Source organism: Malania oleifera, chromosome 1 (assembly GCF_029873635.1).
Source record: "Malania oleifera isolate guangnan ecotype guangnan chromosome 1, ASM2987363v1, whole genome shotgun sequence".
Classification (NCBI taxonomy): Eukaryota; Viridiplantae; Streptophyta; class Magnoliopsida; order Santalales; family Ximeniaceae; genus Malania; species Malania oleifera.
The window spans coordinates 133,109,428-133,181,516 of record NC_080417.1 but is presented as its reverse complement, the minus strand read 5'-3'; the positions used below and the strand labels follow the sequence as shown (position 1 = coordinate 133,181,516).

At 36.2% G+C, this 72,089-nt stretch overlaps 3 protein-coding genes and 1 pseudogene across 8 annotated transcripts in view; 3 read left to right on the top strand and 1 right to left on the bottom strand.

Moving 5' to 3' along the window:
• Nucleotides 1-11,231, top strand: part of LOC131155951 (uncharacterized) — a 33,695-nt gene extending 22,464 nt beyond the window's left edge. For 2 of the 5 annotated variants that reach the window (XM_058109407.1, XM_058109416.1), the window contains 4 exons: nt 8,031-8,096; nt 8,565-8,732; nt 9,963-10,292; nt 10,813-11,231. In XM_058109407.1, the coding sequence (XP_057965390.1) occupies nt 8,031-8,096; nt 8,565-8,732; nt 9,963-10,292; nt 10,813-10,929 (681 nt within the window). In that variant the 3' untranslated portion in view covers nt 10,930-11,231. The remainder of the gene's footprint in view (nt 1-8,030; nt 8,097-8,564; nt 8,733-9,962; nt 10,293-10,812) is intronic. The other 3 variants (XM_058109421.1, XM_058109411.1, XM_058109427.1) reach the window with 2 other exon arrangements.
• A 23,077-nt stretch (nt 11,232-34,308) lies between these two features.
• Nucleotides 34,309-37,075, top strand: LOC131150499 (uncharacterized). 2 transcript variants are annotated; one of them, XM_058101252.1, is made up of 4 exons: nt 34,309-34,655; nt 34,906-36,600; nt 36,715-36,757; nt 36,853-37,075. In XM_058101252.1, the coding sequence occupies exons 1-4, from the start codon at nt 34,578-34,580 to the stop codon at nt 36,858-36,860; spliced, it is 1,824 nt and encodes a 607-aa protein (XP_057957235.1). In that variant the 5' UTR covers nt 34,309-34,577; the 3' UTR covers nt 36,861-37,075. The 2 variants fall into 2 exon arrangements, with proteins under 2 accessions (XP_057957235.1, XP_057957226.1); XM_058101243.1 differs by having other exon boundaries at nt 36,715-37,075.
• A 1,677-nt stretch (nt 37,076-38,752) lies between these two features.
• LOC131150509 (protein yippee-like At5g53940) lies at nt 38,753-62,050 on the bottom strand. The gene is made up of 5 exons (XM_058101266.1): nt 61,578-62,050; nt 61,180-61,223; nt 39,430-39,538; nt 39,222-39,277; nt 38,753-39,137 (listed from the first exon to the last, which is right to left on the bottom strand). Exons 1-5 carry the CDS (start codon nt 61,671-61,673, stop codon nt 39,059-39,061), a joined length of 384 nt encoding a protein of 127 aa, XP_057957249.1. The 5' UTR covers nt 61,674-62,050; the 3' UTR covers nt 38,753-39,058.
• On the top strand, nt 57,463-60,327 carry LOC131153398 (probable alpha,alpha-trehalose-phosphate synthase [UDP-forming] 11; annotated as a pseudogene).
• Nucleotides 62,051-72,089: the final 10,039 nt, after the last annotated feature.

Genomic DNA, 72,089 nt, shown 5'->3' with positions numbered 1-72,089 from the left:
TTTCACAAAGAATTCCATGCTTTATTACTAATTTTCGTTATTTTTTCAAATCGAAATTGACATCGAAATCGAAATTTCCGTCGAAATTTCCATACTTTTAGAGCTTCAAAATTTGAGTCAAAATCGAAATTTAAGACCTTGGACACACTTATACACCCCTATCCTACACCCTACTCATCATCACCTACACCCTGACAATCATCCAATATACCCTGCCCAAGCCTTATCCCCATCAAGCAGTCATAACCACACAACCTCCAACACCATTCCGATATGAATTGAATCTCACAATTCTTTGGAAGTATGAGGCAATGGTGTTGAGCAGTGAAAAGGATCAAAATGTGACAAATGTTGCCATAATAAGAAGAATGACCTGTAGTGATCGCTGTTACACTCCAAAAGAGTTAGAAAAGAGGACAAAAAGGAAAGAAAATACTGGAGAGAAGAATGAAAACCAGAAGAAAATCAGTGACGAAGATATGCCACAATTCCTGCAACACTTAAAGACCAACAAGTACAACATGATTGAATAGTTGCATCAGACGCCAGCCCAAATATCCCTCCTTTATTGTTGATCTCGGAGAAACAAAAGGCAGCACTTTTGAAGGTCCTTAGTGAGGCTCATGTACCCCAAGATGCGTCAGTGATTAATTTTGAGAATGTGGTTGGATCAATTCTAGAAGCAAATTTTATCTCATACACTAATGAAGAAATCCCACCAAAAGGATGTGGTCACGTGAATCCCCGCACATAGCAGTCAAGCGCAGCTCGATGATTGTCTCTAGAGTGTTTATTGATAACGGATTCGCCTTGAATGTATGTCCCAATTCCACTTTGATAAAATTGGGAATCAACAAATCTCACATGCGGAGGAATTATCTAACAGTTTTTTCCTTTGATGGTACTATGAGGGAGATCATCAGCAAAGTTGATCTAAATGTCAGCATTAGGCCCTACACCTTTGCCATCACCTTTCAAGTATTAGAAATTGTCTTGACATTTAACATGTTGCTAGGAAGACCTTGGATCCAGACCACTGGGGCAGTACCATATACCCTACATCGGAAGCTTAAGTTCATAACAGGCGACTTCCTGATTACGGTGAATGGTGAAGAGATCCAGGGAATCTATAAGCCTGGGATGATACCTAATGATGGGGCTGAACGCTCAGTAATGTGTTGTTCCTATCATGCATTTGAATTCTTGACTACATCTTGTGATAGCAAAAAAGGTGAATCATGAAAGGCTAAATTCTTCGAAGTCAGCTTTGTGACAACCAAACAGATGTTAACCCAAAACAACCAAATTGGCAGAGGATTTGGCAAGCATTTGCAAGGGGTGTAGGAGCCTTTGGTGCCTAAGTTCATAAAGAAACCTTTAGATTGGGTTTCCAACCTGGGAAAGGGGACATGGTTCATATGGCGGCAGTACGCAGAGAAAAAAGATTGGCCAAGTAGGAAGGGAGGCTTCCAAGTGAACCTGCTATCATGATCCCTCACATTTGATATACCTATCCTAAACTAGCGTATATCATGTACCTCTATAAGGAACCATTTGTTGAGGGATTGCTGTCTCTGCTCAGTAATGGCCTCTTAATCAACATCATCAGCAAGGAGAGCCCAGACTATGAGGATGCTGATTTCACCACTAGACCACTGCAAAACTAGACTGGCATTATGGTTCCACTATATGATTTTTTTTTATATTTTTTTTTATACATAAAATTTTCAATGGCTTAGCTTGAGATCATTGGAAATGCCATTTTTGTAAGCAGGCCTTTATCTTAGTAAGAATAAGTCGAAGCATTTCTTCTTCAGTGAATATCATCCTTTTTGCATATGCTATGCTATCTCTGTTCATTTGATCTCTTTTTGCATTTTTCTTTCATGTGTATACAAATACAAAAAAATCTAAGCATGTCCAACACTTGCACAGGATAGTGTTGATTGCAATGATACTCGTTTAATTTATTCCATTGGAAGGAGAAGAAGAAACAGAATTGACGGCCGAGTTGTTGAGATTGATCAAACAAGAGGACACAAAAATACAAATCCATTAAGAGACCACAGAGGTCAAAAACTTAGGCACTGAGCACACTCCACTAGAAATAAAAATTGGATCTATCAGGGATGATCAGCTAAAATAGAAGTTGATATCTTTGTTAAAGGAGTTCAAGGATATTTTTACATTGTCATATCATGATATGCGAGGTTTAGATACCAATATGGTGGTCCTTCAAATACTAGTCGGAAGTTCCGGCGGATGAAATCCAATGTCTACAATAATCAAGCTGACTGAATAACTAGCAGTTTGTTATTCTTTTGAACTGACAACTTTCAATTCAGCTTTGGTCTAAAGTTTTTGAAAATGTGTATCAAGCTTTTATAATGCCCTGCATGTGCAGCCAAATTGCACCTGGAGAGATAAACAAACAATAACACCCACATAGGGAACATGATAATTTTTAGCTAACTTACATTAAACGTGGGCTACAAGACTAGAACCCAAGACCTCCTAGTTGTTAATTTTGGTTTGAATTACATAGTTGTTGCCTGATTTTCAGCACTTAAATGCTGCCAGATTTTCAGCATTATTTACAGTCTAATTTACAGCCTAATTGCCTGAATTATCTCCGTTAACATCCCCCCTCAAATTGATGCTGGTAAATCAAGAAGCATCAATTTGTCAACCAAGAACTAATGCCGGTGCCAAGAAACAGCTTTAGTGAATATGTCTACAGTTTGACGTTCGGTGGAAATGTGAGGAAGAGTAATAGGAGTATCAGAAATAACCTGAGACTGAAAGAAATATTGATTTTTGAAGAAAATCACATTCCGGGAGATCCGGAATTTGTTTGCATGAGCATCATAACAAACAAATCCTTTATGAGTAGGACTATATCCCATAAAGGCACACGTGACACACTGGGCAGCAAGCTTGTGACGTTCAACAGGTGGTAGATGAACAAAACAAACACACCCAAAAGTATGAAAGGATTGATACTCGGGAGATATGCCAAATAATCGAAAATAGGGAGAATCATAATTTAGAGTGGCAGTAGGCAAACGATTGATCAAATAGACAGCAGTAGATAAAGCTTCTACCCAAAACTTAGAAGGTATAGAAGAATCAATCAACAAAGTACGAACGACATCTAAGAGATGACAATTCTTATGCACAGCGACTCCATTTTGTTGAGGGGTATAAGGACAAGAACGCTGGGAAATGATCCCCTTTTGCTGAAGAAAAATCTGAAAAGAATGAGACATGTACTCCCCCCCCCCCCCTCTCCCCTGAGTTGGAGCGTAAAGTTTTCATACAAATAATGAATTGTGTCTCGACAAACTCAACAAATTTTTAAAAGACAGAAAACATGTCAGCTTTAGAGTGGAGGAAATATATCCAAGTGAATCGATTATAATCATCAATAAACGTCACAAAAATAACGATACTGACCGTGAGAAATAACAGGACTCACACCCCAAAAATCAGTATGCACAATCTTAAAGCAATTAGAAGCACGACTACCATGCGTAGGAAAAAGGTAAAGTTTTACTTTTACCAAGACGAAAAGTAGCACAATCAAAAGATACAGGAGAAGAAAAAAAGGAATCTTTATTGCCCAAAAAACCATGTTTCATAAGATACAACAAAATTAGGATGACCCAATTTCTTATGCCAGACTTCATTATTATTGGCAGTAGCTGTACAAGCAAGAGAAACAACATTAGGAATAGAAAACTGTAAAGGAAATAAACGTCCCACTTTAGGCCCCTTCGCGATCACCGTCCCCGACACTTGATTCTACAGAAGACAACCACCACGAGAAAAGTGAACATCACAGTTATTATCTACCGATTGTCCAACAGAAATCAAATTGGTAGACAATCCAGGAGAGACAAAAAGATCGCGAAATGAAGAGCCCAAATTACCAACAGTAGTAATTGGAAGAGTACTGCCATCAGCAATTTGAATATTTTGCGTGCCTCTATACTTATGAACACCATGGAGACCCGTCATATGATTAGAAGTGCCCGAATCAACAATCCAAGAAGTTGAGTTCGTTAGTCGTACTTTGCAGGCCTAAGGCCATAAAAACAGACACAATCATTTGTTGGACCATTGCTAGTGTAAGAATAGATGAATCAGAGCTTACAGTGGGTGACGCAGAAAAAGAAGAAGAGGACTGAACAACAACCTGAAAAGCTTGGGATTGGCGATTTTGAGGCCGCACTTGACAGTCTTTAATGATATGGCCTTCTTTCTTGCAATAGTTACAAACTTTATTAGGGCAGTCACAAGCAATATGACCAAACTCCTTGCAACTGAAATACTGCAACTTGTTCCTCCCTCTCCCTTATGCTGCATATGCTACATTCACAGCCTCAGAAAATACCTTCTCAGAAGTGATGCATCTGAGTAGATAACCATTGTTCTTCACGCAATAAGTCTCCCAAACAAATATCCAAAGAAGGAACTGGATTACAATTCAATAAACTAGCTTGAACAAGCTCAAATTCAGGTTGAAGTTTCATAAAAAACTGATCGCGTTGACTCTTAGCATGAACTGCTTGAAGAGCCGCAAGTGCCGTAAGGGGAACCTTAGCATGAACAATAGCAGAATACTCACTCCAAAGATTAATAAAACCAGAATAAATATGTTCAATAGGTAAATTACCTTGACTGTAATTACTAATTTCTAACTCCAATTGGAACTTCCAAGCACTGTGATCTTGGTGGTAAATACAGTGGAGATAATCCATAGCCTGAGCCGTAGTAAAACAGCGAAGATTGGTCACAAGGTGAGACTCAATCGTCCCCAAAAGCCAAGAGATCACCTTAGCATCCTTGACCTCCCATTGTGCAAATTCCTTTTCATCAGTGGGAACTTGAGCAGAACTATCAATATGTTTTGATAATTCGTTCCTTTTCAAGAACATTTTAAATTGGAATTCCCATGTAGAGAAATTCTTTCTAGTAAATCAAACAATAGTCTTTTCAATAGACATGATGAAAGGCACTAAAAAAAATGAGCCCAAGCAGTCAACCAAATAAACGGCGAGCCTAACTCAAATTAGGTCCAAATCCAAATAATAAGAGGTCTACAAACACAACCAGATTACAAAAGCCCAGCAGAAATAAATAAATAAATAAACCTAGATAAAACATGAAAGCCTAACTCAAAATACCTGCCCTGTGTGAAAAACGACAAAGCAAAGGAAGAAATTCATCACCCTCGTCGATCACACCAGGAGGAGTTGAAGCTGCTGACCACCACAGAAACTGCCGAAAGTCACAAATATGGGCAGCCACCACGAGAAAAAAACTGAGATGAGTAGCCCGCAACGAAGGACAGCGTGCGCAACTAAAAAAAAAATTCCGGCAGCCCTAAACAAAACTTAAAACCACCAAAGTGGACACCACAGAGAAGGCTGACGCCCACGAAAAGCAGGAAAGAACTTGCTAAAATCGAGAAAAAAAGAAAGAAAGAAACAGCGATGAGAATCGCACCCAGTGATTAAGAACAAAACGACGGAATCAGAAGAGAGGCTCTGTTAGGTTGTGGGCCAACAATGTATATCAAGCTTTTAACACTCCCCCACACGTGCAGTCTGACAGCACGTGGAGAGATAAACAAATGATAAATAACACCATAAAATAAAGGCGGGTGACAAGACTAGAACCCAGGACCTCCTGGTGACCAGAGCTCTGATACCATGTTAATTTTGGTCTGAATTACATAGTTGTTGCCTGATTTTCACCACTTAAATGCTGCCAGATTTTCAGCATTATTTACAGCCTAATAAGCATTATTTACAGCCTAATTTACAGCCTAATTGCCTGAATTATCTCCGTTAACACTAGTAACCAGCTCTGATACCAAGTTAGATTACCACTTTACCTAAAAGCTTAAGCTGTTAGGTTGTGAGCCAATGATACATATCAAGCCTTAATAAAGAGGAAAAAGAGATACACAAGAGGGAGGCAGATATCTCACAGAGGAAGATATTTAAAAATAAATAAATAAAAGTACTACAGAATACAATGACAGAAAGGAACACATAATATAGTTTTAGGTCTAAGATGGCCTGGAATTGGTTGAGATGATAATTCATCCAAATTGCTCTTTTATTAGAAGGTTTGCCTCACCATGCCTCTGCAATTCTGCATTGGAAGCAACACTAGATAAACTAGTTTAGAAGTTAGCTCTGCAATTTCTTGTACTTAATTATAGTACTTTATGGGCCAGAAGTAGTTGCATATATCTGGAGTCCCTTTTTATGAATAACCTGTGTCAATCTCACTTTTCCTTGCTTATAGCCTTGACCTAAGTGCTCAAGCATCACATGACTAGCATTATGCGCAAGGCTAGGGAAGATGATAAACAATGGAGCTACTGCAGTTGTTCTACATACCAAGCCATGTTGGATTCCCAAGAAATTACCTGTCTTCACTAGAGTTGATTGGCTCCATTGTGTTGGAGTATTGTTGCCATGACTTGGATGTGCACTTTATCTACAAGCTGCTTGACAATTTTATGGTGACGACAAAAAAAAAAAAAAAATCCATAGCAGCAACAATCCCTGAAATCTTTTATTCTAATTTTATTAAATTTTGTTTGAGAGGAAAACATATACAAAATAGGGAGACAGATATCCCATAGAAGAAGAAATATTTTTTTTAAAAAGCGCTGTAGTAACGTAGAATACAACGATAGAAAGGGAAACATATTTTTTGTTTACTTTTAGGCCCAAGATGGCCTTGGAGGTGGACGGGATGATAATTCTGTTAGCACTGGAGGGTTCCATAGGTGTGCTTGATACACATGGGTGAGCACCATCTTGACCCAAAAGCTTAAGCTTATTGTGTCTTGGACCCAACCATGTATATAAGCACCCATCATCCACTCACTTTTTCCAATGTGGGACAAACTCACAAGTGGAATTCTCAACAATCTTCCCCTCACTTGTGAGTTCCAAGTTCCAACTACTCCTCCTTGAATGGAAGCTCTCCCACTTGTGAGTTCCAACTGCTCCCCCTTGAACGGAAGTCATCTTCTCCCTCATGGGAATAATTCTCCAACAGTTTTTCTAGTGGACCTTACCGCCGCACCTTGCGTGTCTTGGATTGTATTCCATGTGAGCCTTCAAACCAATCCTACCTCCCACGTCTTGATCCTATTCGGATCCATCTTCAGTCACACACTCCCTCACCTAGAGTTATGAACTGTAAACTCTGATACCACTTGTTAGTACCGGAGGAGTCCATAGGTGTGCTTGATACACATAGGTGAGCACCATCTTGACCCAAAAGCTTAAGCCTATTGGGTCTTGGGTCCAACCGTGTATATAAGCACCCATCATCCACTCACTTTTTCTAATGTGGGACAAACTCACAAGTGGAATTCTCAACAAATTCTGCTAAATTGCTCTTGCCGTGCTTTCCTCTTTATTAGAAGGCTGTCTTGTCATGCCCCTGCAATTCTGCGCTAGCTGATCTTCGAGGCAACAATAGATAAACTAGGTTAGAAGTTATCTCTGCAATTTCTTTTACATAATTGCCGTACTCCATGGGCCAGATGAAGCAGGATATATCTGGAATCCCTTTTGATGAATAGCCCATGTCAATCTTCACTTTGCCTTGCCTGAGGCCTTAGAAAGTGAACCAAGTGCTCAGTCTCACATGATTTATGTTACTTGCAAGTCTAGGGAACACAAAAAAATGGAGCTACTGCAGTTGCTCTACAATACTGAGCCATGTTGGGCTCCCAAGAAAGTACCTGTCTTCATTAAAGTTAGTTGGATCCATTGTCGTGGAGAATTGGCGCAATGATGTGGATGTGCACCTCCTTAAAACTTTCATGGTAGCAAAAAAAAATCCATAGCAGTGACATTCCCTTGTGTAAATAGATAAATAATCAGATTCATTGTGGGTGTCAAGCTCTATATGTTATTTTGATTAACTTATAGTCTTGAATATCTTGATTGTATCTCGTTGTTTTTTTGAATTTTTTTCTTCACTTGGTACAGGAATCATTTTATCCAGTTGAAATTAGTGAAGGACTTTGGGTTGTGCCTGAATGGAGAAGTCCCCCAGTATGTTATCTTAATCATTTCTGAAGATTTCTTGTTGCCTACTGTGCATTGGCAACTCTTTATTTTGTTGCTTCTATCAACTCTAATGAGATTATCCTTTTGGCCCTTGGATTCTAAATTAAGTAGTCATTCACTTCATTTTTTATGGGTTTAGGGTTTAGGGATCTTGAATCTTTTCGAAGTACAGAAGAGAAGAGGACATTTTGAAAATTCAAAATATTAGGACTTATTTTTTAGCAAAGTCACTTTTTCAAAAGTTTTGTTATTAAACCATCATTGGTTTCTTGTTTTAAGTAAAGAAGATGAGCAGTTATAGGGGCATTTTAGGAACTCATTTCTATTAGGTATAGACACGCACAAAACTCAAATTTTTTGCCATGATGAATATGAACTTTTCAGTTGAGTTTGGCAAGTGATGAATATAATTTTGTTGGGGTAAATGTAGTTTTGTTTGTTTGAATGCTTTAGGATGTTCAAGCAACAAATATAATTCTTAATCCTGGATTTGCATTTGGAACTGGAGACCACCCGACAACTAAGCTGTGTCTATTGCTGCTAAAGGGCTTGATAAATGGAGGAGAGCACTTCCTGGACTATGGCACAGGTTCTGGAGTTCTCGCAATTGCTGCACTTAAGGTATTTTATTGTTGAATTAAATAAAAAAATAAAAAAAAAGGTAAACATTTTAGTTTCAACTTAAATGAATTATCACCCATTGAAGATATCATAAAAAGGGTGTCCTCAGGCCATAAGGCTCCCCGCTTCACGAGGGTAAGGGGAGGGTCATCACAGTGTACAGAGCCTTACCCCTACTTTTATGTAGAGAGGCTGTTTTCTTGGACTCGAACCCATGACCAACCGGTCACAAAGGAGCAACCTTACCATTGATCCAAGGCCCGCCCTCAATCATATCATTAAATATTTAAATCTAAATCGCGAAATTTATATATACTCCCAAACAAATTTTACGAAGAATCTTTAATTCAGAAACTTTGTTTATTATCATTGTATGCTAGCCACTAAACACATTTTATGACTGATCCTCGTTATCAAGTGCATTGGTTGAAATCAAGTTAAGCCACATCTCAGGAACATGTCTTACATTAGACCTACTGAATCACCATTAAATAATTACACATACGCTAATATTTTATGTGAAAATAATTATAAAAATATAAAAAAATTTCTAAGCAGGTTGATATTGCCATATGGACCGTGGGTTTAAAACTGATACTGAGCTCCCATTCCAATCCAATTTGACTAGAACTAGTCACCAAGCCAATTCAATGATTAGCTAGAAATCAGATTTGGGTTGAACAGGTATTGACTCAGCCAACCTGATTAAAACTAGGATCACTAGTAGGTCAACCCATTGAAGTTATCATCAATAAACTAATACCACTTATTTTTATCATTTTGCTTTAGCTACATTTTTCTTAGGCTTTGAGTTGTATACAGATTGGCATCTAGCAGAATGTACGCATTATCCAAATATCTTACAGTATTGTATGATATCCAAAACCTTCAATTTATGCTGAACTTTTTGAGTATGAACGTTTAAATGCTCAATTTCAGTTCTCTTGTAAATATATTACATCTCTCATATTGATTGTTTTTTTTTTTCATGTCTTCAGCTTTTTAGTTGTGTAAGTTGAAGTGTGTTTTCTATCAGTAGAATAATGTGCATATTTGTGGAAAATACTGAAGTTTTCCTGACTAGATCAAACGTATATTTATTTAATCTCAAAGAATTCAATAAATTTCATATATTTCATTCATTGTTAGTTTTTTCAACTGATCTTTAGATTTATATTTTATTCCTGAAAAATTTTTATTCCCTAATCAGTCGCTATGACTAGGATGCAGTTTGGTGCTGCATTATCTGTTGGAGTTGACATAGATCCCCAAGCAATTACATCTGCACGTCAGAATGCTGCTCTAAACAACATAGGACCTGAGAAGATGCAGTTACACCTGCTCCCTAGTAACACTAGCTTTCCAATGATTGATGCAATGACAGATGAATATATGGAAGGACAGAGTGCACATCGCATGGGAGTCTTCTCTGAAACAGAGAAATATGATGTGGTCATTGCAAATATACTTCTCAACCCTCTGCTAGACCTAGGAGATGATATTGTTTCTTACGCTAAATCCGGAGCTGTTGTTGGTGTCTCTGGTATATTATCTGAACAGGTATCTTTCTGTTGGTGCATTTTGGTTGTTCTAACTGGTTAATTTTAGGGAAACTTAAGTAAGAAGGAAGTATTAAAAGGTAATTAAGCTCTCAACACATTTTTTGCACAGAATATAAATCTCAATAGAACATAATAATATATGTACAAAGAAAATGCAATATAGAAGCCAAATATTTTGGTTTCATACTCTCTTTTGGAGTTGTCATATTGTTACATTTGGATTTTTTCGATAGTGGTGCAATATTTGAACTGATTGAAGCAAAAAAGGAATTGATGGGTAGAAGTAAATGGTCTCTTTAAGAGTTTTATTAGTTTTACGTGGTGCTCAAAGCTTCTTCTCATTCTATGCCCTAATTTATCATTTCACCACGTAAATCAGTGGCTAGAGTTCTGGGGAATCCTTTTACCATTTCCCATATATGTGAGATCGCTCAAAGTTACGACAAACCCAGGCACTGACTTGACTGGTCAGAATCAGGTGCTTCAACCTTATACATTTTGATCATTTCTTGATGCAGCTTCCATATATTGTAGAACATTATTCGCAGTTTTTGGAAGGCATGTCAGTGTCTCAGCAAGATGGTTGGGCCTGTGTAAGTGGCATGAAGAAGAAAAGAAATCTTACCATTAGCTGAAAAGAGCATCTGTTGAGAAGCAAGAAGCTAAAGCACGCACCAACCACCCAATTACGAACTTGATATTTGATCGCTAATGCTGATTCATGGTGTTGGATTTCAAGCATACATTGCCTCTGTGGCAGATTCCTGGAGCACAGTCAGTAAATCACAGCATTGCTTTTATATTTGGAAAAAAATAAAAATAAAAAGAGGCTCTTCTCTCTTTAGGGGGAAAGCTCCCATCTGTTCATCTTCCCTTCTTCTTGTATGCCTGAATTTTTTCACTAGTTGAGATGAGGCTTTGCTGTTGGTTTTGGTTTTGGTTTTGTTAGCAGCCCTTTAAAATATGATAATGATCTTGGTAAATAATTCATGATTGCAGGTTTCATTTATGTACTGGACAACTATCAAAAAATGTTTTTTTTTTTTTTTTCAAAAAGGAAAAAAATAAGATTCGAGATTGAACTGGCTGGACGATCAGTTTTCACAGTTTTCTGTCTAACTAATCAGTTTCTTTCTTGATCCAAAACAAAAGATAAAATAAAATAAAAAGGTGAATCGGTTGTGGAGGACCGGTTCCAAATTTTTCTGGCCAGACGGTTTGGTTTGGCTTCCGCAACAATTTTATTTTTTGGGTAGAAAAAAAAGTATTGACAATGATAGGGCTTTTAAAAAAGTTGATTCAGATAGATTATGATGATTCATTTTTTCTCCAATCGAACTGCTGGGTTTGCTATATTCCCAAACCAATAGGGTTGTTCAAAGTTGATTCCGGTTGGTTTGGATGGAGCTTATTTTTTTCCCCCAACCAAACCGGTCTGGTTGGTCTGCTAATTCCTAACCAAAACCATCCCATTGAAATGTAAAAACCGACTCAAATCATGCTGTCGGCTTGGGTGGTTTGGGCAGACTTGATTGTGCCTCACAAATTTGCAAGTGAGATTTGGATTCAATTGCTTTGAAAATTCAATTTTCTTTCCTTAAAAGTATTTTCTTAGCATCCAAATAGTGGCACAAAGACAGATTAAATAATCATCCCTCCAAAAATCTATAAAATCCAAAACACATCATCACTATTTTTAAATGGACATTTTAGTTTTTCTTTTTATGCTTGGCGTTTTTAATTTTTTTCATAAATAAATAAGAAGTGCCAATTTAATTTTTGTAGAAACAAGTAATGGTATAAATAAATAAATAAATAAAAATAATAAATATAACATAAAAGTTTAGATTGAGTAGATATACCAAAAAAACTTATTACCTTTCTATTTATATATGTGTTCGTCATTGAGGCTTTTGAATGCTTAGCAAGATTTGTGTAATATAATGGTTTGCTTATGGGGGATGTGATATTTTTGTTGATGTATTTTGCACTTCTTTTTTTTTTTCGGTTTGTCCCAAATTTTTATTGAGATGTCTTGTTCTCCTTTGTGTAAATTCTTAATTTATCAATGGAATTTCTTTTTTTTGATACCAAATATATATATGTATTGAATAAATCTATCACCAATTTCTCAATTTCAATGAATGATACTTCACTCAATATTTAAATCATAAAGGTTTAATTGTTTGGAGTTGTGTTTGAAAATATGAATCTCAAACTTTATATTTGAATTTTATTAATTTAAAAGGAATTAATACAATTTTATATTATATTTTATCAAAAATTTGAATTTAAATTCAACCTTCAAATTCCAAGACATCAAAATAGCAAGATAATTCCATATTTAAATAATTTTAGTTTTTATTTATTGTTATGAGAAAAATTAAAATTAAAATTTATAGAATTTACCATTCAAAATTAAAGTTTATTATATTTTAAGGAGTTTAGTGGAATTTTGTGAAGCTTTAGGAATTTATATTATAAATTTCGTATTTTTTTATTTTTTATTTTTAGATTACATAGGAACTCTAGCCACCAACGAGCCCTTCGGACCACCTGGTGCCCCAACCTACGGATCGGCGTCCTCCACCCCTAGGTCTCGCTGATTAAGGTAAAGTCCGGAATACGGACACAACTTTTGTGCATCAATTGGATGTTCAGTCAACTCGATCCCCGGGACCCATCTCTATTAACATCTACGGTTTCCACTGGCTCACAGAGAACTCTCACCATCCACGGTCTTCATTGGCTCATAGAGCGAACTTTCACCATCTACGGTCCCCGCTGGCTCACAGAATAAACTCTTACCATTCACAAGTACCGCTGGTTCCGTGAGTGCATTTACCTGGAATTGAACCTCTGATACTCTTTCTTACGTGCTGATGTGTTTCTATCGCGCCATGCTCGTGGGAAAATTTCTTATTTTTCTAAACATTAGAACATGACCTGCCTTGTCTTTTTGTCAAATCCCAAGGAGAAACAAGACAAGAATTTTTATTTCCTTCCTTCTTTTTATATTTTTTCTTTCTTTCTGTTTTTAAAAATCTCCAAAAAAAAGAATTTGATAATTTTGATTGGCCTTGCAAAAAAAAAACTATCCGAAGAGCTTTAAAAAAATTATAGGGAAGAGGGGGCTCTTTTATCAGGAAAACCATGACAATTAAGCTTCAACTATTAAAAAAATAAAAACTAAACATTAAAATTTACCAAGCATAATTAAAATTTTATATAGAGTGAAATTTTGTAAAATTGTAGAAATTTATATTATTAACTTTTTTTTTTTATTTATCTACAACAACAATAGCAAGCCTTAAGTCCCACTACGTGGGGTTGGCTATATGAATCCTTTTTCCGCTAATTCACCCGATCAAAAATGTTTTCCTCGATTAGATTAAGAGCTATTAAATCCTTTCTCACTACCTCGTTCCAAGTTATTTTAGGTCTATTTTTATCCATTTTCATGTCAAACAAAATAACTAACTCTCTCCTCCTTATAGGTGCTCTACTACACCTACGTTTCAAATGTCCAAATCATCAAAGTCGCTCTCCTTTATTTTATTTTCAACTGATGCTATGCCAAAATTATTACGTATATGTTCATTTTTTACTTTATCTTTTAATGTTAAACCACTCATCCACCTTAACATTCACATCTCAATAACTTTTATTTTTCTACATGTGTTTTAGTTGCCTAATATTTTGAACCATAGAGTATAGTAGACCTTATAGTTGTCTTATAAAACTTTCATTTTAATCTTAAGGGTATTCTATGATCACACAATACACTTGACGCACTCCTTCATTTTACCCAGCCAGTTTAAATTCTATGTACTATATTGTTTTTAATTTCCCCTTTAGCTTGCATAATATATCCAAGATATCTAAATCTGTTAGTGCTATTAATCTCTTAATTATCAAGTTTAATCTTCTCTTTATTACTACTCCTTACATTATTGAAATTAAATTTCATATATTCTATCTTATTCCTACTTATCTTGAACCCTTTAGATTTTAATATGGTTTTCTAAAGTTCTAACTTAGATTCCACTCTACTCCTACTTAATAAAATCAAAGAGGAGCAAAAGATTGGGAAAATAAAAAGTTTTCGTTGAATCATTAGGGTTCTATAAGAGATAAAGATGGCTTATATAGCCTACAATAATAAGAGGGGAAAAAATTATTCTACCCTGATATAATGTAAAGAATTATTATCACTAACATCCCCCCTCAAACTCACGATGCGGCAACAAGAAGCATCGAGGGTTTGTCAACCAAAAAACGAAAGCATTGGATAGTGTGGGACTTCGTAAAGAAGTCAGCAACCAACATGGAGGAGGGAAAAAAAGGGTAAAGTAATAGTCCCTTGTTGAAGGTGGTGTCTGGTGACACGACAATCAATTTCAATGTGTTTGGTCCATTCATGAAATACTGAATTCCTTGCAATCTAGATAGCACTCCTATTGTCACAACACAGAGAATTAGGAGCACAAAATATAACACCCATATTAGCCAACAACCAATGTAACCACACAATCTTAGTCATGGTAGACACCATCGCACGATATTTACCCTTGGTGGAAGAGCGCGAAACAACTGCTTACTTCTTGCTTTTCCAAGAAATAAGAGAGTCACCTAAAAATATTCAAAAGCTGGTAGTGAATTTTTTATCATTATGATCAATAGCTCAATCCACATCAGAGTAGGCATAAAGCTGCAACGATGAGGTCAAAGAGAATAAAAGACTTTGATATAGAGTCCCTTGAAGATATTGCAAGATGTGCAAAATAGCTGACCAATGCACAGATGTAGGTAAAGCAATAAATTGACTCACGATGTGGACAACATAAGCAATATCTGGGTGAGTAATAGTCAGATAGACCAAACTACTAACAATAGTACAATATAAGGTAGAATCAAGTAGGGGAATACCATTAGTGGAAGTGTAGCGGGCATTAACCTCAAGAGGAGTATCAATAGTTCGACTATTAGTGAGATGAGTGCGGTCAAGAATATTTGCAACATACTTCAATTGGGAGAGCAAGTAACCTTTGGGGGAGTAGGCTACTTCAATTCCCAAGAAGTAACAGAGTGGCTCCAAATCCTTCATGCCAAACTCCCGAGCCAACATCTTTTTCAAGTCCACAATACCATCAACATCATCACCCATAATAATCATATCATCAACATACAAAGAAAGAATGATACGACCAGCATAAGTACACTTAACAAATAAAGCTGAATCATGAGCACTAGAAGAGAAGCCAAGAGAAGTGACAACCATCGAAAACTTCTCAAACCAAGCTCGAGGGGCTTGTTTGAGACTATATAAAGCCTTCTTGAGTTTGCAAACCTCACCTAGGTTATAAGCGACACTAGGCGGAGGTACCATGTAAAATTCCTCCTTCAGATCCCCATTTAAGAAGGCATTTTTAACATCCAACTAAGAAATAGCCCACCGATGAACATAACCTACAACAATAAGAGCACAAACAGTTGTCATCTTGGCAATCGAGCAAAAGTATCCTTATAATCCATACCATACTCTTGGGTAAAACCCTTAGCAACCAAACGAGCTTTGTATCGCTCAATAGAACCATCTGACTTTATTTTGATTTTGTAAACCCAACGAGAACCAATCGATTTCTTACCAGGAGGGAGTGACACCAAGTCCCAAATATGAGTTTTATGCAATGCAAAAATTTCCTCAACTATAGCTTATTACCAAAGAGGATCACAAGAAGCCTCCTTATACGAGGTACGCTCACAAAGTGGGTGAATAGCTGCTAAAAAGGAAGTAAAAGAACTAGAATAATAAGAATGAGTAAAATATAGTAACTAAGTGGACTTACGAGCATGCTTGGGATAGCGAGACTTATGTGAATCCACAACCACAGGAGATTCTTGGGGGACCGCAAGAGGGGCATCATCATCACCACCACCATCGCCACCATTTTCAACATTAGAGAAAGGATCAATATGAATAAGGCCTGGCTATGCCATTTGAGGAGAGCTAGTAGGAACAATAAAGAGAGGAATGTGTTCGAGGAAAACAATATGATGAGAGACATATACTTTCTCAGCAACAAGATCAAAACACCTATAACCCTTATGTCCCTTTCCATAACCAAGGAAGACACACATGGCAAAACGTGGCGATAATTTAGTATGCTCAACAGTGGGACGAAGGACAAAACATAGGCAACCAAAGACTTTTATAAAGGATGTTGGCCTTACAAGGCTTAATTACCTATTTTGATGCTAACAAATAAGTAGAACTTAACATGCTTTGTTTAAGTGATGTATTTTCAAGACTCAATAATGAATGCAAGGTTAAAGAATTCATGAGAGCTTGTACTTTAGATAAGGATGATTATATCAAGCTTGAAGTATGGATTTAAAGATAAAACGTGAAGATCATGAGAGCATGAGGATTAAAGAGAACCTGATGAAAGCTCAAAGAATAATGACGCTCAAAGTCTGAATTTTTTTATGAAAGACCAAGAGAGATAAATAATTAAAAGCTCACATATATTTCAGGATCATTGAAGCTCAGCAAAGAATACAAAGAGAACTCAAAGCAACAAAAAATCAAATGAGTCTTTAAGACAAGTCTTTGTAAGTACTTCAAGAATGGTTCAAATATGTTTTTCATTTTGAAGCTCATTAGGCAAAGACAGACTTAGAGACCTTAGTTTAAGTCTTAGAACATGTGTTTTCAAAGTTAAACAAGTTTATATTCTAAGATTAATTAAGAAAAAATGAGAGAGATAAACAAATTTTTAAAAGAAGGAAAAGTATGATGGACAGACAACTATCTGTCTATGGATAGACGACTGACAAGTTTAAAGGATTTATTTAAATGGACAGAAGCTGGACAGATGACTGTCAAGTTGTTGACAGACGACTGCCAATGACCAGTGAGTCATCTGTGTGCGTTCTGCCAGTCGACTGCCACCCTTCTGTGTGTTTTAAAATTGAGTTATTCTAGTGATAGACGACTGCAAACCTGAGGACAGGCGACTGTCACCTCTCTGTTTGTGGATTTTATAGTTGTAATGTTTAGACAGCCGATTGCCAGTGACTACACAGTCATCTGGCTCGCGGTAGATTTCAAAATTTGCAACAAGCATATTTTTGAAATTTAAATTATTTGAAGCCCAAACAAATTTACAAATTGAACCCTACTCCAAGTAAACTTGGGGAACAAGCTAATTCACTTTCTACATCTATAAATACCCTCAAGTTCCATTGATTTAAATACCAACACAAGAAGAGAAATCAAGAAATCAGTTCAGCATTCAAAACTCTCTCTTAAGTATTCTGAAATTTTGAAAGTGCTTTATTGCTCACATCTTGCATGAAGTTGCTAAAAGTCTTGCTGATTCTCACTGAGATTGTGCTTCAATTACTACTTCTTTCATCTATTGAAAGAATCATATGGTGATACAACTCTAGAGCTTCAAATTTGAATTTCATATTCTGAATTTTATTAAAGTATTGTATTGTGCTGTAATTGTTGTACTAATCAGCTCTTTGTGAGAGCATATCCTTTGTACACATATTTTGTTTGTGTTTCTTGTAGATTGACGATTCCAAGGATTATTTGGATTGTTGGCTAAGCAAGGGGATATTGCTTAGAGAGGCGGGCTCTAGCCTAATTAAGGAGTGACTCAACGAGGGGACATCATTTGGAGAAGGCAGGCTCTAGCCTTAACCAAGGAGTATTGTAAAGGTTTGTTCCGTTCGTTAAAGGAACATGTTTAGTGAATCCTTTCGTGGTTTGCCAATGGCGAGGACGTAGGCTGGGTATAAAGCAAACCTCATAAAAATCTTGTCGCACTCTCTCTTTCCCTTACTCTTTTTATTTCCAGTGCATATACAACTGCGTGGATGTTTTAAATATCTAAATCACACAATCTACATAATTTGGAAGTTAAATAAACTTAAGGTTTAATTTTGATTTGGGATTGCGGAAACCGAAAGGGAGTACGTTGGTTGATCACACCTTTGCCGAAACCTCAAAGGAAGTACGTTGGTTGGTTAACACCTAAAGAAAAATTAACCAAGAGGTTATTTAAATTCTGAGTTGTTTGGAATTGGAGTTGTGAATTGCATTAAAGAAACTATTTCATATATACAGGTCTTGGATTAAATTCATATCTATGGGGCTTATATAAATAAACAACCATATTAAGTTCTTATATCATCAGAGTGCTTTATATCTTGGTTTGGTTGTTTGCTATTCAAATTGTGATTGATTACTTGGATGGTTGAATGATTGTGTTGTTGTGAATTAAATTAAGAAATAAGCTTTTGTTGAAAGTTTGAAGAATCAACGATAAGTTAAGAATTCCTAAAAGATTTAAAAGAAATTTTTAAAACCCAATTCACCCCCTCCCCCCCTCTTGGGACTACACCTTACTTTTCAAAGGAGTAATCAGTGAGGGACCTATATAATTTTTACCAAGGGGAGAGACCAAAATTGTGGGATGTGGGGATTATATTAATCAAGTGTACCACTGTAAGAACTGCTCCCCCCCCCCCCCCCAACCCCAAAATTCACTAGGAACCTTAGTAAATAAGAGAAGACAATGAGTTATTTCAACAATATGACGATGTTTTCTTTCAGAAACTCCATTTTGTTGAGGAGTATCAGTACAAGAAGATTGATGAACAGTACCATCAGAGATGAGCAACTCAGAAAGTGCCTTAGAAGTATACTCCCTAGCCTAATCAAAATGAAAACATTTAACTACAACAGAGCGTTGAGTACGAACAAATGATCGGAAGACAGTATAGGTATGGATGAAATCATATCAACGTTTCATTAAATAGACTATGAATTACAGTGTTATCCCAAGAGGGGGGTGAATTGGGTATTTTCAAAAATTAATTCCTTTAAGTTCTAATTTTGAAAACTATCAATTACAAACTTGTAATCCACTTAATACCTAACTTAATGTTTCACAATTATTCAATTTAATGTGTGTCTTTATCAAGCATACAATTTTACTCAATTACACACAAACTTATTAAATGTTCAACTCATACACAATAAACATATAATTTAAATGTAAACGAAAATTAAAAGGAGTTAAGGGAAGAGAGAAGACAAACATGATTTTTACGAGGTTCGGCCTACCCTAGCCTATGTCCTCGCCTTGAACAATCCACTCAAGGATTCCGCTAAAAATTCTCTCCTTTAACTAGGACGGAGCTTTCCTTACAATCTGCTGCTTCCAAGAGGCATAGTTTCCTCCTCAACCCCGATTCACATCCTGAATCGTGAATACAAAATAAAATTACAATTTCTTCAAAAATTCAAATGCTTCTACACAAAGCTAGTGAGTACAATAGAAATTCTAGTACATACTCATATGATTAAACATGAAGCTCAACATGTATGTAATGATAAGATTGTTGCATGAGTAATGTGATGCTTCCCAAATTTATTTTTAATTAATATCTCCCAGAAATAATTTCTTAAAAATGAAAACTTTGGAGATCTTAGGGTTTGATTTCATCTCACTTTATGCAAGAGTAACAAATAAGATCTTTAGAAAAATAGTCTTGAATAATATGCAGATCTAAGTTCTTGCTATCAAATAACTTGTAAAATTAAACCTTTGAATAAAGATATGCTTTTGAATATTACAAAGATTTAAAAACAATAGTTTTTCAAGTACTTTTTGCACCAATAATGTAAAACTCTTTGTATAAAGATGTAACTTTGAATATCACAAGGATTCAATCTTTAGAATATTATTCCCAAAAGATTTTTCAAATAAATAACTATAGGAAAATAGGTTTCTTGCTCCCAATAAGATTTTTAGATAAACAACTAATGGAGAAGACTATCATTTAATAAAATATTCAATGCTCAATAAAATATTTTTCCAAACCTCAAGATCAAACCTAGATTAGCCGAAGTTGTGCGTGTATTCGCTTGGATCTTGAAGATGTGAATGCTCAGACAAATATGAATTCTTTGGAGTGCAGGCAAAAGTTCTTAGCCAAGAATCAAAGCTCTAAAAAATATGCCAAAGATTGATGCAATATGTTCAAAACTCTCAAGAGATGTTCAAAAGTTCAAGGCTCCCAATAGATGTGCAAAAAGTGGTGCTCTAGGGTTTAGAGTTTAGGTTTATAAGCAATCTCGCCATCTAAATAATTTCTGGCCGTTAGATCATTTAAAAAATCATATTTATGTCTATGTCCATGCTAGAACGTCGTTCTGCGTCGTGACCTTCGTCGACGAATGGGTACGTTCGTCGATGAGCGTACAACACTCATTCATCAACGAGGCCATGAGTTCGTCGATGAGAACAATGTCTGAACTTTTTGGACTCTCGGTATTTTTTTTGTCGACGAGACAACACTGTTCATTTCCAAGTGACCTTCATACGTTCGTCAATGAGGCCATGGGGTTTGTCGACGAGGTCTCTAAAATTTGCCTCGAAAAATTTATTTAACCTAAAACTAATGTTAATGAATCTTTCACGAAATGCATGAGTCCTAAGGTCTGTCTATGGTATATTGGTTTTTGAATTAAATCATATGAAATATGTAAATACATTTAATTCTAAATACCCATTCTCATTGAAGATCTTGAACTTGAAGCTTGCTTCTTCATCCTTTTATTCCTTTAGTTCCATGGATTAAGCCAAGTGATATGTACTTTAAGTTCTTCGTGGCTTCCATATCAAGCTTACCGTTTGTGCATTCTAAATCATAATCCTGTTCACAAACTCAATTGCAGAGGTCAAATACCAAGTGATTTGTCATTATCAAAATAGGATTGGACTCATAGAGTCAACATAGACCCAACAATACCGAGTATAATCATCAATAAAAGAAACATAGTGTAACGCCCTGAACTCGAAAACCCGGTCCGATGCGTTATACTTGAAAAAATCGTGCTTTGTGGAGCCCCGAACCCGCTTGGTGGGACCCGAGTGTCACGTAATCCATTTTCCTTTACCTGTTATTCCATTTACAATTACACAACGAAAAACATAACTACAATCCTCAACCAATATAATACCAGAGTTTTCTACGTCTATCTACATTCCAAAATAAACCATTCATTTACCTGTATCCACATATATACAAATCTCCAAAAATATAATCTACAACTTCCAGTATTCACAACTCAGAAGACTTAAAACATATAACATAAAACTTATACATCCCAAAAGTATCATCAAAGTTTATACCTTTTTCCTTTTTATATCCAAAATGCTATAACAGCCTTGAGCTCTCTAAGCTCGATCACGTGGAGGTCCTAAAAAAGATAAATTTGTATTCGGGTGAGACACATCTCAGTAATGGAAGAAACAATATATTAAATCAGCGTGTGGCCAACATGAGGTTTATAAATAACATATGTATATGTATTCAACATCTGCAAATCATTATCATAATTTCTAAAATCTTTTCTTGAGCCTGATCAAACATATGCAATGTATTTTACCCATGAGAATACCTAAGGATTGGGGTGATTACCCGCCTATACAAGTAGCACCCCTCTGCTCTGATACTTTCGGCAACCAATGGTCACAACTGAAGCATATCAGGGCACTTACCTTACTCAGTAAGCCTTTAGGTGAAAAAGAAATCTTGTACTCACACAATTCATACAATGGTTTACCAGCAAAGGCTCCCGAGAATAAATAAATTTACCCGCCCATACAAGTAATTTCTCTTTGCCCTAATATATTATGCAACCTACTGCTACATCTGATACCTACTAAGGCCCTCGCATTTCTCAGCAAGCTCTCGGGCGAAGAGTTTACCCCGCCCATAATACATACCATATTATACTAGCATAAATACTGATAATACCATAATACGTTATTATGTCTATCATTTATTCTGTATTTCCCATTTGTTCATGTTCTTAGCTTTGACATTCCGTAGCATTTCACTTTACGTGGCTCTTTCCCATTTTACATCATTCACATTTCAAATTTCATTTCGATTTCATTCACATTTCATTTCATTCTCATTTTCATTTCATTTTCCTTGCATTCGTAGTATAACTCCTTTCAGCTATACATCAGTTAGTCCACATAGATATGCGCTAACCTGCTACTATAGCTCCATTCAGCTATCATCAGTAAGTCTACAACTCCTTTTAGTTATTCATTGTTTCTATGGTTACATGAACAATCACATGCAGTATAATTCATATAATATTTTCATTCTCAGTGCATTTCCTGTATAACTTGCATCTCATACATATAACATAATTTACACAGAATTTCCATTTTACTCATGCCACACAATTTAATAGTAAAATTCATACATTTCCTATAAAATAAGTCAACCTACATTTAACATTCATATATTGAAAATATACCTTTAATTTCTTACATAATTATCCTTAAAAATCTTTCACTTTCATCAGTCCATTTTCACATATACATAACTAATAAAACAGTCTTAGACTCAGAAATCATAATTTAAACAGTTAACATTTTTAATCCATAAGAAAACATATACATATATACCTTACATAATCCATTTATCCGTTTAATTCATAAAAACTGGTTTAATATATATTCTCCCTTACCTGTGTTCTTGAACTACGCTAACAGGAACCCCGAAAAGATACCTGCGGCACTCACCCAGACCCTAAATCAAAAATCCTAGTTCAATTAAATCAACCCTAAATAAAATACTTAAACATTTCCTATGCCCAAAAATTCCAAATAAATAATTAAACTCTCAATTATAACCAATTTACTTAATTCCTTAAATCCTACTCTGCTTTGGAGTGGTGCCTAGGAAATGCAAATTGAAAATTTAATCCAACCAAAATGACGATGATCAAAACTAGGACCCCATCGTGGTGCCCGATCATTGAATTAGCTGAAGATCTAATAAGAAATTGAGTAAAAAATCAGGATTTACCTTACCCCAGGAGTGGTGCTTATGTTGTTCCCATGACAAATCCACTCCAGCAGAAATGTCGGTGACGAACATAGGAATCCAACGGTACCTTCCATTTCCCGATTAGCCGAATATTCATTGAGAAGTTTTAGAGAGAGAGAGGGCGTGAGGCTTCTGGCAAGGGTGAAGATTCAATTTTGAAATTGAAGATTGCGTGCAATAGTAATACTAACCACTAACCACTATAATAATATTATATCTACTTTAACCTATATATATATATATATATATATATATATATATATAATATCATAAACTTACACACACACACACACATACACACACACACACACACACACACACATATATATATATATATATATATATATATTATAATAACCTTAATTTCAAATGTCATGGAATGCATTCCACTTATATTATATTATATTATTACTTTATTATCTTACTTGAACCATTATAACATTATATTAATATTATACATACACATACACACACACACACACATATATATATGTTGCTAAAATTTATACAAACTTTATTAATCTTTTTGTACTAATAAAACTGTACAAGGCCATTCTTTTACATGGGAAGGAGGCAGACTACAAGGGAGATATACAAATATACAAGGGTATTTTGGGGAGATATGCTAACATCCCCCCTCAAACTCAAGGTGGTATCGAAGATGTCATCTGGAGTTTGCAGATTAAAGTACAATGACAATCAGGTGGATGAGTTTTCTTGAAGATATCAGCCAACTGATCAGCCGAAGGAACGGACAAGAGGCGAAGTGTCCCGTTCTGAAGATGATGACACACAAAATGACAGTCAATCTCGATATGTTTGGTGCGTTCATGGAAAACATCGTTGTGAGTGATCTGGACAGCACTATGATTGTCACAATAAAATGGAGTGCTCGAGGGTTGAGTGTAATGACCTGAAGAATAATGGTATTTAAATAATAAAGAGGGAGGGATTAACAGAGGAATTTAATCAAGGACTTGTCGACGAATACAGGGGATTTGTCGACGAGGATAACACAGGGTCTCATTGATGAGGGTAGGTATTGTCGACGAGAAAATACCGAGAGAATTTTTTGGGCGACTCTAAAATTCGTTGACGAAGGGGAGAGTTCGTCGACGAATTTCCTGTTGACCTCGTCGACGAGGTGACGTGGCTCGTCGACGCAGCCCAGTGTATAAAAAAGGCCAACTTTCATTTTTGGCCGAAATATTCTGCAAACATTTCTCTCTCTCTCTCTCTTTCTCTCCTCTATGCCCCTCCTACCTTCTCTCTACTATCTCGGGCCGAATTCTTGCTGGTTCAACGATCTAAAGCCACCACGATGCTTCTGGCGAAATTCTCTCCAAGTTTACCGGGGCGGATCGTCGGTGAGGCTGAGTTGGAAACCATCTCAAATCCAGGGCAATGATTTCTACTCAGTATTTGGCTATTTGACAGTTGTAGAAAGTGTAGTATGTGTAGAAATACTAAACTTTAGTTCTAAGAAATGTCATTTTCAGGGTGTTGAGCGGGGAACCCTACGGATGCAGGAGTATTTCTTTTAGGGGCTTTTCAAGAATCAGGTAAGGGGATAAACTAAACTAGTATTTTATGAAAAGTATGTATAATATTATAGCATTTGATTTCAGGGAAATAAATATATTTATATATGATTTATATTTGGAAATACAACTGAAAATGATGGTATGTTAGATATATGAAAAAAAACCTATTTCATATGGCATAAGTAGAAATTATAATGAAAAACTGGTTTTTAGGAATATGATAAAGATTTGCATTTGTATAATGGAAAATCGGCGTACGGGCCGAGATTTTTATATATTTTGCCGGCGTATGGGCCGTGCTATGTGTATGGTTTGTCAACGTACGGGCTGAGCTATGAATATGATTTGCCGGCGTACGGGCCAAGTTATGTGTATGATTTGTCGGTGTATGAGTCGAGTTATGGATATGTTTGCCGGTATACGGGTCGAGCTATGGATATGTTTGCTGGCGTACGAGCCGAGCTATGGTAAAATATGAAATATCGGCGTACGGGCCGATGATTTTCATGATATACGTATATGTGCAAAATGATATGATTGATTTGAAAATTAATGGTATGAAATATCCATGTATCACAGTTTTAGTATATGTTATATGATATCAGAACCTGGTTGGCTTGGTGTAGACTAGCACTTGCACGGTACCGATGCTATGTGTTCATGATTTATCATGATATTTGTGTTAATGCCGTTGTAAGGAGTGATGTGAGATTGGATGGTCGATGTGGTTTTTAAGAAGTGTGTGAGTGCCCCTGGTGTATGGACCAGGTCTAGCAGACCCATTTGACTTACAGACTGTACTTTTGACTTGACAGTGGTCGACCAACCATTGTCAGGTCCAGCCTTCCAGCCACATAACCCAGTCATGTGGGGGTAATACATGACAACAGTTAGCTAACCTACCTGGATTGTTTTTGTATTATTATTATATGAGATGAGTTATGCTATGAGAATACAGTATGTTCTGTCATGTTTTGATTATACATGTTTTCCCAAAAATATTATATATACAGTTTTACTGGTTATGTTTACGAATATATGTATACCACAGAAATGCTCATGTTGCCACACACTAGTATTAGTTTATTTCCCTTACTGAAAGGTGTCTCACCCCAAAATTTTATAAACATTTCAGGAGCCCCTAACAGGAGAGCGGGTAAAGCTTCGTTGATTTAGTACCGTTGATCTGCCCTCTCCGAAGGGTAAGTTTTGGTAGGAACGGTCAGATTTTTTATGGAAATGTCCCTAGGTTTTTTATTTTTGGGATGTATATACTTAAATACAATGGATGTAGTAACTCTGGTTTTATGATGAATGGTTTTGTATTTATAATAGTATGATTGTATGTTTCCTGCTGCTTAGGCTTCCGTTATGTGTTCTGATGTATCCCTGGTACCCACTGGTCTAGGTGAATTATGATCTGCTGAGTTTTGTGATAATGGTTTTATTTTTATGGAAAATAAAGGTGAAAATTAAGCAGGTCATTACACTGAGGAACTCCTATATCTTGAAGAAGCCAACGAAGCCAAAGAAGCTCAGAAGTAGTATCAATAAGGGCCCGATACTCAGCCTCAATGCTAGAACAAGCAACAACAGTCTGTATTTTGCTCCACCAAGAGATAAGAGAGTCACCAAGTAAAAAAAAAAAACCAGTGGTAGACCGACGATCAGTAGGGTCCCCTGCCTAATTAGCATCTGAATAAACTTATAACGTCAAGGATGAGTGAGAGGAAAAAAAAGGCCATGAAATAAGGTGCCCTTCACATATCGTAAGATGTAAAGAACAACTACATAGTGAACAGAACGAGGAGCCGACATAAACTGGCTAACAAGGTGCATCGCATAGGCAATGTCTGGTCTAGTGACAGTGAGATAAATCAAGCTCCCAACAAGCTGTCGGTAACGAGTGGCATCGGGAAGGAGCTCCCCATCAGTAGGACGGAGTTTGATATTGGGCTCTAGCGGACTATTAGTTATCTTACAATCAGTGAGACCAGCACGTGTGAGAAGATTAGAGGCATATTTGGCTTGGGTCAAGGAGTAGCCATTAGAGGTAGGGGACACTTCTAAGCCAAGGAAGTAGCAAAGAGAACCGAGGTCTTTCATCTCAAACTGTTGACATAGAAATCGCTTAAGTTCATGAATACCAGAAGTATCATCACAAGTAATGATCATATCGTCAACATAAAGTAGTAGAAGAGTGATGCCAGTAGCAGTGTGACGGGTAAAAAGGGTTGAATCATAGGGGCTAGAAGCAAACCCAAGCTAAACAACAGTGGAGCTGAACTTACAAAACTAAGCATGAGGAGCTTGCTTAAGCCCATATAACCTGACCAGGAGAGTGAGGATACCCAGGAGGGGGCTTGCATATATACGTCCTCAGCCAAATCACCATGTAAGAAGGCATTCTTGACATCCATCTAAAAATAAAGACCATCGTCGAGCATAGGCAACAACCAAAAGGGAGCGAACGGAGGTAATACGAGCAATAAGGGCAAATGTCTCCTCATAATCAATGTCATTTTTCTGAGTAAAGCCCTTTGCCACTAAACGAGCTTTATGTCATACTTCAAAACCGTTGGATTTTTTTTTCTATTTATACACCCATTTGTTTCCAACTACAGTCTTACTAGGAGGCAGGTCAACTAGGTCCCCAGTATGAGGTTTGTGAAGTGCGTCAAGTTCTTTATACATAGCTTGCTGCCAAACAAGAACAGAACAAGCTTCACGATAACTGCGAGGCTCATGAAGGGAGTCAAGAGTAGAAAAATAGTGAAAGTCACTATGATAGGTAGGAGGTGCCCTTACCCAAATAGAACGATGGACATCCAATCTAGTGGACTCAGGCGGAGTGGAAGTGACGGCAGGATCATTAGACATTCCAGGTTCGGGAGTGGCAGACGCTGAGGGATCACCTGATGAGCTGGCATGACCTGCATTAGAAGAGAAAGCGAGAGAGGGATCAATGGCAGGATCAATGAAAATGGGGGAGTATGAGGGACAATCGGAAGAAAATGGAGAGATGCTAGCGAACATTTTGTGTTCCCAAAACTGAACATGCCAAGAGACACGAAGACGCTTGGCGATGGGGTCATAGCACCGATAGCCCTTGTGTTCAATGCCATAACCAAGAAAGCAATAGAGACGAGAGTGAGGTTCAAATTTTGTATGTTCATGAGGTGGAAGCAAAACAAAGCAAGCACAACCAAAGACTTTGAGAAGAGAATAATCAAGTACCTTTCCATAGAGAGCCTCATATGGAGATTTATTAGAGAGAGTAGGGGTTGGAGCTCGATTAATAGTGTAAACAGCGGTAAGAGCAGTTTCACCCCAAAATGATTCAGGGAGGGATGCAGAGAAGAGTTGAGAGCGAATAGTGTCAAGAATTTGACGATGCTTACGTTTGGCACGACCATTCTGTTGGGAGGTGGAGGGACAGGATCGATGGGATAAGGTGTCGGCCTCTCGAAGTTCTTCAATGAAAGGCATAGAAGTATATTCCAGGGCATTATCGTACTGAAAGACTTTAATGGTGCGAGCAAACTGAGTTTTAATCATCTGCTTAAAGTCACAAAAAGTAGTAAGTAGCCTAGTGTGATCATGCAAAAGATAAATCCACGTAGACCGAGAGTAATCATAGATAAAAATGACAAAGTAACGAGACCCGCCCTTAGTAAGGATAGGATCAGGTCCCTAAATATCAGAATGAACCAAATCAAAGGGTGCAGAAGACAAAGAATTAATTTCATTAAAAGGTAAAGCTTTCTGTTTCCCAAGTTGACAAGGCATACAATCAAAATGTTCAAATGTAACATTTCCTAAGCAACCACTAGAAGCTAAAGACTAAACATGAAACAACGAGGCATGACCGAGAAAAGAATGCCAAACACTGGAAGACATTGTAGCAGAAAAAGATGGAGGAGAACACGAACGAGGCAAATGCAAAGATGTGAGCTTGAAAAGGCGACCAAATTTAGGCCCAGTCCCAACAAGTTGGCCCATCTTCGGATCTTGCACATCACAACCTTTGTGAGAAAAGGTTAAGATCAAACCACATTCAACAAGTTGACCAATAGAAAGGAGATTAAGAGACAAGTTAAGCACAACATATGTGTCAGGCACTGAAAAAGTAGGAGTAGAAATATGACCAAGATGACTAACAGACATATGTGAACCATTAGCAGTATAAATTAAGGGAACAGGATTTAAACACTGCTTATGTGTCACTAAAGAGGAATTAGAGGTCATATGATTGCAACAGGCAGAATCAATAAACCAAGGTGTCGAGGTACCTATGGAGACTGATAAGGCAGTAGAAGTGCTAGATAGAACCTGGGTGATAATTGCCTCAAGGTCAGCTACAGAAAGAGACGACAAAGGGGGTGCCAAAGATGGAGCAGAAACTGAGGAGCTGGTGGAGACAGCAGCAACAGACTTGGAAGAGTAAAATGCCTTAGCCTTGAGAGCATCCTTAGCATCCTTGGCCTTTTTCTTAGGACAATCAGAAATACGAAGACCGTCTTCCTTACAATAGTGGCACTAGCCATGGAAACGACGCAGTTTAGAAGGTGCAACAGTTGTAGCAGGAGTAGCCGAAGTAGAGGAACTAGACGGAGTAGTAGCTAAAACCATATCTGTAGAATGAACCCGACGAGTTTGTTGGCGTGTCTCCTTAGAAATGAGCTCCGAAAGAGCAACCTCAAGTGTAGGAAGAGGAGAGCAATGTAATAAAGAAGCTCGAGTATTCTCAAATTCATCTTGGATATGCATTATAAAGTATATAAACTGACGACGATCCCAATATGCAGCAAAAATTTTAATTGACTGCTCATCAGAAAAGGCAGGGTCAGCTTGAGAAAGCTGATCCCAAAGGCCACTAACTTGAGCATGAAACTTGGCAATAGATTGTCCAGGCTCCTGACGCAGCTGAGAAAGCCTAGTTTCCAACTGAAACTCGAGAGCAACATCACTGCCACAGTTGTATCATTTGGCCAAAAAATCTCAAGCAACTTTGGCATTACGAAATTTAGGAAGTAGGCTCTGAATAGTAGGAACAGATGTATTAATCAACTAGGAAAGGATCTTACAGTGTGTACTTTCTCATTTATCAAGAGCCTCATCAAACTCTTTTGTGGAGTGCGTGTCATTTTCATGAGTTTTTGTTTTGATCCAGTGACAAAACTCCATAATCTCTGACCAATAAAAAAAACTAACATTTGTTGGGTCCAAGCATTGTAATTGGAGTCATTCAAAATAATCTCTATAGGCGGGCAACATCAGTGAAAGGCGCCATAAAAAAAAAAGGGAATAATACTGACTGATGTATAACAATTGAACGGAATCGGAGAGATGAAAACTGATGCTTCGCCGAGGGAAAGAACACGGCCAAAGAAGACTATCTATATCCTGCATGTGGCGGCCAAAGAAAGATGCATGGACAATAGTCAAAAAATTGAAGCACAAAAAATAAAATAATCAAGTCTCAAAAGTTAAGAACTCATTCCGGCACACCTGTATCAATACAATTTGAAATCAAATCCTATCGCTGGATGAGGGACTCTCTGTCTGCTTCCTGAGAAAAACAGAGTCCTAAATATAATCAAATCCAAAAACAGACAAAGCAATAACGGTAGTGCAGTACAAGTCGTTTCTAAGCTCTCTCGCCGCGGATTCTACGAGCAAGCTGGATGTCCTTGGGCATGATAGTGACTCGCTTGGCGTGAATCGCGTAGAGATTGGTGTCCTCAAATACTCCGACGAGGTAGGCCTTTGCAGTTTGGCGAGATGACGATGACGTTGTCCAGAATGGATACCAATGATGACGACGACGTCCTCCGGAACGGTGGTCGAGTAGAGGGGATACGATGACGACGATGTCGTCCGAAATGGCGGCCGAGCGGAGGAAGGACGTTTAGAAACAATGGGCGGCGGCAAGGAGGCTTAGGAGAAAAAAATTAGGTTTAACTTTGGCTCTAGTACCATGTTAAAATTAATACAAACTTTATTAATCTTTTTACACTAAAAAAACTGTACAAGGCCATCCTTTTATATGGGAAGGAGGCAGACTACAAGGGAGATATACAGATATACAAGGGTATTTGGGGAGATATGCTAACATATGTATACTTGTATATTCATCCTATTATTTATTTCATTAATTCAATTTAATAATAATTATTAATTAGTTAATAATAATATTTTTTTCCAAGTCTTTACATTCTCCCCTCCTTTGGAAAATTTTGTCCTTGAAATTTTTATTAATTATTCATTTCCTCATTTTAGGAATTCATAACTCAACACATCTCACATATCCCAATATCTATCAAATGAATTCCTATATTTTCCACAATTAAATAACATCATCATAAACATTAAGATCATCATATAAAATGTTCAATTATCCCTAATTAAATTAAATCATCATTATCTTAAATATATAATCTCGTACCTGTGCCTCTAGCAGCTTCACAGAAAGTCACCAACGTTTTGCATCTCCAGTCATCTTAAAAGCTAGATAACGAACCTTCTGCTCGTCCGTGCAACCGAGTACTTTCATTATCATAACCTACTCAACACAAACATTAATCTAAATCCCAATATAAGCCCAACATTTTAATTTTGGACCAGTCACGATCAACTCTCTTTTAAGTCTTCTTCTCTAATTAAGATATTATCATTATCGCCCTTTATAAATTTTATATCACTTAAATCTTTGTATTTTCTTTCTCAAACTCTAGCAAATTTATAAATGTTTTTTCTTCTTCTTTTGTATCTAATTTAGTATATAAAGTATCATAAGCTCTATGTTTAGCTTCACTAAAAGTCTTTTTTGTCTTTTTTTTTTTACTTCTTTGTATTTTTCAAGATGTTCTATATTTCTACAATTTTGCCATATTTTACACTAATTTCTTTTAATCTTAATGACTTTTTTGGACTTCTTAATCTCATCACCAACTTTCTTTACTACTCGAATATCTTCCTTTGGACTCGCCTAAAACATCTTTTTCTCCTTACGATAGAATTTGTCATTCTATTCCAAATAGTTGTATTTACATAAACCTTATTCCCTACTATCCAATCCAATTCTTTATTCATTTTATCTTTAAATTTTACTATATTATCTCCATTTAAGTTTCACCATCTAGTTTTCTTGCATTGATTAATGCTACTCCTCATCCATTTTTTAATATGTATATTTAATAATAAAATTCTATGTTGTATAGTCAAAATTTTAACTGTAATAACATTACAATCTTTAAAAAAAATAGACGATCGCCATTCTTAGTTAAAAAGAATTCTATTTAGATTTTATTATACTCATTCTTAAAGGTTATTAAGTATTTTTTTATAAAGCAAGTATTCAATATAACCAAATTGTAAGACACGACAAAATCTAAGATGCATCACCGACCTTATTTTTGTCTCCATATCCATGACCTGTATGTATCCTCTTATATCTTATATTATCTTTTCCAATATGACCATTCAAATCAACTCCTACATATTCTTTTCAAACATTCGTGTCCTTTGTAAAATACTATTCATATCTTCCTAAATTTTATTTTTAAAACTTTATGTTAATCCTATTTGGGGAGCATACGCACTAATGATGTTCACTATCTACAAACCTAAAGTTATCTTAATTTTAATAATCATATCCCCTATTCTTTTAACATCTACTACATTATCTTTTAGTTGTTTGTCTACAATAATACTCACCCCATTTTTATGTTTCTTATACCAGTATACCAAAATTTAAATTTTGATTTTTCAATTTCTCTAACTTTCTCTCCTACCCTTTTCATTTCTTAAAGACAAAATTAAGTTAATTTTCCTTCTAAACATTATTTCAACTATTTTTATACTTTTTTTTCCCATAAGAGTTCATATATTCCAAGTTTCTAATTTAATTTTAGTATTTTGTGTTAACTTATTTATCCTCTCCCTTTTTATATTGACATAATCTATTCCCTTGACTTAAACGAATTTGGTAAGAATTCATGATAATAAAATTTGACACTAGCTTTCATTTGTCTGATACAACCTTACTTCTTTATTCGGCCTTAGGACCGATTGTGTGTATAAAAAATTTGTGTTACACAAGTTAAGTACACATTTGCATTTTATTGTATTTTTTTCACATAGACAATTTTCTAAATCACATCCTACGACTAGTAGAAACCACACACACAATTTTTAATACAAATGCATTAAAAAAAATTTAAGCATATATAATTTTGACTATGAATCAAGTTTGATTATAATTAAAAAAAAAACCATGTAATAGTACTCTTTGAAAAATTTTGTATATTCCAAAACTTGTAAATGAAAAACACAAAAACACAAAAAGGCATAAGTTAAGCCTACAAATCATAAATACAAAATCTTCGCTACTAACCAACTATTAATTTTTTTTAATAATAGTAATAAAATAAATAATAAGAGAGGAGAAAATCTCACTAGTGACTGAAACTTAAAAAGAAATGACAATTGCTTAAAAATATTACAATATGTATCCCCTGCCATAAGAAATTTGATGCTGCTAAGGAAATTTAATTGAAGAATATTTAAGTAATGAGGGATTGCAAGAATTCTTCAATTTAGGAATTGCAAGAATTCTTCAATTTAAATTCAAGTCTCAAAATTCAAGAATATTGAAAAAATAAAATTTATCAACTCATAAAATCTTTATTACTTCTTCATGATTTTAAGGTTGAAGAAATAAGAATCCTTGAATTTGTTTGAGTCTTTATGAGAAAAGAAAGGAAAGAAAGGAAATTCGGAGAGGGGATCTATTTGGTTGGTGAGAAAACAAAACCAAAAAGGAAAGAACATAATAAAGAAAAATTAAAGAAAAGAAAAGGAAAACTTTTCGAAATATAATCAAAAAGGAAAAAAAAATAGAAGTAATAGTAAAAGAAAGAAAAAGAAGAGAAATTTGAGTAAAGTAGATCAAAAGATGAAAGAGATAAATTTGATTAGTTGTGGGGTTTTGAGAGAATTTGTTAAAATATCTTGAAAATTGTATTCAATAGATCTCTCTCCTGCTGCCAAAGAACTTCCAAGAATTTGATTTCATCTTGTATCGGATCAAGAATGATCCTCTTAAAGTGCGCCATAAGAAATGGAAATTCTTCCCCTTAGCAAATTTGAAGACTTGAAACTTGATGAATAAGATGTCGACAAAAAAAGAGTAGATGTGATAGTGAGAAACTTGACGTTGTATTGGGAGGCCGACAATGATAATAATCACAAATCGCCATTGCTGAGGTGGGCGGGTTGGACAAGTTCTTTTTCTTTTTTGGTCAAGTGAGTAATTGATCTGATACTTAGTTTTATTTATTTATTTATTTATCTATGATTCTAAAAATTAGAGTGACAATTTATAAAGTTTTTTTAAAAATTATATAAATTTAAAACATAATTAATTTCGTCATTTTGCATACAAAAATTCTTTCTTTCTTTTTTCTCTTTTTTTTTTTTTAAAAAAATAAAAAAAAAATCCTCATGAGTATTTAAAAAGGCTCACGAAAAAAATTAATAATCAATGCGAGAAAGTCTGAAACAGTGGGGGAACTCTCTTGGTAGGGAAACCCGCGATACCTAACCTTCGTCTGCAAACAATCGCCTCATCCTGCAATCTTCTCCTTCCGTTAATTAATTTCGATTCCTCCCTTTACGAATCAATATCCACAGCCCTTCACTCTTATCTTGCTTTTGTTTTGCTTTTGTTTTTTGTTTTTTGTTTTTTGCTTTTTTGTGTTTCGCGTTTTGTGTTTTTGTTTCAGGTAAGGTGCGAAGTGATGGGAACGAACGGTTCTTCCTCCAGGAGAAGGTCTTCTTCTTCTCTCAAGAAAAAGCGCTCCAAGAATCCCTCTGAGGTCTTCCCTCTCTATCCAATATTTACTTGTTTCATATCTCAATTGTGTCAAAAGTCTTTCTTCAAAAAAAAAATAATTATTATTTTTTTAGGTTGATAGTTTGAGGTTAATTTTTTCTGTTTCGTAATTCAATTTCGGGTGTGATTGCGTGCTGAACACGAATTAATTGAAATTAGGGTTCTCAATTCTTCAATGTGAATGTGGTATTTTTTATTCATTGTGTATATATGTGCGAATATCACATGTTTAGGTTCGAAAAAGGAAGAGTAGTAGGAGGAATAGACCTGGGAAGTTACGTCGTTGTGACGATTCCATTTCATATTCTGATGAGGATGATTCAGGAAGTTCGAGAAGCTCGGTGTCCTATTCATCTTCTAGTTCTGAGTATGATCGGAGAAGGAGAAGGTCTCGGTCTCGCACTCGAGGGAATGTAAAGAGTAGGAAGAGGGATCGAACGCTTTCTTCTAGCAGAGAAAATTTAATCCGTGATAAGAAAAGAAAAGGGTCGAGGAGAAATATCAATTCGGATGCGAGGAAAAAAATCAAATCGGATGCGAGGAAAAAATCTTCCAAGAAAAAGCCTAGGAGAGATGTGAGTCTTAGTTCTGCGAGCAGTAGTTCCTGGAGCTCTTCCAGTAGTAGCGATGAGGGTGAATTTGAGAGGCTGAGAGGGAGAACTGGTAGAAAGGAAAGAGACAAAAGAAGGGAGGGAAAGGTTAATAGTGGAACAAAAAGGATCAGATATCGGTCCAGGAGTCCATCTTCACGCAGCAGATACAGCAATGGTAGTGGTCATCATAGTGAGGAGAGATTGATGATTGAGAATAGTTCAAGGCGACTGAAGTCTGTTATTACTTTTGCAAAAGAAGCAGATGAAAATGAGGGGAGGGAATTGGATGAAGATGAGGGCAAAGAGGAGATGATCTATGATCACGATGATTACCCTTGCAGAAGTGGTGATAGTAATGATGGGGGCAGCAAGAAAGACACTGCTTATAATTCGTATGTTGCATCTGAGAAGAGAAGGCAGGTGGAAAATGACAAAGGGACTGAAGCTTTTTTTTCTGAGATCAGAAGCACCGGGAATGAGAGTGGAAAGGGTAGTGGGGATAAACATGAGGGAAGTAATCATAGTCTAGACTTTGTTCAAGCAGATAATCCTTCTGAGGAAAATAAGAGGGAGGTTCCTTCTGAGATGCATAATCCAAATGTTGATGATTTAGAGTCAATTTTAAGACGAAAGGCTTTGGAAAATCTAAGGAAGTTCCGTATCCAAACAAACACAAAGGCTCCTGCTAAACAAAAAGATATGAGTGACAGTAACGTGAAGCAGTTGTCCCCTGCAAAAGCTGAGTTGGGACGATGGAAGCCCCCACAAGATGATGACATTAGAGTTGGAGGCACAGCCCCAGCAGTTGATCATGCCATTTCACCTAAAATGAGAGCAGATTCATTTTCGTCTTCACAAAATGAGGGCAAGATTCTGGAAGTGAAACGCCGTATCATTAAATCTGTAGTTGCTAAGGAGGATATTGTTTCTCCCACAGATCAGAAGGATGTCTCGGGTAATATCAAAGAAAAAATGATTTCCACTGCTGGCGCAATTACTGGTAAATCAGAACTAGGTACTGTTTCTTTGAGGCAAAAATCATCGAGTACTTACTCCGCCATAAAGCAAGTACCCACTTCACACATTTCTAAAGAAAACCTGTTGGCTACTAAGAGTAGTGTAGATAATAGCTTGATTGAAACTGCACAAACTGTTCCCCATAGTAGCAATAACAATGATTTGGAAGTCAGTAATGCCAGTGGTTCTGCTGTTCCCAAACCTTCGTCTTGCCTTAAATCTGCACTTGGGGAGTGTAATACTAAAGATGAAACCAAGGAGGGCTCACAATTTGAACAGAAAACAATGTCTGTAATGCGGGGAGGTGAAATGGTACAGGTGAGTCTTTAGTTGTATAGATCTTGCATGACCTATAAGATACAAATATTAAATATACATGCTTGTTTTAATTTACCCAAGGTTAAATATGTCAGTTCCCAATTTTGTGGCCAGGTGAGCTACAAGGTTTACATCCCAAAGAAAGCCCCTGCTTTAGGTAGAAGGCAACTCCAGCGATAATGCTCGACTCGATTTTAGTTCAGTTTGGGAAAAAGTTAAATGGCTATACTCAATTTACTTGTTGATTTTCAGTTGCGTGACAAAGCAAAAGACTGGAAATTTCTACTCAGGCCATTTGCACCTCAAAGCTTGGGAGTAGGGGGGAATCTTTGCGGAGATTATTATTTTAGAATAATCCATTCATCTTAGAATGGTGTCTTTATGTTTTGTAAATGTCTTTACGGCATGTAGTTTTATTGATTCGTCTGGGACATATTCAGTGGTTTTGATATGCTGATTTCTCTCGCTTTGGTCAGATGCCCTCCTGCTTGAAATGTTCTCCAAAAAAATTTTGTTGTCACAATAAATAAATAAATAAAAATACAAGTAATATGGCATCACATGATTTGCAGCAAATGTGAATTGTTTCTTGAATAACAAAACCCTTTGCTCCATGCTTACGACTTATTCCTTTTGCTGAAAAAAAAAATTACAATAAAGCAAAAACCAAAACGAAAAAACAAAAAAAGGGAAGTGCGTTTCCCATTCCCACCTACAAAATATTGCTTTCCTGGCAGCTACACTTTCCCTTGCCTCCAGTTATAGGTTAAAATGTTGTTTATCTCGTCAGGGTATGGGATTAAAATATTATTAGCAAGTACCTACCTGAATTTTTTGTGGAACATTTGGTCTTCTCACAAGGCATTAGTCCAAGTATGTTTTGATGAAAATTCAATTGGGAAAATGCGCCTTTTTTTTAGAGCGGTAGGAAAAATGCCATTGAGAATTTGTGGTAAAAATGCTTGGGTGCAATTTGCAAACTTCTCAGAAAGATTCAGGACTGGTTGCTCTGATTGAAATCATGAAATTGCTAGGTTGATGACTATAACGCCAAAAAATTATTGCTTCATTTTTTGTGTTATTTGGTGGGCAAGCAGTTTGGGTAATCATTTTTACCGTTCTTCCAACAATTGGCTGAAATTTACAATTTTAATGACCAGGTCTGTTAAGGTTTGCGGGTTTGTTTCATTCAGCGAGGGTCATGGTGCACTATGATGTCCTGTTTTTGGTTATTGTCGTAGACAAAAATTGATCCCAACCTTTGTGATCCTTAATTTGGGGATTAGTCTTTACGTGGAGAATTACCCCCCTTAATTGCCCTTTTGGATATGGGCTTTCTCATTGAGCAACTAATGATATTCTCACTGAACAACTCTCTGCGTTGCGCTATGTTAACTGTTAAATGGTGCATTATTGTCTACAGTAGGGGTGAAAATTCTGTGTATACAACGAGGGGATGGAGTTTTTCAAAGCCATGGCTTTATTTTCTGTTATCATGAGTGAACGGTAATTCATGTAGTCGTGCTGTAAAAATAAGAGGTATGATTCAAGTTAAGAAGCCAATGAAAGAAAAGTCTGATATATAATTGTGCATTTATTTTGAAAGATAACAGAAAAGGTTTATTATTACATACTGCGGCATGGTTCGGTATTGACTCCTCTACCCTTTTACCATAATGCTTAAAGGGAAGGGCCAATAGCTGAAATGATGAGAATTGTGCTATACTTCTAAGAGTTGGCAGCATAAGTAAGAACAGCTAAAAGTAATATTTGAAAGCATAAATTTCAAAATGTGAATTTGAATTTATGTAAATTAAAAAAAAAAAAAAGGTATTTACTTCTTTGCTACGTTTTGTTCCAAACAATTCTATGCTCCCAGAGTATAAGAGTTTAACCTCGTGTTTGAAAGGTTCATACTTCAGGTCTTAGTGGAATGTTCAAATCTCAAGAGAAAGGAGGTCCCATGTTCAGGAAGAATGTTATATTTCTAATATTTTAAGTATCGGTTATTAGAAAGTACTAATGCCATCCATCACCACCACCACCCACCACCGCCCCCCCCCCGGGCGGCGCGCTTAATCCCTCCAACCAGACTTTCATATTTCGTAAGAATGGAATGAACTGAGAATATAATGTAATAAAAACTGAAACAAGAAGCAACAAATTTAATTTCATTCCATTCATCCATACGCAACATCTACTTAATTTACACCAGCGATCAACTGAGACGTAAATTCCCCATGAATGCAAATTTCACCCACGTCACAATTCATAATATATACACACAAAAGGAGTGAATTTGCTGCAACTTTCATCAAACTGCCTATTTTGCAAAATAAAGTGGAATTCCATGTATAGTTCATGCTTACAGAAATAGTAAGCATGACCTATACCGCAGAACCCACAATTATCAACAGCAATGTTGTCCATAATGTATCCGCTAACAATTAGCTCGAACCTACACATCTTCTGCATCGCTCATAATGGGATGGGTATCAACATAAAATTCTGAGTGGACTCCATCAATGATCCTCCCTCTGTCATACACAACGCACAATATAGGTGACGAGAGAACTGCAATTCAACAGACACAAAACAACAGAACAATGACTAGCCCATACCTTTCAAGAACAAATTTCCCTTCTTTGTACTTTTGACTTCTATCATGTGCTGCCTCCTGCATTGGAAAAATGGAGTACGCCAGGTAGAGCAAATTTTGATGAGACTGACATGATCGTAACAATGGGAACAAGTGCGTAGAAACCTAAAAGTATATCTTTATGTATCTACATTCATATACAGGTGGGAAGAGAGAGAGAGAGAGAGTACATATTTCCAGCCAACAATCTGTCCACAACAGCAGCAAAATATATCTGCAACTGTGTGCATTCCTGACAACATCGCCCTCTCTTCTTGAGCTCCGATTGTGATATTCACTCTGCATCAGACTCTTTAGGCACGAAAATAGTAAACTGAAGCATACTTGCAATGAGGCATATTCATCCAAAATAAGACTCTTAAAAGTATAATGGAAATGCCACAACAGTCAACATGACTTCCTATCTACCATCATAGGTGAACATAAACCAAGATATTTCCCTTCATGTCTTTGTCCTTCAATAATTTCCATTTTAACTTTTCATCTTTTAAGAAAACTGGTGTCAATATGGAATTTCTTAAGGTGAAGACAAATTTTTCTTTCCTTCTGATGAATTCCGTTAATCCTATAACTCAACAGGATAGGAATATATCTACCACCACAATGGCATAATAAAGAGTATCTGAGTGAAACTACTTAGGTAGGTTCAATCTACCACTTCATGCCATGCCCATCTTTCTAGAACATTGACACTTGGCACGTGATCAGTTTTTTTTCTTAATAAATATTGACTTATGCATTTTTACATGAAAGGCCTTAAACTGAAGTGCATGAAATATCATAAAATTTTTTAAATCAGACCGGGATCTATCAACCATATCTCTCAGTTGAACAATAAGGGTGAATTCCCGCAGTTTCTAGGACATACTTTTTTTCAGGATGCCACTTTCTAGAGAAGAAAATTGGCTGACATATGCTTCAATTATCCTGTGTCTTGCATGCCTCATTAAATGAAAATGATGCACTCCTTTCCCTTAATTTCACTTTCTTTTTTAACACATGCAGAAGAGCAATGCAATGATAATGGTAATTAAGACATGAGCCTGCTGCAAGCTTCTTTACATTGCAGCCATTGTGAATTTGGCTGACAGTTTCCTGAGCCAAATAATCAAAGATATAAAATACAGCTCAAATAACACAAGTGAACCAAATAGAACATATTTATGTTTCCAATTGGGTATACAGCTAACATGTGAAGCATATGCTTTTCATGAAATTTAGAGTGATGCATATTCTTAGACTGCTTGGTTATGCATTCCTACATCATAATAAATCCATTTGGTTTTTTCTCTTAACAGATGTGAGACAGTTGGGGTCTGTAGATTAAGAAATTGAAGCAATAAAAGAGAGAATATGGAAGAGAAGAAAGAAGACAGAGAAGTAAAGATGAAGAGGAAGAAGGAGAAGAACCTGTTTGTGGTGGGAGGGGGGGGATTTTGATTTAAATTCACAGCTACACATTCACCATACAATGTAGATTAAAAAATAATAATAATAAAGGTATGATACACCCAACTTAGAAGTACAAGAAGTTTCTTTTCTTTTTTCTTTTTTTTAAAGTACAAGTAAAAAAAAAAAAAAAAAAGCCCTAAAGAACTAAAAGTACTCATAATAATCCTCAACTATAATTTCTAAAATAATCCAATTTTCCAAACAAAAATAGAAATTCTAATTTTGTTATTCTCCCTTGCTGTTCTAATAAATTTCTTTTTTCTATCTAAAAATATATGAAGTCCTAATTTTTAAAACTATGGCAACAACACAAGTTCATTGACACATCAAGGTTATAAAGAGGTGGGTCTATCATTAGACATGAAGAAACATCAACTATTCCATGGGTTATCAGAGACAATTCCAGAGTCTTGTTCTAAAAAGAACTATGGTCATTTCCTGAAAAGAAGAGGACTCATGACTCATGTCCAATGAAAACTGAGAAAATTGTGCACTAATAGTATGCAAATCATTCAGTCATGACCACGAGATGTGAGAGAAATTGGAGCACATTTGATCATGTCCACTCCAAAAAAAAGGAACCAGTTGGAACATCAAAGACTAAATGCTCGTCTTTGTTAAATTTAATATTCAACTAAAGCTAAGGCAAGCAAGGAGGCAAAAAAGTGGTGATACATATGATCCAATATGTTTATCAGACATTGAATCAAATGATGAATGAATTACTGAAAGGAAGGTCCTTGTCTACCGGAAGACATTTCATGGATAAATGTTAATGAGTGCTTTGAAGATAATGGAGGAGTTGGAAATAGCAATAAAAGAAAGAGAGGTATGAGTTGTATGTGTTTGTAATTGTTGCTCTATAAGCAATTAGTTCATGAATGGAGGATGGAGCTTTAAAAATAATTGTCACATTTTAATAATTTTATAATGTCATATGATAATGTAGGACCAAGGAACCAGAGTTTTGATCGTAGAGGAAAAGGGAAAAATGTCAAAGAAGATGCCATTGAGCCGATTGATGAAGAGGAAGGAGACGAAGAAGAAGAGGAACAAGAAGAGATGATTGTGGTAGACAATGAAGATGATGATGATGATGATGATGATGATGATGATGGCAATGATGACGTTGACCTTGCATTAGGGGAATGGGATGATGAATGATGATGCATTACATTGCAACATTAGTTGTCTATATTCATAGATGGTTTAGAGTTTAGTTTGTCTTTTTATCATGAATATGAGATGTGGGCTTCTAGATACCTTTTTTGTTTTTTGAAGATGACATTCCATAACAGGTGTTAAACTTACAGTTTTGTGGCAAACCACCGTAACTTGATACTTGATAGAGATATGGATGGATAGATCATGGTATATTTTTTGGTATGTGGCTAGTTTTTCCTTTATATAAATATATGTAGAGTTAAACTTGCTTCAACGGCAAGCATCATTCTAGTTAACAACATGATTGATCCATATTTGTTGAAATTTCAATGTGTTTTGTTATTTTATTTTGTTGTGCGTAAGTGCATGTCATTTGGAATCAATTTTTCACTGAATCTTACGATTCGATTCTCGATTCAAGATCCACTAAATTAAAATTTCGATTCACAATTCGAACGTCGATTTGACGATGCCAATGACCATAATACCCTTACTAACTCACACTTATTAACATAAATCTAACACATCATAGTAATAATCTAAATGACTAAATAACCATTAACAAGGGCTGCAAAGGAGCCAAGCCAAGCCGAGCTTGGGCATGTTCAAGCTTGGCTCGATAAACTAAAGAATCATCTCGGGCTTGGGCTCGAATAAAAAAACGAGCTTAAAATCCTATGCTCGGGCTTGGCTCAAAAAATAAATCTACAAGCTCGGGCTCAAGCTCAGGCTCAGTTGTGCTTTTTCCACAAGCTAACCAAATTTTTTTTTTGAAAGCCCACAAGAACAAGAAATACTTTAAAGGCTCATTATTATATTTCATTTTATACGCTTAAAAGAGCCAGCAGTAGAAAAGGAAGCCAAGGCTCAGCCTCACTTTTCTACTAGAAGGGAAATGGGTATTTATAAGGGAGGAAGAATTATCCCTTCTTCTATTAGTCGGTATGGGACAAGTAAAACACCCAATTCCCCTTTTCCTTCTTTTGCTCATAAATCATGACCACCAATTTCATTCCCCCATTCCCAAATCCCAATTCCACATTCAATTAATCCCCATTATATTTCAATTACACAGAAATTAAGTTGCTTCCAAGTATATTGTGATACATACATACATGATAGGTATTGCATGCATATGGGGATGTTGTGTTGTGTGCTAATTTTGATAGGGAAGATGCGCCAGAAATGGTGAGTGGAGGTGCGGCAGCCGGCAGGTTCTGATTCGGAAGAAATATTAAATGGGGATGGGAAGCAATGCCACACTGCTGCCATTGATCATAAATCCTTGCAGACAGGTCCAACCTCCAGCCGCAAATTCGTTGCATTGCTAAAACTCATTGGCTCTTCTCTCGTCCTCACTGGACTTCGACAGCGGAAAGAGCCCTCCTTCAATGCTACCTCTCCGGCAGAAGAACAACGGCAACCTTGCTTCAAATGCTGCTCTGCCATTGCCAACACAGTGACTCCATCGTCGGCCAACACCAACTGCTCTGACTCGTTGTCTAGGTGGAAATGGGGAATATCACATTTGAGCTCCTTTCGTTCCCATATCAGAAGATGGAAGTCTTCCTAAGTCTTCCCTCTTTTTATACAAGTCTCCATGTGTTAACAAATTAATACTATTTTGTTAATTTATATATAAATAAAGCCAAGCTAAAATAATAAGTTAAATAAATAAATATTTGTTGAGTATGAAACTAAAGTCGACCCCGTTATCGAGCCTAGTCGAGCTAATTTAAATAAATAAATATTTGTTGAGTACGAAACTAAAGTCGACCCCGTTATCGAGCCTAGTCGAGCTCATATCGAGTTGCTCACAAGCCGAAATAAGTCGAGCCCATCTATGTTCAAGCTCGATTAGTTTAGTAAACAAGTTTGAAAAATGGGTTTGGGATTCGCTCAATAAGGAAATAAACAAATCCGAACGAGCTCTTACCAAGCCGAGCTCCCGAACCGCTCATGAGTGGCTTGGTTCATTAGCAGCCCTACCATTAACATATCCCTGAATATAAGTGAGACCCTAATCCTGATTTAAATGGGACAATTCCCACCTCCTACAGGCTACAAGAGTACAAATCTAAATTGACCATGAATATTTTAAATATAACACATGTTTGAATATCAAATATATAAGAATAGAAAAATAAGAACCAGTCCAAATTGGACCAATTGAACTGTTGCTGTCTGTTCTGGTTTTAAAAACATTGCTAAATGTTGCTCACTATATAATGCTTCAGATTCCTATTCCTGAATTGTGTTAGAGACATAATTCTCTCACTAATTGTGCTAGGATATGTTTTCTTACTAGTTGTCATCCCACTAACCATCAAGAATCAATTCTTCACCATCAGACTCCTTTCCTGTGTAGCATTCATCTCAAAATCCTTTCTCAATTGGTTTATGTACATTTTAATGTGCTTGTTATGTGCCCAATTGTGCTGCTAGCGTAGATGACTCAAATGTGTGTTTCTAGACTACTCTCGTAGTTAAAAGGGATATCATTGTTTTCATCCTCCATCTCATTATCGCTTTAATTAGCAAAGATGTCACTTTATCTGAATCAAATCCTTATTTCTCAAGTGAATTGTCTTCATTTTGTCCTACATTGCAGTTACTAGAAAAAGCTAATACCTTAGCAAACAACATATAGGAACGAGTGTTCTGCACGTTCCAAAACGTGGAACATTTTCATTCTAGAATGCTAAATCTAACAAACCAAAGTTTTGATTCAATATTTTCCACATCACTTTTTTTTTTTAATTGAAAGTGGGGAATCATATCATTTTAATTCTATTTCTATCATTATTAATCTATTTCTCAAGATAAAATCTTTTCTACATTTAGAGAAACCTCAACAGTCTCGCCAAAATATACAAGTGTCATTACACTTTTCTCACTAATATATCTATTTATGTATACCCCTCTAATGGTCCACATTTTAGAGCATGTTCCATACAGTGATCCATTTCCGTTCCATGAACCAAAACGTTACAGAATCTAGGTAACACTATTCTCACCCAACTGTGCAAGAACCTCCCAAGTTACCACTTCTCAAAGTATAATAAAGCCAATGAGACCCCAGTTCCTGACATCCACGTACACCCAACACTTTTTGATGATCCATCTTTATTTACATGTCATCCTAACTCTATACCAAGTAATGTTCTTCCTCAAACCAATTCCTTATTTAATTATTCGTAAAGGAACTAGGTCATGTACTCCACATGCTATTTAGATATTTACTATTTATTCATCCGTAAGTTCCCCATGCTTTTTTTTATCAGCAAAAAGAAAAAAATATTAGCAAGGCATCAAGGGGATGCCGACACATCGTGCAAAAAATCAACCACTCTAAAGAGTGTCACAAACATCAAGGATTACAAAATGATCATTAACAATTTGCCCACTAAGCCAGCTGAAGGCACAGCAATCCATTGTTCTTTGCAGGTTTTAAGCGAAGTAGATGAATCTTTGAAGGCTCTCTTATTTTTTTCTTTCCAAGCACACCAAAAGATGAAGAGAATGATGAGGTTCATAGCCTTCTACTTCTCCTTTGTGGCTCTAACGCATTTCTAAGCTCAAATCTCCCCTCCAACTGAATTTGCCGTAACTCATTGCCGCCCAGCCAAGGAAAGAACCAAATTCCACAAGTTCCTTGCCCAGGGGCAGTGGAGGTGAATGTGGTTGACTGATTCTACATCAGCCATATAGAGAAAACACTGATTCATGACTATAAGCCCTCTTTTCTGCAGATTGTCAAGGGTTAAAATATTTCCACGTACGGACTCCAAAGCAAAAAAGGAAACCTTTGAAAGGGGCCGCTGTCCTCCAAATGTGAATCCAAGGGGAGGTATTGCAATTTGTTCCCAACAGTGAGAGCTTCTTATATAGATTTAACAGTGCAAATGCCATTTTTGTCCAAAGTCCATTTCAGCTTGTAGAGGATGTTTTGGTGACAAAATTTGTAGAGAAATCTGTAGAAGTCAGAGAGTGTGTGAAGTTCCCAATCTGCCACGTTCCTTGTAACAGGAATGTCCCAGAAAATTACTTGATTAGTGATTTGGAGATGATGGCTAATAAAAACATTTATGTCACAAGACAAACTGTATATGTAAGGAAATGCAGCTCTAAGTTACAGATCTCACGCCACACATCATGCCAAAACTAAACATTTGCCCCATTCCCCAATTGAAATGTCACAAATTGGAAAAAATCATCCCATCCATTCCAAATGAATTTCCATACACCCATGCCATAGCGACCTTTTCTATTGTGAGTTTTCCAATTATTATGCTCGGGCCCATATTTAGAAACAATAATATCCCACCAAAGGTGCCAAAGGTGGTCTTTCTCCTTTATAAACCTCCATAACCACTTCCCGAGGAAGGCCTTATTGAAAGTGAAGAGGGGTTTCAACCCCAGACCTCCTGAACAAATGGATTGTTTGACCATTCCCCATCTAACAAGGTGATTTTTAAACTCCTCCACTACGCTTCCCCAAATAAATCTTCTCTGAATTCCCTCCAACTCCTAGAAACTGAGGTTGATAAGGGAGGGAGAGACATGAAGTAAATTGGAAGAATTGTCAAAGTGCTCCTAATTAGAGTTGAGTCTCCTCCTTTTGATAATAAATTCCTTTTCCATCCTGCCAATCTCACTCAAACTTTTCAATAATAGGGTCCCAGACTCCTTTATCTTTGGATTTTACTCCGAGGGGAGACCAAGGTGATTAAGGGAAAGATTCACATCTCGCAACCCAAAAGACCAGCAAGTTCAGCCCCCACCCCCCCCCCCTCCCCCCCCCCAGGTGTTCTTCCCAATTGAAATAAGCTCACTTTTACCAAGGTTCACTCCTGCGACGGCCTCAAATGCTAACAAAAATGCATTGGAGTTCAAGGATATGAGGGGGGTCACCCTCGCAAAAAATAGTAGTATCATCTATGAAGAGAAGATGATATCGCAAAAAATAATAGTATCATCTACGAAAAGAAGATGAGAAGCTTCTATAAGCTTCCATTTCTGCCGACCTTGAGACCTCTAAAGATCCCTCCTTTAGCATCTTTCATCAGCATGAAGCTAAGCACCTCCATGACCAAAATAAAGAGAAAAGGGGACAAGGGATCTCCTTGTCTCAAGCCTCTCGAGGAGTGAAATAATTTAGAAGGGTAGCCATTTATGAGTACTAAGAAGCTTGAGGTTTTGATGGATTGAGCAATCCAACTACACCATAGCTCCCAAAATTGATGCATTGTAAATTTGTCAATTCTCCTCCTTTGCCATCTCTTCCTAAGTCGATGCACAAAGTCACTTCTAAACAAGGTTGGGGCAACAATGAATGAAGAGATATATGCTTTTCATCATAATCTTATGGAGCTTGTTCCTTGCTTTTCCTCGTGGGGAAATTAAACAATGTTTTTTGATTTATGACATTTGCACGCCATTTAGTTTTTATCTAGTGGATGTGTTGAACGTGAAACCAGTGGCCAAGGTCAGCACTCAAAATTATGATATTGATTACATTGAGACTTTTTCTCCTATTGCAAATTCTATTCAGGTTTTAACTTCCATAATTGCCCATTATAACTGGTCTTTATTTAAAGTTGATGTTAAGAATGTGTTTCTTCATTATGACTCAAGAGGAAATGTATATGGAGTAACCACCAAGATTTGTTGCCCAAAAAGGGAGTCAAATGGTATTGAGTGCACGATGAAGGAAGTTACATCTGGTTTGGAACTGTGCATCGTTTGAGAAACTAGGTGAAGTTCTCAAGTTTGGAATGAAATGTGTCAATCTGAACTCCTAGTGTTTGTGGGAGTACTGTAGCTGGAAGGACTTTTTCGCTTGTAATTCTAACCATACACAAAAGTCAGGGGTTTCAACCAGTCACATAAAAAGCACACTAAGTGTATCATTATAAGAGAACCAGATAAAGCAAGCAATGCATTTTATAAAGTATTAATTTTTATGCTTCAGGCATATTGTGCACTTCTACTCGTGCTTCATAAGATACAATGCATTAGGGAAATGAGACAAACAAGAAAGGTTCCAAGGATGAGAAATTGATTATCAAACCATTTAAAAAGTAAATAAATAAAAAATTTAACATCACGGTTTGCTAATTTGCTTACAATGTAGCGTCAATAAATAACACTATAACATGGTATTGTACCTAGAAACAAACTTCAGACAAATGCTCTATAAATCTGACGAAGAATCAAACTTTTCTAATACTTGTAATTTTAAAAAGCTTGAAATACCCCATGCTATACAGTCTTATTGATTACAGGACCTTTTCTTTGAAAAAAAAAAAAAAAGAAGAATCAACTATGTGTTAAACCACAAAACCAGTTATGAGCTACCAAAATTCTGGCATATCCTTAATTTTTTTAACATTTCATATGTGCTTTAAACTTACAAAAATTCAAATGTGATTTAATATGTAATACATGACTAACATATACCCGCAAACAAGAATATTAACTTTCAGATTTTTCAAACACTAATACAAAGCACTTGCTTAATCTTTAACCTTTATGCACAGAATACTGTGAGTTAGACCTATTTACCATCTAATAAATCATAATCCACAGAGAAACATTTTTCTACATTTTTATTACTTTATAGCTAACAAATCCCGAGCATAATCTAGAGAACATTTTCTAAAATATGAGATGAGGAGAGCAAAGAGATATCTTAAATGCTTATTTTTATTTTTAGACTTAATGTGTGTTTACCACGATAGTATCCTGATTCTTTTCGGATAAAACATAAAGTTGAATTTTCCTACTGAAAATAGACAAAAATAACAAATAAATTCTGGACACAGAGTATTCTGCCAACAATGTGATGTGGTGCTAGGAAGTTGCTCCTAGGTAAAAAAGACGATAAAATGAGAGTACTTGTGAGCACTGTGGAATGTTTTTCTTGTTTTGAACTTCGGAGAATCCACAGAAATGCACCTTGTATACAACAACAATAACAAGATAAAATGAGAGTTCTTGTGAGCACTGTGGAATGTTTTTCTACTTTTTGAACTTCAGAGAATCCACAGAAATGCGCCTTGTATACAACAACAATAACAAGCCTTAAGTCCTGCTATCTGGGGTCAGCTAAATGAATCCCTTTTGGCCAATTCACGAGATCAAGGGCATTTTCTTTGACTAACTTAAGAATAATTAAATCCTTCCTCACTACCTCATTCCAAGTTATTTTAGGTCTACACCTTCCTCTTCTAGTACCGTTTACAATGACTGGGTCACTTCTCACTATTGCACTAATTGGCCTACATTTCAACGCCCAAACCATCTATGTCTCCCCTCCCTTATCTTATCTTCTACTGTTGTGTTTGGTGGCTCATTTCTTGAGTGGTTGACATACACAAGGAGGAGAACATTATTAATATTAGCAATCTGGGGGAAACCGTCGATGGGACTCTAAAACCATCGACAGTTTTGTTTTGAGCAATGAGGCTAAATTCAAAATTTGAATATGAACGTTAAGTTGGTTGGGATTTGGGGGGAAACCTCCGAAGGGAACTTAATTTATACACTAGTCTGAGTGTATCTTGTGAAGAAGATCATTGTAAGAAGTATTGTGGTATTGTGTCCTTTGACACTTGTATAGTGAAGCCTTTGCCGATTGCTCCCGTGGATGTAGGCATTGCCGAACCACGTAATTCTTTGCGTTGTTGTTCTTACTTTCATATATATTGCGTGTGTATGTTCCATATTTGTTCTTCATTGTTGCTGCGTTTAATTTCCATTGTGCAAAAATCCGAGTTTATTCACAACAAATTGGTATTAGAGCACTTGTTGTTATGGCATCGGGTACTTTGTCTGCAAAATTTGATGTTGTCAAGTTTGATGGAAGCGGAAACTTTGGTTTATGGCAGAGAAGAGTGAAAGATTTTCTTGTGCAGCAAGGGATGGTGATGGCCTTGTATGGCATTCAACCGGAAAGTATGGATGAGGCTAATTGGAAAGAATTAGAGGCAAAGGTTGTTGCTATAATACGATTGTGTTTGGCCGATGAAGTGCTTTATCACGTCATGGAGGAAGATTCTCTTGTGGCTGTTTGGCAAAAGCTTGAAAGCCGGTACATGTCCAAATCTCTTACTAACAAATTATTTCTTAAGCAGCGTCTTTATTGGCTTAAGATGGTGGATGGTTCGAACTTGAACCAACACATCAACGCATTTAATCAAATTATAAGTAATTTAATGGGAGTTGATTTGAAATTCGAAGAGGATGATAAGGCGTTGATGCTACTAAATTCCTTGCCAGCGACTCACACATATAAGAACTTGGTTACCACTCTTACATGGGGAAAAGAGACCCTAAATTTGGAAGAGGTGACAAGTGCGTTGTTGGGGTTTCATCAAAGAATGAAAATCTACGATGAAAACTCACACGGAGAAGGACCTGTGGTGAAAGGTAACCATGATCGTGGGAAAGGAAAATTCAGAAATAAATAGAGACAAAAATCCTGAACTCAATCCAAGAAGAAAAAGGATATCCGGTGTTATAAGTGCGGTAAAAAGGGGCACATTAAACCGGAGTGTCCGAATTGGAAGAAAGGAAACGCTGAAAAGCTTGAAGGGACTTCAAAATTAGCAAATGTAGTTCAAGAAGAAAATTCAGTTTGCAGTGATGGTGATGTACTTCCAGTTTCGTTGGGGTTGGATCGCCTTACGGACTCATAGACCCTAGACTCAACATGTTTTTACCATACGACTCCAAATAAGGACTGGTTCAACACTTACATGTTTATAAATCCAGGTTCAGTTCTTAAAGGCAATGATGTCTCTTGTAAAATCATTGGCATAGGAAGTGTTAGCAATAAAATGTTTGATGGTGCTGTGAGAACCTTGAGTAATGTACGACACATACCAGACATACGAAAGAGTCTTATTTCACTTGACACTTTGGATTGTAATGGATTCAATTATAAGTCCGAAAGTAGGATTATGAATGTATGCAAAGGTAATCTAACGGTGATGAAAGGGCAAAAGTTAGATGGAAATATTTTATACACTGCAGGAAACTACTGTTATAGGTGGAGCTGCAGCGGTAGATTCTAAATTTGATGAAACCGTTTTGTGGCATATGCGGTTTGGGCATACGAGTGAACATGGTATGAAAAAACTTTACAAGAGGAAACTCTTGAAAGGTATAAAGACATGTAAACTGAATTTTTACAAGTTTTGCGTTCTTGGAAAGCAAAATAGGGCGCAATTCAAATCAGCTATTCACAAGATGGAAGGTATTCTTGATTACATACATTCTGATGTTTGGGGGCCTATTAGAGTAGCATCACGAGGAGGACATGTTTATTTTCCGAGCTTTGTTGACAACTACTCATGGAAAGTCTGGGTATACTTCATGTGGCACAAGTCTGATACATTTGCCAGGTCTAAGTTGTGGAAAGTTGAGGTGGAAAACCAGACTGGGAGGATAATCAAATGCCTCAGGTCAGGCAATGGGGTCGAGTACGCTGATTCTAGGTTCATAGAGTTTTGTGAGTAGCGGGGTATTAAGAGACATTTCGCTGTTCGCCAAACACCTCAGCAAAATAATGTGGCTGAAAGAATGAACTGAACTCTAGCTAAAAGAGCTCGATGTCTCAAACTTAATGTAGGGCTATCGAAAAACTTCTATGCCAAGGCAGTTAGTATGACTTGTTTCTTGGTAAACCGATCACCAAGGGCATCACTAGAGGGGAAAGTGACAGAAGAGGTATGGACAGGAAATGCGGTAGACTATTCTGGATTGAAGGTATTCAGTTATCCAGCCTATGTTCACGTATCTAGTGAGGAGAAATCGAAACTTGATGCAAAGTCTAAATGTTACATTTTTTTAGGATATCAAAAGGGTGTGAAGGGGTTCAAGCTGTAGGATCCAATGGCAAACAAGATGGTGATCAATAGGGATATAGATTTTTTTATGAGAAAGCTATGGTGCAGCGTACTAAAAAATTCGATGAAGAGAAATAGGAGCCAAAAAACTGGAGCAGAGATGAACATGTTGTGTGGGTGGAGTTAAAAACTCAGGGGAATGATAATGATCATGGTCTTCCAGTTGCAAGGAATTCTAACTCAGGAAACCAGCAAGTCGACAATATTCCTATACGGAGATCCAGACGCACTATCAGACCACCTCCAAGGTATAGGTTTGAAGAGTTAGTATCTTATGCTCTCATCACCAGTTGCAATGATCCAACTACTTTTCAAGAGGCAGTGCACGGTCAGGAGAAAAGTAGGTGGATGGGTACTATGATTGAGGAAATGGAGTCGCTGCATAAGAATCAAACTTGGGAGTTGGTGGAGCTTCCAAATGGGAAGAGAGCAATAGGCAACAAATGGGTATATTGGAAGAAGGAAGCAATTTCTAGAAAAGGAAGGTTCTCTTATTTTCTTATTGTTGTATGTCGATGACATGTTAATAGTTGCGAAGGATTTAATTGAGGTAAATTAGTTAAAGGATATGTTGCATAAAGAGTTTGACATAAAGGATCTTGGTACAGCCAAGAAGATAATTGGGATGGAGATTCGCCGGAAGATATCTGCAAGGTTGTGGTTATCTCAGGGCAGTTATATGGAGAAGGTGTTGGAAAGGTTCAATATGACTGATGCTAAATCGATATGTACACCTCTAGCGAGTCACTTAAAATTGTCTACTGCTGAATGCCCAAGTACGGATGATGATATCCGGGACATGTCAAAGGTCTCCTATGCTAGCGCCATTGAGAGTTTAATGTATCCCATTGTGTGTACAAGAGCAGACTTAGCACATGCAGTGAGTGTGGTGAGTTTGTTTTTCTCTAATCTAGGTAGACAGCACTGGCAAGCCGTCAAATGGATTTTTAGATACGGGGTACTTCAAGTCATGGCATCATGTTCGGCAAGCAACGATATAGTCCATTAGTTGTGGGGTTTGTTGATGCTGATTATATAGGGGATATGAATGACAGAAGGGCTACAACGGGTTACGTATTTACCCTTGAGGGAGGACCTATATGTTGGAGGTCCATGATATAATCCTTGGTGGCATTGTCTACAATTGAATCTAAATATATGGCAGTTGCCGAAGCTGCAAAGGAAGCCTTATGGCTTACTGGTTTGGTCAAGGAGCTGGGTATACAGCAAGTTGGAGTTGTGTAGCATTGTGACAGTCAGAGTGCCATTTAATTGGCGAAGAATCAAGTATACCATGCTAGAACCAAGCATATTGATGTAAGGTTTCACAAGGTCCGGGAATTGATTACTTCAGGTGAACTAGTATTGAAGAAGGTTCACACATCTAAAAACACAGCGGACATCTTGAAAAAACCAGTTACTACTGATAAGTTCAAGCATTACTTGAACTTGCTTTATGTCTCCAAGTGCTAAAAGGGAGATGAACCCAACCTAACGTTCTAAAGTCAAGGTGGAGCATCGGGCTATGTTTTTCGGGTTCTCCTAAGGGGGAGAAATCCGCCAAGGTGGAGATTGTTGTATTTGGTGGCTCATTTCTTGAGTAGTTGACATACACAAGGAGGAGAGCATAGTTAATATCAGCAATATGGAAGAAACCGTCAACAGTTTGATTGAAATCTCAGAATTTCTACTCTCCGTATCTTTCCGTCGAGCAAACTGTCGATGGGTCTCTGAAATCGTCAACGGTTTTGTTCTGGGCAGCAAGGCTAAATTCAAAATTTGAATATGAACGTTAAGTTGGTTGGGATTTAGGGGGGAATCTCTGAAGGGAACTTTATATATACACTAGTTTGAGTGTATTTTGTGAAGAAGATCATTGTAATAAGTATTGTCGTTTTATGTCCTTTGACACTTATATAGTGAACCCTTGTCGATTGCTCCCGTGGATATAGGCATTGCCGAACCACATAATTCTTTGTGTTGTTGTTCTTGCTTTCATATATACTGTGTGTGTGTGTTCCATATTTGTTCTTCATTGTAGTTGCATTAAATTTCCGCTATGCAAAAATCCGAGTTTATTCACAACATCTACCAATGCTATGCCCAACTTATTTCAAATATGTTTATTCCTTAATTTATCCTTTAATCTTACACCACTCATCCACCTCGGCATGTGCATTTCAACCACTTTTACTTTTTGAATGTCTTGTTTCTTAGTTGCCTAGCATTCTAATCCATTAAGCATGACTATTCTTGCAATCGTCCTATAGAATTTTCCTTTTAATTTTAATAGTGTTCTACAATCATACAACACACCTACCGCACTCCTCCATTTTACCCATCCTACTTTGACTCTATGTACTACATCTTCATCAATTTCTCCATCCACTTGCATAATAGGTCCAAGATATCGAAATCTATTAGTGTTGTTGATTTCTTGATTATCAAGATTAATCTAGTCTTCAATGTTCCTCCTTACATGGCTGAAATTACATTTCATATATTATGCTCTATTCCTATTTATCCTAAAGCCTCTAGACTCTAAAGTTGGTTCTCCAAAGTTCTACTTTAGATTCTACCTCACTCTTACTTTCATCAATCAAAACAATATCATGTGCAAATAAGATACATCATGGTATCTTGTTTTTTATATTCCAAGTAAGTTTATGAATCACTAAAGCAAACAAATAGAGTAACCCCATACTTTCTAAAGCACAAAGTCTTTTAAGCCATAAGGAAACCTTATCTCCTAGCAAAAATCTCTTGGAAACTAAGACAAGAAGGGTAACTCTAATTTCCTGAAGAGGCCAATTCCTGCATGTCCCTTGAAGAACCCAACATCGAAACTTTAATTCCCTCCTTTAGAGCTTAGGCATCTGAAAATGGAGGTGGCATTTCTAAGGTTGCTCCCCTCTCCCTCTCTTTGGGGTAAATTTTCCTTTTTAAAAGCAAAGAATCATTATTTAGCATACATTATAAGTGCTTAAAAGGCTTATTTTAACTTTTTGGGAAGATTTTAAATGTTAAGAATTTAAAATTTTAAAAGCAAAAGACTAGGATTTTTTAAAAAAAATTTTGTCCCATGTTGATTTTTTTTTCCCAAATACTACACAGTTGCCTAGTTGCATCTTCATGTGGACTTACAAAATTGCTCTTTTTTTTGTCATGTAAGACATTTTTAGTAGGCCTATAACATTGCCAAACACCTAGGTAACTTCTCCTTTTAACAGTTCCTTCTCTAAGCAGGAGGCCACAAATTTTACAGCATCCTACCTTCTTTAACAGCTAAATTTTATCAGCCACAACAGGGAGCAAACAAAAAAGTATCCCAAGTTTACTATAAATTGTTTCTTTAAAAAGAGAATGATAAATTTTTTGAGAAATTAAGCCATGACATGATCAAGAAAAAAGAAATAATAATCACATCTTGTATCACATAATAAAAAGGCAATAGTTATTAAACATTTAGTAAAAATATAGCAGATCATGTTGACTTTCCTTAAATGGATATAAGACAATATAGTCCAAATTCAGGAAATGAAATTGGAAGTAACATCATTAATGAATCGGGCAATGACAAAATTTTCTTCATGAAAACACATTAAAAACAGCATACCAAGCAAGGACTCAAAAATTCAGATTAGAGATACATATCTGAGGAAGGACTCAAAAATTGTCCTCCTCTGGCATGACATGTGGGGAGCAATCACGTAAGTATGAATTTCTACAGCTCTTTCAGCTTGCAGACAAGTGGAATACAGCTGATTTCAAAAAGTATGACTAGGGTAAACATGGTCACTTGGAACATAAATTTCTGAAGGCAACCTCAGGGATTGAGACCTTGACACATATATGAGTTCTTTAATTGTCTCTACAAGAAAAAGGTTGATAAATTCAGTGAGAGGACAGGATTAATTGAAAACTCAGAAAGGGAGGCAATTTCACAGTGAAATCCTTTTACAATGAGACCACAAAGTAGGTCAATGATGATTTCCTCCAGGATAGTTTTCCTTAGAAGTATCGGAAGTGGGAGGTCGAACTAAAGTTGCTCTCTTACTCTCAGGAGGCACCCAGGAGGGGATCATACCATTGACAATCTGCAGATGAGAGGAAAAATTCTTGTTAAAAGGTGTTTCTTATCCAAGAACCTTTGGGAAACAACTTATTCTACTTTGGGGCTTACTTGGGCAGGAGCTGGCTCAATTGCTCAGGATAGGCTTAGTTAGGGCTTAGAGTTTGCACAAATAAGAGAAAAACTAACAGCTGATCCCCAGCAATATGTCTAGGATTATGAGGGAGAGAAATAGAAGAGCTTTGGATGGGAAGGAAACCTCATTTACTCAGCCCAAAGATAGATAGTCACAATGCTTAATTTTTAAATTTTTGAATGGATGTACATTCTACATTTGACCTTTGTGATCTTTGAATCATAGTTGATTTGTACTTGGGTTAGCATTCCCCCAGTGCCCTTCCATTTAACCTCCTCTACTAATACAAAAATTTTGATGAAATTGGTATGGCAAATCATTTGGGACCATCTCAAAAAATTTTATTCTTTAATGTGCCTAGACAGAAGCCCATTAAGATCAGCATTCTTAGCAGAGACGTAGATCATTGGACAAGAGCTACATATACCATCAACCACTCAAAATTGATGAAGTTGAAAGTACGGTCATTAGTGAATTGGGACAATGTCTAAAATTTTATTCTTCAATATCCTTGAACAAAAGCTCACTAAGATCAGCATTCTTAGAAGGGACTTGGTAACTGGAGTAGAACTACATTTAGGACAAGGAAGGATTCAAAAAATTTTACAGTACCTGGATTGACATGAATCTATTAACTATCACAGAGAAACACCACTTTGTTTTTTTAAGAATTGGTTCTTGATCTTGATATTTGAGTTCATTGTTGATCCACTCAAGTGTGGTGTGTCAATTGTGAGTATTTGAGACTAAGAAACAAAACACAAGACAAAGAAACAATTCTTAGCAGAATAAAATGGTGAATGAAAGAACTTCGAGGAATATATTCATTATTCGTAGAAAAAAAAATCAACTTTGGTTACATTTCTAAACTTACATGAGCAATAGCCACAACGATGCACCAAAAAGTATAATAGGTGAACTACTATGGGCGAAACTTGAATAAGGGTGGAGGAAGACCAGAGGGGAGCTGGGAGAACGCCAGAGACAACTGGCGAGCACTGGAGGGGATTAGGTGCACGTGCGAGTTTGGGCTAAGTTACCGTGTGGGGGTTGGGCTGAGTCCTTGCAAGCCGAGGTGTGGAAGTCGAGCCAAGGCACTATGGGCCGAAGCCCATTTTATCTTTTATTACAAAGTCTTCTTTCATTACAAACTCTGTCTTTTGCTTTACGTAAAGAAAAAGTCCATATGGGTATTCTAGAAGCAGGTTGTTAGAAGTTGTTAAGGGTATATAGTGGCTAGTGGGAATGAGGGGTTAGCTAGAAAATTGGAAATCTGTTTGTTTCTTTGTTTCTTTGGAGAGTGGCTCTCTCAAACCAGCCAACTTGTAGCTTCATTTCCATTTTTATTGCATTCAGTAAATCTCCATTCAATCATTCATTCCATTTTCTTGTTGAAATTCATCCAATCATACAGCACACACTAGCAGATTCATTACAATTGGTATCAGAGCAAGTTCTTGCGACCATGGGAGAGGGAACTCGCATGAACCAGATTTCGGAATCCATTACCGCACAAAAAAAATCACAAGAAAAGCGTCAAAAATTCTTGCAGGGGATGCAAATCACTCAAGCAGATCAGCTTCGGCCATCCAGCGATCGCTCATTCTCTGATTTGATGGCGGAGGCAGAGACATTAGCGTTCCAAGCGGAGATCATCCTCCGCGAACTTATCGATAACTCCTCCAATGCTCTGGACAAGATTCCGATGAAGGGTGAGGCGGTCAACGAGGAGGCGGTTGACGAGATGGATGGTGACGATCAGTGCGAGATTGTGGAGCTCAACGCTATGGAGTGGCTTGCCGAGCACATCCACTTCTACGAGATCTACGGAAAGGGGTTTAAGCGAGATATCAATCTGAGAAAGCACATGCGAGCTCACGGAAATCAGCTCACAACCAAAAAGACAAGGTTCTCGCGCCCGTTCCAAGGCCGCAATCACATAAAATCTCACTATCTTGTGTTTGGTTTGATTTCCTTGATGAAGTCATTGGCGGGTGTTTCGAAAGCAAGTTCTATGAGGGCTTTCGGAATGTCTTCGTTCAAGGGTCCTCCTATAATGGAGTTTTTACAAGGGTCGAAGCCGCTTCCTGCTAGCGGGGTTTCGGTAGCTGAGGAAGGGGATAAAGGGGGAACAATGTGTTATAAGGATGAAGATGATGAGAAATATGTGGAGATTTCTAAGCAGTTTGGTGTACATGGGGATCTGTCAATCACGCCAGAATAGAGGATCGTGGTCGCGAACTAGCTTCCGGTGCGGGCTTTTCGCGATCCTGAGAGCAAGAAATGGTGCTTTGATGGGGACATGGATGCCCTGGTGTTGTAGCTGAAGGATAGGTTTCTGCTGGAGGTTGAGGTCTTGTATGTGGGGAGTTTGAAGGCGGAGATCGAACGGGCGGAACAAGAAGAGGTTGCCCAATTCTTGCTGAAGAAGTTTGGGTGCGTGCCTACTTTTTCGTCCAATGAAATTCAGGACAAGTTCTACCATGGATTCTGTAAGCATTACCTTTGGCCTCTGTTTCATTATATGTTGCCTGTTTTGCCAATCAATGATGCCCAGTTCAACCCGTCTCAATGGCGTGCCTATGTAAGGGCAAACCAAATTTTTGCCAATAAGGTCATGGAAGTGCTAAACAACCCTAATGAGGATTTTGTCTGGATACATGATTATCACCTCATGGCTATGCCATCTTATCTGCGGAAAAAGTGTCACTGGGTGAAGATCGGGTTTTTCTTGCACAGCCCTTTTCCTTCCTCAGAAATATATCGAACACTTCTCGTGCAGGAAGAGATTCTTCGAAGCTTATTGAATTCCGATCTTATTGGTTTCCATACATTTGATTATGCTAGGCACTTTCTATCATGTTGTAGTAGGATGTTGGGTTTGGATTATGAATCAAAAGGGGGTTACCTTGGGATTGAGTATTATGGTCGAACAGTGAGCAGTAAAATCCTCCCAGTTGGAATTCATATGGGTCAGCTTGAATCAGCTATGTCTCTTCTAGAGACTCTTGATAAGGTCGAAGAGTTGAAGGAGCAATTTAAGGGGAGAATTGTAATGCTAGGTGTGGATGACATGGCTATGTTTACAGGCATAAATTTGAAGTTCCTTACGATGAGGCGGCTATTAGCTCAGAATCCTGGATTGGAAGAGAAAGTAGTTTGGGGTCAGATTGCAAAACCAGCAAGCAGCCGGGGTAAGGATGTTCAAGAAGTTAAGAATGAAATCCATCTCATTACAAAAGAAATCAATAAAAGCTCTGGAAAGCCAGGGGATGAGCCAATTGTTTTCGTCAACCGGTTTGTTCCAACACAAGAGAAGGTTGCATACTATGCCATCTCTAAGTGCTGTGTGGTGAATGTTATAAGGAATGGGATGAACTTGGTGCCTTACAAGTACACAGTTTGTCGACAGGGCAGCCCTGCTTTGGACATGGTTTTGGGAACTAATTGGTCTTCATCTCTGAAAAGGAGTGTTATCATTGTTTCAGAATTTGTTGGGAGCTCGCCGTCGCTCAGTGGTGCAATCCGGGCAAACCCCTAGAACATTGATTGTGTATCAGAGGCTATGAGTTCGGCCATCACAATGGCAGACACAGAGAAACAATGGCGACATGAGAAGCACTATAGGTATGTTAGCTCTCATGACATTGCTTATTGGTCTCGTAGTATTGACCAAGACCTTGAGAAAGCCTGTAGGGAGCATTACTTGAGTGGGTGTTGGGGTATTGGGTTTGGTTTGTGTTTTAGGGTTGTTGCCGTGGGTCCTAACTTCAGGAAGCTCTCCATTGATCACCTTGTTAGTGCCTATGTGAATACAAATAGCCAGTTGATACTTTTGGACTATAATGGGACTATGATGTCAGAATCTTCAGTGGACAAAATTCCCGGCAATGAAGCTATTACTGTGTCGAATGCTTTGTGCAGTGATCCCAAGAACGTTGTTTTTGTTAGCAGTGGTAGGGGGAAGGATTCTCTCAGCAAATGGTTTTCTACATATGAAAAACTGGGAATTTTAGGAGAGCATGGTTACTTTAACAGGTGGACTAGGGATTCCCCATGGGAATTTTGCCCATTAGTGATGGAATTTGAATGGAAAAAGATGGCAAAACCTGTGATGGAGCTTTACACTGAAACAACTTATGGCTCTTCTATAGAACAGAAGGAAAGCGCGCTCGTATGGCACCATCAAGAAGTGGACACTGATTTTGGATCATGTCAGGTAAAGGAGCTTCTAGATCATCTTGAAAGTAATCTTGCTAATGAACCTGTAGTTGTTAAAACATGTCAACACATAATTGAAGTGAAGCCAGAGGGCGTTAGCAAAGGCTAAGTAGTGGAAAACCTTATATCAACCATCCGAAGTAGGGGAAAGGCCCTAGAAAAACACCTCTTTGTGAAACCTAATGCTCTTATCCAAAGCTATTGTTGGTTTGTGCATGTGAGAGGGGAGAGAGAAGATAGATGGCGTTGTTCAAAGAAGCACCGCCAGGAAATCCTGCAGCAGGAGAAGGAAGATGCGATGTGGGAGTGGTATCATACGTTGAAGGAGAAGTTTTGTCACCTTGTGGGCAAGGTGCTCTAAAGGGGAGGGCATTGCTATGGGCGAAACTTGAATAAGGGTGGAGGAAGACCATAGGGGAGCTGGGAGAACGCAGGAGATAGCTGGCAAGCACCAGAGGGGATTAGGTGCATGTGCGAGTTTGGGCTGAGTTACCGTGTGGGGTTTGGGCTGAGTCCTTGCGAGCCGAGATGTGGAAGTCGGGCCAAGGCACAGTGGGCCGAAGCCCATTTTATCTTTTATTACAAAGTCTTCTTTCATTACAAACTCTGTCTTTTGCTTTACTTAAAGAAAAAGCCCATATGGGTATTCTAGAAGCAGGTTGTTAGAAGTTGTTAAGGGTATATAGTGGCTAGTGGGAATGAGGGGTTAGCTAGAAAATTGGGAATCTGTTTGTTTATTTATTTCTTTGGAGAGTGGCTCTCTCGAACCAGCCAACCTATAGCTTCATTTCCATTTTTATTGCATGCAGTAAATCTCCATTCAATCATTTATTCCATTCATTCCATTTTCCTGTTGAAATTCATCCAATCATACAGCACACACTAGCAGATTCATTACATGAACCAAGAAACAATTTAGGGAAATCAAAATGGGAGTTTAACAGGAATGTAAAGTACTCACGCCTTATTAAATAGGTAAGCTTTCCCCCTGCGGCAATGAAAAGCCTGATCAAAGCGTCAAACCACAAAGCTGCAAATTAGATCTAGACCCAATTTTTTTTTTAAAAAAAAAGGTGGGGGGGGGGGGGGGGATGGAGAAGAAGAAGAAAAGAAATGGGATGGGCGAGAACAATTCAAGAAAGCAATTCAATCATAAACATGACGAAGAGGAAACCCATAAGAAACCGCAGAGAGAGAGAGACAGGCCATGTGCTATCCTTCTGAGGGCATTTATCAGCTATGGAAATAACAAGAGTGTCCCAGGCAGTATAATTGAATGACCATTAACGATTCTACAATTACCCACCAAGAACCCCCAAAAGAACACACGCACACGTATCACAGAAAGATGAAGATTACCCGGGAGACGAGATCGTCGGCGAGGGCTAAGTGGGTTTTGCAGAACTTGCATCTATAAGCCCTACCCTCCAGCTCCACCACAAATATCCTCCCCATCGCTCCTTCTTCGGCCCTGTTAACTAACCCCCTTCGATTTCTGAATATAAAATCCTTTATGGGTATTCTCACAAATTCGCTTTGATCGCAAGTTTTGAGAAATGGGTCCGCTCAGAGAGAGAGAGAGATGCGTGCGCGCCAGTGGTATGGGCAGGCAGGTAGCTTTTAGTAGGCGGTGCAGGCATGAATGCTGGGACATGTGGATTGGGAATAGAGTTTGAGCTCGTCTACCGTGAATTTTTTTTGTTCTTTACATTTCAATTACCACCAAGCTGTAAAGCGTCTCCACTCACTCTCTCTCCCTTCGTTTCTTCCCGTCCGCCTCTCAACAATGTAGGAAAGAAATGCCATTACTAAATAGTAGCAAGTCTACGTAGTGCACTCATTAAATAAATTTTTTATATATTTATGTACAAAAGTACTTTATAATGTTATAGATATGGAATCATATCCTTAAAAAAAATTCAGAAACATAGAACTCAGATTTTAAATTTAAACTTATATTTCTTTGAAAATCATAAATCCTGATATTTATGTTTCTAAACTTAATCTTAGAGAAAATTTTAAATAATCTCATGTTGATGCATCAATGGTATGAATGAAACCTCGTGTCAATATGAAAATATGTTCATTTCTCTTCTTTTTAATTCTCTTTTGTGACTTGATTTAAAAATAAATTTACTTATTTACATGTTGAACTAAAAGTATTTTGTGATCATTACTTATAACGATAATATAGATGTTTAGGACTATTCAAAATATATTCAGTTCTCCCTATTGAGACAAATGTTCTCATATGTGATGTAATAATCTCAAATTTCTTAACATAAAATGTAACATAATAAATAGAAAAGCCGACCCGAACTCGTGGGTAACGGGAACACCTGTCAATCACAGCGGAAACATAAGCAGCAGCAAGCATAAAATCTAAATCATTCATCAATAGGCATAATACCAGAGTTTACTACAATATCATAATACTATATTTTATATACATTCTCATAAACGTCAAAATAACTCTACAATCAAATACAAAATAATTCTAACCATAGTACAAAATCTCACCCTCCTAACGGGGTAATATTACTGACTTAACGGCGGCCACGACTCGCCAGTTAGTAAGGGTCTCCTAAAAAATTAATTAATATTGGGGATGAGACACATCTCAGTAAGGGAAAATAAACCAAATACAGTTGTGTGGCAATATGAACATTTAATACAATTATACATATACAATACATTTCATATATCGATAAACATTTATCATAACATACTAAATTCTTATATACTTTCATATTTATTAATAAATCATAACGTACATAAAACATCTGTTATAACTGATAATACTGAAAACACACCCAGGATGAATAGTTAGCTAATGTCATGTATTACCCCCCATGACGGGTTGTGCAACCCTAAGGTGGGACCCAACAATGGCTAGCCGACCACTGTCGAGTCAAATATGTCTGTAAGTACAATGGACCCGCCACACCCTGGTCCGGACTGTCAAGTGGACGTCCAAACTCTACTGAAAGTCACATCGACTATCCATCTCCCACCCCCTCGTGGGGTGGTTAACACTAATCTGAACATAGATATCTGATCTATATAATTACGGTACCGAGCTCCTGAACTGAACTAAACTAGCATCCGGGTTCTGATAACATATAGTACATAATTATATAGCATCTTTCATAATTACGGCCTCATGCCAAACATTTCATAATTACAGTCTCGTGCCGAACATATCATAATTACGGTCTCGCGCCAAACATATCATACATATCATTCTGAAATTAAATCAATTACCATGCATTTCAAAATCATCATAATACACTGTACTCTTTCATAATTTCACAAAACATATTTCATTCGTATCATGATATTCTTCCATGGAAAATAATATTCATGCCACACATTTACTGTATAAAACTATACATTATATTTTAAAAATCATAATTTCTGACATCTCATACATGTATATACGTTTCATCATATTAGCAGTATTTTTCTCAAACATACGTTTATTCCATAATATTCAAATATCGTAAATACTTTCAAGAAATCAAGTTACTCATAAATAATAATAATTTGCGTGAAAAGTAACTGCTTTAGTTTTTTCCCTTACCTGACTACTGAGAAAACCCCCAAAATATTCTAGTCTAATATCCGTAGGATTTCTTAATCAATACCCTGAAAATGAAAACTCCCAGTATTAAACTTCAGTATTTTCACGTGTACATCATTTCCTATAATTATCATAAGACCAAATTTGGCTTAAAAAACCTTACCTCAACTCAAGGATGATTTCCAACTTGCTTTCACCAACGATCCGCTACGGAAGATTTTGAGAGAACTTCCCCAAGAGCGTCGTGGTGACTTCAAAATGTTGATCCGGCGTAAATTTAGCCCGAAATCAAAGAAAGAGAGAGAGAGAGAGAGAGAGCTGAAGGGGAGAGAGAAAGGAGAGAGTTAGCTTAGTTGAGAAGTTAAAACTCAGATTTTTTATATTTATAGAACAGGGGATTTGTCGACGAGCCACGTCATTCGTCGACGAATCCTTTAATAATTTCGTCAACGAAATTCAATCCTCGTTGACAAAATTTAGTTGGCTCAAAACCTCTCTCGGTATTTCCTCGTCGACGAATCCTGTTTTTGTCGACGAATTTTCTTATACCTTCGTCGACAAATCCTGTCTTCGTCGACGAGTCCACTGATAATTTCCTTTCCTTTTTATTATTTAAATTCCATTTTATTCAGGTTGTCACATGTGGAGACTTAAGGAGTAACTAAATTCCTCTTAATACGTGTCGTAAACATTGTTTGGGCATAAATTTGAGCATGTTTTCACCTAAGTAGAAATAAAAGTCAGTATGATCTCATTGATAATCTCATTGATAATGATAGTGGTGATATAAAGAATGAGCTACTCTTCATTTATAATCCCTACAGGTGTTATTTTTTTTAGGAATTGACAAGAAATCTGTCTTTCAAAATAATTATAAGGTAAGGTAAAATATATTAGCGCTAATATTTCATCAATTTGGTTTTAATACAACAAACTAATTTAACTTAGGTTTTCAAGCCCTTAAAATTATATGATTGACTTGAAGACTTTATTTATTATCTATTTGTATTTGTAATCTCTCATTGTATTGTTGCATATGCTAAAACTCATGATTATCATATTAAGGCACACAACGCATAAACAAGAAAATTTAGAAGGGAAATGAGGCCAATTTGGGCTACTTTGTTTGGACTAGTCAATCGACATAGAAGGCAAGTTGATTGCCTGTAGATGGCGACTGTCCTTGGTAGAAAAGTTGCCCAATCAATTGGCTATTAAAGATGATCGAGTGGACCCTAGGTTGAATGTGTCTAATGACTAGTTATAGATTGAATCCCCTAAAAGAGCGGTCAATTAGGCATTAGGCTGACACATCCCAACAAATAGAAAATGGCTAATTTAACTCCAATCTTTTTATTTGTCCACTAAGACCAAAGAAAGGTAAAAGAGTTTTTTGCTATCACATTTTCATATAACTATACTCTTAAAGAGAGAAAACACACATAAATTATTGTGCCTTAATTCGGTAATATTCTAAAGAGTTCTTGTAATCACAATTCCTCTTGATTTGTAAAACAATCATTGTGCGAGAAATTTTCCTTCTATTCAAATATATTGGCATCTTTACCTACATCAAGACAAGGGGTATAAATTGGTGGCCTTGCCTCCGCCAAAGTTTGGGGATTAGTGGAATCTCAAGATAATTTGACCTTGAGAAGATGTAGACTTAGAATAATCGAATTATTATAAAAGAGTTTCATTGCTCATTCCTTATTCTCTTTAATTGTTTTAATATTTTTGCAATTTGCTTGATTTGTTTTAAAATTGATAATCATGTATTGGAGCCCCAGGAAAGGTAGTGAAGGATATAAAATGGAAAATAAGTTATCTTCTAAGTTTAATGTTAACACCAACATTGAAAAAAAAAAAAAAAAAAAACTTATTTATAATAATTGTCAAAAATGTGTGATATATTCTCTATGTGAGGATGCCTTAGCGAAGCAAATTGAAAGTTTAAAATTATTATTAGCAAGAAAAGAGAACTTGATTTTAACTCAAGTCCTTTAGCTAATTTGAGCAAGAACAAAATTGAAAAATGTTTAATAAGCTCCTTGTCAAGGATGCTCATGCTCATTTTTAGCGATTGTAAAAACTTTTGTCTATTTTATCATGTGATTCTCAATATTTTTTACCCATTTGGAGATTTATTTTTTAACAATGAGGATTTAAAATGGTACAAGAGTATGTTGGAAGTAAATTTGGTATTTAAATAATTGTTGAATAAGGATTCAAGTTTGAGAGATTAGTAATTGATTTTTGATATGTCCTAAAGAATCTTATGAATACACAGTGTTAGTTTTTGGAAACAACTAGGGAAGAAAAAGAGTTATTCCTATTGAGAAAAATGTTCACCTGTACTAAAATAAGTAATTAAGTTCTCCATAAACACAAAATTTAAGAAAATAATTAAATGAAAGTTTTTTAAGTGTGTACATGAAATGCTTATAAACATAATTTTAATATCATATTGTGAGTTTTATCTTTTTTATATTTCTTGTGAGTGTATGTATATTCGTCATTTATAAAAAAATTATTTGAGTGAAGTATAAGTATCTGAAATTTTATTTTTTTCTAAAAGGATATTTAATCTTTTTTGCTAGGTCGAAGAGGAGGAATGGGCATGGAAGAAGGAAGTTACTTCTCGTTGTGCCATTCTTTTTAATTGTGCAACTCAAATCAACTTCCCTTCCTTCCACTACATTCCGAGAAATTATACAGGGGACCTCTCTCTCCACGTGTCCATGTGACTATTTCCTAAATTATGTACTTATTAAAAATGGACCCCCTTTTTACATCTCTAATATTATTGAATTCCTGGTCAATTTGTTACATGTTTAATATTTAGAATACAAACATGCAAATACGTGGAGAGGAGGTCTCTAATGTAATTTCCCATACATAATCCCTCTCAAAAAAAGAAAAAAAAAAAAGGAAAAAAAGTTATCATGAATTTTGGTATGACAACACAAGGATGCAATTTGGTTGATTATTAATGGGTGGGGCTTAAAGGAATCAAATTTAGACTAACCTATTTATAAATAGGTAAACAAAATGTAAGAACCTATCCATCAAGTTAATTTCCAAGTTAGAAACATGTTCATATTAATAAATAATATTCTATTTAATAATTTTCTTACTTAATTTTTAAATAATTTGACATTTTAAAGTAGAAACGTAGAAGAAAATTGTGCTCTGCCATTTTAGCTAGTAATTTGCTCATAAAAATCTTTCAAATTTAAGTATTAAAAATATAAATCACTTAAAAATACATATTCAACTCTAAGAGATACCATCCCTTTTACAAAACATTAAAAAAAAAATTCAACTTAATCATGTTTAACTCATGTCTTATTATCACACAAGTCATTATTACTTAATTAATCCAGACCGAATTTATGAGTCAAATAATTGCCAAAATTTTTAATCTTAATTATGATGTCAAGAGCTGCTCCTTACTAGGAGATGTTTATTTTGACTTAATCTTATCCTTTAAGGATGTAGATGATAAGACTTTTTGAAAATATATGATAAATTTAAACAATGCCTAAAAATTTTTTATCATTGTTAATAATCATCTATTCATATATAATATAATTATATATATTTATATATTAATATCCATATACTATTTAGCTTCCAAAACACTAATACTAACTTCTTGTAATTTTCATTTTATTAAAAAATTTAAAAATAATAACCACCAATCAAAATGTTTTATGTACAATTAAATAAATAAAATAAAATTTAATAAAATGATCCACAATTTTTATAAATCTCAAAACACATAACTCTATGGGGATGATAAATATATCAAATTCATCCTCTACAAATTCTAGGAATCACTCTCTCTCTCTCTCTCTCTCTCTCACACACACACACACACACACACATATATATATATATATATATATATTTCTAAATATTTATTGATGTTAAATTAATTTTTTCAAAAGTCTATTTATATATTACTAAAAATTATATAGTTCATTTTTTTTAACTGGGATTCGCAGATTATGCTAGGTAAACAATATGTAGGAAAAATAAATGTAATGATCTTAAAAAAGTACTTATAACATTTAAAGTTAAAATAAGCACTTTTACAAAAAAAAAAAAAAATTGGCATTTGGTTTACACTATAACAAACATTTATTACAATAAGTATTTTTCTAGAATTATTTAAAAAAAAATTATTTAAGTGAATTTTGATAAATAATCTAAGATAACTTTTTGATCAGTTATAAATGACATTATTCACAAGTGGGGCCAATTTTGCAAATATAAGAAATTTAGTGAATATTTTGTAATTTTAAAAAAATATTAAAAGATAATCATATATTATTTTATTATGTATTATAATATATATTAACTACTAATGAAACACAATTCAATTCTAAAATGAAGAAGAAAAACCATTTATTAATTTAAACTAATATTAAAGTTAAAAATATTAATTTAATTAATAATAGTATTTTAACATAAATTAATATGATAATCATATGTTATAAATATAAATTAATAATAAGATTATTGTTATTCAAAAAATAATAATATATTATTTTTACTTGATAAAAATATTTAATTTTTAATTAAAATTAACAGTTAACATAATTATTAATTAAATTATTAATTAAAAAATAATCATATATTATTTTAGTATGCATTATAACTTATTAACTATTAAAAAATATAATTAAATTGTGGAATGAATAAAAGAACCATATGTATACAATAACATATCATAGATACTCATGTGGTTGAATCTTGTGATGCACCCCCTTTACTTGTTTATATCCCTCTCATGGCAAGCATCAAATACTTATTTATCATCCAAATTATGACATATACCTCTTCCCTCCGCATCTCTTTGTTTGATTGTAAATTAAAGAGAATAAAGAGATGTATTTTTAGAGTCCATTTGACTACCCATGTGTTAAGTTTGTTATCTAATTATTGTTGACCTAATTTGAGTAAAGCCAAAAGAGGATCCTTATCTCACATTATAATTTTTTAGAAAACTTGCTTTTAATTCAATTATGTGACATTTCCTTCAATTCTCCACTTAAAAAAAAAAAAAAATTGCATAGATCCCATTTTACTAGTTTGCTCAGGAGAATATGCAAGTGTAGGATCCCTATAGTTCTCAACAGGCATTGGATTCTTATTGTTTTTGAAGGAATTGGTTAGCAAAGGATCCTTAAAATCTTTATCCTAATTAGACTTAAAGCCTCATTTATTTTTATGCAATCAACCATGAACAAATTCTCACAATATTTATAATCTAAGATCTTGGATTCCTCCTCTGTTTTGATGTAATTGACTAGCAATAAAGGATCCTCGCAATTTTCATTACTAAGGATGACTGTAGAAGGATTTTCTCCCTTTAATATGTTTGCTTGACAAGGATTTTGATAGCCAAATCCATATGGATTAATATGATAATTTGTAATTGGAAAGGATGTGGAAGACATGATATTTTCTCTAATGTTTTCCCAACAAGGGATTGGATAGCCAACCTTGATAGACCAATGTATTTAGGAGTAATAGTTCGACCATATTCTTGGGGAGACCAATGAGAAATTATCAGATGATCGAACTCATGACAGTCAACGTAATTGTAAGTGATAATTCAACTATATTTTTGAGAAAAACCATAAGGGACCAATGCTCAGATGGTTGAACTCATGTGGCTCAATATAATTGTGAGTAACGATTCAACATATTATTAATTGGAGAGACTTGTAAATGTTGTTAGAATGATCAAACCTATGACTCAACGTAATTGTGAGTGAGGGATTGACCATGTTCTTGGGGGAACCTATAAGGAATGTTAAGATGGCCGAAGTCATGTGACCAACACACTCATGACTTACTATTTAGTCATAGTCTCACAAAGTTCTTGGAGAGACTCGTAAGGGAGCTAGGATGGTCAAACACTTTGAGGTATTAGTCTAATCTTAAAAGTAAAACACTTTCACATGACAAACTTTGAGTTAATAATATGTTATATCATTCAAAATATATCATTTTGTAACTTTAATTTTAAATAAGATTGGAATATTAAATTTTTTTTATGCAAGAGAAGTCTCAATATATAAGAATTTGAATACTAAATTTATTTTGTGAACGAGTCTTTTTTTATAACTGATACACCAATTGGCCTAACAACGCTTAGATACTTATTTTGATGATACCAAACTAAATGAACTTAATATGTTTTGTTAAAACCAGTTTCAGGGCTCAAATGATTGGTTAAAGAGATTAAGTTCAAAAGTTCTTGCAAAAAGACCAAGTTCTTAAAAAGGTCATGCTCAAGCCTTTTTAGAGATACCCACATGAAGAATATACTTAAAGACTTGGCCCTTGATGAAGCAAAAGACAATTGAAGAAAGGAAGCTCAAAAGAATGGAAGCCACTACATGAAGACTTAGTGTTTTAGAAAGTTCATAGTATTAAGAGTCTTATGTAAGTACTTCATATTTTCAGTATAAATGTTTGAAGCTCTTTAGGAATGATTATAGAGTTAGAGACCCATTTTTAAAACCTTGGAAAATACATTTTTCAAATTTCTAATCAAAAATTCCAAGATTAAAAGCTAAAAGAGTTTTTAGAAACAAAGTCTTAAAAACAGTAATTTGCATGCTTAGGCACCTAACTGAGTATTCTCAAGAGATTGACCTTTTATATGGTTTTTAAGAAATGCAAACAGAACCGAGACAGGCGACTAATAGATCCTTCTCAGGTGACTGACCAGTTTCTGAGGTTTAGTCAGGTGACTGACTGAATACACTCAGGCGACTAACACAACACTGACTTTTGAAATACGCTGGATTTTTAAAGTGACAGGTTCCTAAAACTCTTTAACAGGTGACTGACTTTCGTAAAATCTGAAATAAAGCAGCGTGGGAAAGTTTCTAAAAATGATTGCTTCGGCTCCAAACTTTGTATAAACTTGGGAAATACTCCAAGTAACTTAGGCAACACAAAAATTACTTTTAGAACTCTATAAATACATCTTAATTGCAAACCAACAATTACCAACAATCAATTTAAAATTAGCATTCAAGCTTACATTCTCACTTTCAAGTTCTTCTACTGAAATACACATTGCTAAAAGTATTTACTCATTCTTGCTGATCAAATTCTCACTGATTCTGAGTTTTCTACTGAAATTTTAATCCAAGAAAGAATCCATAATGATATTTGCATTGAGCTTCAAATATTTATATTGATTATATTGCTAAAGTATATAGATTTCAATTGTACTAATCAACTCTATTTGAGAGTATTTTTGTACACCAAATTATATCTTATTCTTCTTACTGTTTTTGACGATTCAGGATTGTTGAATCATTGGATTACCAAGTGTGGGGTGTCGCTTCGAGAGGAGGGCTCCATCCTACTTGAAGGACAGTGTAAAAGGTTTGCTCCGCCTAGTCAAAGGAGCAGTATAGTAAAATCCTTGGGCGGTTTGCCTAAGGCGAGGAAATAGGCAGGGATAGCCGAACCTTGTAAAATTTTGGTGTCTTGCTCTTCCCTATTCTCTTTAATTTTCTGTAGAGACCTGGAAAATAAAATATAAAAAAAGGGAAAAAAGTGATTTTTGGCCAGGAAAGGAATAAAACCGGCGACGGTTTTCTGGAGAAGCCAGAAAATTGGCGACAGTTTGGTTTTTACCACGAATCGGTAACAGGTAAATGGTTAAAATCGGGCCGGTTAAATAGGAAACTGGCGATGGTTTTCTAAGGGTTAGAGAAAACCGGCGAAAGTTTTCTCTACAGTGGGCGTATAAGGGGGAAACCGAGAGCCATTTCATTTTGAGAAATCAAAATTCTCTCTCTTTTTCTCTCTCATACAACCTATCCTATTTATAGACCCTTGACTTGGTCCAATTCGTCGACGAGATGGCGCCTTCATCGAAAAATCATCTACATATTTTGTCGGCGAACTAGTTCCTTTGGCGATGAACCCTATTCTGATATTTTACAACTCGTTTGGTATCTCTTCGTCGACGAGGCTCTGAATTTCGGTGACGAAGAGTATGAGGGCCTTTGTCGATGAGAACAATGGCTTCATCGACGAAGCCTGCTAAATTTACCTTTTTACCCTTTCTCATTTATTCAATCTACATATCTCGGGTCGGGTTCTTACATATATTGTGACTTCCGCTGATAAGAATACTGGTATGACCGTTTCATTCGGTACCAACCTTGGGTTGGGTCATGTTTAAATGGTGTCAGGGTGGTGACATGGCCGATATGTAATGTATGATAATATGTGTTTTAAAAAAA

Bases quoted from the DNA above. Each gene is read 5' to 3' on its own strand.
- LOC131150499 (XM_058101243.1), top strand. From the start codon at position 34,578: ATGGGAACGAACGGTTCTTCCTCCAGGAGAAGGTCTTCTTCTTCTCTC. The intron at 34,656-34,905 runs GTCTTCCCTCTC...TCACATGTTTAG, and splicing joins GCTCCAAGAATCCCTCTGAG to GTTCGAAAAAGGAAGAGTAG. The intron at 36,601-36,714 runs GTGAGTCTTTAG...TTTTGTGGCCAG, and splicing joins GGGGAGGTGAAATGGTACAG to GTGAGCTACAAGGTTTACAT.
- LOC131150509 (XM_058101266.1), bottom strand. From the start codon at position 61,673: ATGGGGAGGATATTTGTGGTGGAGCTGGAGGGTAGGGCTTATAGATGC. The intron at 39,539-61,179 runs GTGAGTACTTTA...AGTCTGATGCAG, and splicing joins GCTTACCTATTTAATAAGGC to AGTGAATATCACAATCGGAG. The intron at 39,138-39,221 runs GTATGGGCTAGT...TGTGTATGACAG, and splicing joins GGGAAATTTGTTCTTGAAAG to AGGGAGGATCATTGATGGAG.